Source organism: Urocitellus parryii, chromosome 8 (genome assembly GCF_045843805.1).
Source record: "Urocitellus parryii isolate mUroPar1 chromosome 8, mUroPar1.hap1, whole genome shotgun sequence".
NCBI lineage: Eukaryota > Metazoa > Chordata > Mammalia > Rodentia > Sciuridae > Urocitellus > Urocitellus parryii.
Genome location: NC_135538.1, coordinates 92,528,766 through 92,600,854, shown reverse-complemented (window position 1 = coordinate 92,600,854; position 72,089 = coordinate 92,528,766).

Here is a 72,089-nt window from a genome sequence, read left to right as displayed (position 1 = left end):
ATTCTGAATTTGGCAAAAACTCTATCTCTAGCCATATCTATTTCAGTGTAGAATATAGAAAACACTTGTACATATGAGTACTTGTTACAGAAATTGGTTTTTCCATGCTTATCCCTGTTTTAACCTAATGTGTTTCTAGTAAAGAAGGAGTCAACTCTGTGGGTCCTGCAGCTCTGTACTATTTACAGGTTCACCCTTGGATACCATCATTCCCTTTACAGAGGCATTGTGAATGCTGCCCAGGACCAGCATAAAGAACTCCAAAGGTCACCTGAGCTTTGAACAAAACCATTGTTTTCGCTGAAGTTCTGCTGGATATGTTTTGTTTTCCTTTACTTGTTCTTTTTGCAATTAGTTGTGACTTTTTCTTTTTTTACTATAAGCACATCAATACTCCTAGGAATTTTTATTCACCTATGTATATTGAAAACTCACCATCTTATAAGTGAAGCAGATTAGTATTACATATATTTTGGGACAAAAGGAAAAAAAATCTCTTTAAGAAAGAAGCTACATATTTTCTATTCCAATTATTAATAGAATTTCCACCCAAAAGAACACTGAGTATAAATCTGGTTTTAAATAACTTATTTTAAATATTTGTATTTGTTTTTATATCACAGGAAATAACACCTACAAATTTAGAAACAGACTTTTACTTTTCCAAATTAATCTTTCAAAAAACATTTGCATTGGGTGCTGATTATTGAGAAAATTTCAGCAGGATTGGTTTTGTTTGTTTATTCATAACTTTTGATTCTCTAGAATACGAAAAAATGTATATTTGTTCAATTTGAAGAAATTGTTTAAAATATATATTAAGTATATTATGTAATTTATTATTAAAACTGTATATTAGTATAGTATAATCATATGTCCATTAGCAATGAGTATAAACTCTGAGAAATGTAAGGATTGGCAATTTCTCATTGTGAAAAAATCATACAGTGTACTTATATACTAACGTAGCTACAGTTTCTCTAGAGGTATGATCTTAGGAACCACCCTCCTCTATGTAGTCTGTCATTGAGAGAAATACATACAGCATATGATTGTACTTAATATATTAAAATTGTGTACATGTTAAATATACAAACATCAGATCCATGTATATTTATATGGAAAGAAGTATATTGATCATGCCACCTTCTTTTCTAATAAGTTTCATTAGAAAGACCCATACATTATTCTACAAAGATTTCTGTTTGTGGTTTAGTTTAATTTAGATTTTAACTTTTTAATTTTTTTAACATACTTAAAATTTAAAAATCAGACTCTTTGTCCAACTAACTTGTAAACCAAAACAGTAAAGCTTTCTAGCCAACATAATAAATTATTCTTTTTTTAATAATGAATAAGACTAATAAAGTAGTTGATGAAGTTATAATGGGGTATGTTTTTCACAAAGTAGCTAAAATATTTCCCATTTTATCTCTAAGTTTTAGAATTAAATAAAACTATGTCTTTAAAATATGAAATACCAATTATTCTGCTAAAAACAAATCCCATCAGTTTAAAGGCCTCCTTATATGTCAACTATTTATAGGTAGTTAGGATCTATTTTCAGTACTATAAAATATCTGACTTATGTTAATGAGGACAATCTGTTTTGCCAACTTATTTAAGTTGTATAAATTCAACTAGCCTTTTGTTATTCATCTTTCTCAAACTTCATGTTTATAAAGTATTTCTTATGAAGTCTCCAGTACAAAATAAATTGCTGCCCACTTTAATTCCTTAACAATATTAGTTCATAGTACAAGAAAAATAACCATTAATTTAACTTCAATTATTCTAGTTCAGTTTCAAATTCCTTGATACTCAAATAAATAAGTATGCTTTGACATACTTATGAGTAAATTTTTGTTACTAACCTTTCTAAAAATGCTATGTGAGCCTAAAAAGACATATTTAAGATTGTCTGTTGTTATCCATTATTGATCAACTCATTTCCCTTTGAGTATTAGAAGCTACAGATGTTTTAGAGGCATTTCAAAAAATGGAGATTATCGTAGAATCATTGCTGCACACCTGCTATATATTAAATTTCTAAACAAACATCAGATGAATGTTTACTAAATGATGAAATAAAATCTCGATCCCTTTTGTGAGTCAATTTTGCCTCCAGCTTTCTAGTAACTGTAAGTCACTACCATAGACAGTGGTTTGCAACTTAGAACAAGTTCCTAGTTCAAGCAAGAATCAAACATTAAATCAGGTCATGTTTACTTTAAGAAAACTTTCTATAATATTTTTAAGGAAAATTATCCACACTTTTTTTAAGATGGCCAGGCAGATTTGTGCTGCATTTCTCCTACCAGAAACACAGAAAACTGCTTGGTCAATTGCCTGGGTTGCTGACTGGTTAAGACAAATCAGTAGCAACTTCTACAAGGGTACTAAAAACAGCTAAATACATTTTGCCATATTTATACCTGCAAATGTATAAGGTGCAAATTTTGAACTGTAATGTACCTAAAGGAGTGGGACAGAAGAGCCAATTTAGTTTAAGTGTTTTACAGCCCCTAACTCATAAAAAGGCACTTAAGGTGAAAGTGCTAATTATAAAAAAATCCAATATTTTTTCACCTCAGAGGGAGCTCTATGATAATTTAAGAGTTCCCAACAAAGTAAGCTACTTAAAATAGTTCCATTTTCAAAAGGATTATTTGAAATATCTCAATCTTCTTGGGTAAGTTATACATTTGACTTGGTGTATCTTTTCTTGTTGCAAATTTTCTGCATCTGGACATATGTGCTATAAATTTTAAAAGAATAACCGTAGGAAAATTGTCAAAATAAAGATTGTCAAACTTTTAGTTTTTTATGACATACTTTAAAAAGTCATTTGTTCTTTGAACATATTTTTGTTCAACTGAACAGCTAATTCTTTTTTTAAGTTATCTTTTTTTTTCTTACTAGCATTGCTGAAAAGCAGATCCCAAAATATGTGAAGTAAATATTTCTATTACTTTTAGTCAAAAGTAAATATTGCTTTTACTTTTAGTCAAAAGAATCATAAGTAATACAACTTCTTAAATTTATCTTTATATCATGATTTGCAGAAATTATTTAATGTTAAAATTTACATTTATCTGTGCATCTGTTCATTTTAAAACAGTAGACAACTTGTACACTAACCAGGTAAGAATTATCTATTTTAGTCCCCAGTGACATGACCAACCTGAGCGCATCATAGTAGCTATGGCAAAAGTACAAATGGCACCAAGTTCCCAATAACACTCTCCCAGGGCAGGACATTCTCACTGTGGGTCATTGTCCACTTAATGTAGATGTCAGTGCCCACTGAAGTGGCATTAATGTCTCTTTTTGAACCAGCTAATTGACTTCCAGATCCTCTCCAAGGTCTTAGCAACAATACTGGATCTCAGAAAACTATTCATATAAGATTTCCCCTCACCTCCAGCCTTCATGATGCCCAACGTGTCTGTTCCTATTCATCTTTCAGTCAAAATCCTATCTCACCTTCACTGCTTCATAATTCAATCTCTATCAATAATATGAGATTATTTTCCATTAGTTAATTTATTGATAAGAATTTGTCAGCTTGACTGCTTTCATTTTGCTTCAAACAACTACTGAATTAAAATATCTTTATGACCAACTCTCACTAAATTGTACCAAATGGGCTCTAATGCACTTCCTCACAAGGATATATCTATGTCTAAACATACATTGTATCTACACTTAAATACATTTCACATGAATATTGTCTCTCTTACTAAAAGGAGATAATAATGATGTCCTGTATTTATACCTCAGTACAAGCAGGATGATAACTTGTTCTTTCCTCATAAGAAAAAAAAATATGAAAGAAGATAGAATAACTCCCTTACACATCAAAAAATAAAAAAAATGCTGACACTTTCTAAATTCATGGAATTTTTAGGTGGTGAAGTAGCTACAAGGTTGCGTAGATCAGTCAGACATGAATCCTTTTTCAGAGCTTTCAAAAGAGGCCACAAAAAGAATAAGTTAAGACAAATGAATGAATAATTTAAATGAAATGTAACAGCATCAAAAGAAAAATACAGAAAAAATAGAAGATGAAGAGTAAGGAGAGAAAGCATTTGCAATTTTGAAGTGCATTAAACTTATTAGGTGATACTTTGACTAATTTTATTTTATCATTTACAAAAAGGTGAAGTTACTCTGCATTTGTAAGTTAAGATAAAAAAAGATCCTGTGATTTATTTTTAAAGATGTGTAATTACAAATTGCTATAGAGATGTGTCCAAAAATTGACTTTGGGGCTTACTTTTTAAATTAAGTATATATAGAAATGTTTTTTTCTCATTCTTAAGACTATTTTTCATTGCAAAAATTATGTTTAAAGTGATAAAATATAAACAAAATAGTATACCTAACCAGGGTCTCTTTGAAACAACATTGAATGTGTTCTAGTTTATAGAAAAAATATATATATAACCAAATCAATAATTAAGTGCTAATTGACTAAGCACTCCAATTTAAAAAACACAGATTATCAAAATGGATTTAAAACAAAGAAACAAAAATAGGTTGCAAGTGATGAAAAGAGATGTTCCATGCTGTTTTACCTTTACCATAAAACTTTACTAAAAACTGGAGAAGCTATATTTATGTCAAATCAAGTAGACTTCAAGTCACAGAGTACAATCACAAACAAACAAGTACATTTCATAGGGATAAAGTTTCATCAAATTAGAAAAACCTAATAATTATAAATACGTATGCTTCTAATAACAGAGTTTCAAATAACTGAAGTATCAAGTCATGTGTGTTTGAAGTTGTGAAAATTGAAACTGCCTTACTCCTTTCTCTATTTCACATTCATTAAGCTAAACCACTGAGATATTTGTGTAAATGTTTTGGAATCATGGGTGAGATTTTAAAATCCTTTCACATTAAAGATCAACCAGGTGAATTCAATATTTTTGCTAATAGTCTACCTAAATCCCCAGCCACAAGGGCATTCTAAAGAAAGGTTTTGTAACTCCCTCTTTTACACTTCGAAAAGATTTCTGGGATGATATTGAGCATTTCAAATCCTCCACCTACCCATGTAGAATAGAGGTCAGACTCTTAAAGCATAGACTCACCTCCCTGTTCTTCTTTTCTTCAACACCCAAGGGTCTGGGGAAAGTAATTTATACATGCTTTAGTAAATGTTAAGAAATTGACTTCTCTAGATAAAGAAACAACCTTAGAATTAGACTTCTATAGAAACACATATAAAATATTATTTTTAATTCAACAGTGTGATAGCTTCAGGGTAAGGGAAAGAACCCTTGATTTGCAGTATTATAAGCTTTCCTGGTTCATCTACTCATCAAATATGTGACTTTGACCAAGGCTTTGAAGATCCTCTAAATTTCATTTCCCTTAACTCTAACGTGCAAGATACAAGGTATGTGGGTCAAGGTTTTCCTTACTCCTTACTTTAAAGAGTTGTCTTATAGATATAAATAGAGAACAGTAAAAATATCCTTACACAAAATAGTATACTTAATGTACTTATGTAGCAGAGTATTTTGCATAATGTTGTAAATACCAAATCATTGTAAAAGTTATAGATCTTGCTCATTTTTAGTTTTCTTGATAAAAAGAGAAATCAGTAAATCATCGACAGAAATTTTGTTGTTGCTGTTCCTTTCTAAAAAGAAAAAACTCTTTTGTTCCTATTTTTAAGTCATTTATTTCAGTGCCTTCATAGCCTTCATAATTTTCCTATTTTTTCAAATAGAAACCAAATTTAGATCCACATTCTTGAGTATTTACCTGTACTGACTTTTATACCTGCATAATAGAATAGCACAAAGCATTGCCAATTAAGTTTAACTTGGAATTTATTTCTTATTTCCCCTTTGATATTTCTAATAATAAAATAAGCTACTGGAATTCCTTTCAATTATGACAATATCAAAGTTACAAATATCTGGGACCATCTACCTTTAAACGTAAATATATTTTTCTGTCCAACATGATGTAAGTTTTATGACACACTGCATAAAAATTAAATCTATAAGAAAGGATAATTAATAAGTGATTTGAGAAACATTTAAATGGTAATTAATGCATGATATTAATATTATGATATTAGTATTATCTCCTTTAAAAATTAATTTACATACATTCCATTATTATTACATGTAGCACTGATATTACACTCAGAATTTAGTAATTATGAAATATAGAACATATACCAATTTTATGTTCATATCCTAGTTTACTTACAATTTATATATTTTAATAAACAACAGGAAGGATAATTTATCTCATAATTGAGATCTATTAATTTCTTTTAATGAATAATATGGCATATTTTCCTATTTTACAAATAGTAATTCTTTGTTCTGTGATATATAAACCTGGCTTACATTATTTTCATAAGAAACTCATCTAAATAATAACAGTAATATAAAATACAGTTGGACACATTTTCATTATCTCACTAATTACTTTGAGCTGATTTTAAATCTGATCTTTCTTGCTAGATCTATCAATTCTGTTTAAAACAAGCTGGTCTAATTTAATCTCTGCTGCAGTATTGAGAAGACATCCCTCAAGAACTTATTAATAAAGAAAATAATATTTCTCTCTAAGATTTGAACTTTAAAATTAATACATAATTAATCAGAGAAAAGCACCATGAAGCATCATCACTGAGAAGGGAGTGAGGACAGAGGGCCTGATGGTCCATAGGTTCTTCAAGGAAGGCTGAGAAATCTGGTCCTAAATGTCCATGCCTCTTGTATTGAGTCCACACAGATTTCTAAGAAAGGCAGCCATCAATAAACTGAACAAAGAGGAGACAAATAGTTTGCAGAGAGATGGTCTGGGAATCCTACTCAATACGGGTGTTTGCTGTTGCTAAAAAATATAGGAAAATCATACCCTCTCTAAGGTATGCTGGTTGTAAGACACTCAGAGAAATGAAGGCAAAAACAAGAAATATGAAGAAAAGCTGACTTACAACTGCATTTAGAAGTCCTCAGACCACTTGTGAGGACCCATTCACATAATTAACTAGTCATCAGTGTCGCTGCTAGAGTCCTTGTGCCACAGAAGGTCACTGTTGCTGTTATTCCAAAATATACAAATTCCTAACAGTTGATTGATATCAGCTATAAAATTATTCTTTCCTTGAATGCTTATAATTTACCTGCATTTGTTATCACCTCTGGAAATCTGAGAATGCCTGTTTTTTTGCAATCTCAATGAGCCAGTACCAACAGAAGACTAAAACCAATGAATGCATTGTCATATCTAGAAAAATATTTTGCCTATAAAGGGGGGGATGCTATTTAGTCATGAAAACATAATGGGAAAATATTACTAAGGAAATGTTGACAGTGTGCATCCTACACTGCCCAGGTGAGAGGGAAACTAGCTCATGCACTGCAAATGTTTTGGGCCATTTTAAGACCATCTCCATGTGGTATGGATGCCTAAATCTAATGGCATTACAGTTCAATAATCTTAATACTCCATTTATTCTTATTTCATGTTAATGAGCAACCTTAAATTATGTTTCTGTTTGTTATATAATATGTAATATATAATATAATCTATTATTATAGATTCATATACATGAATCTATAGAAGTAAAACGCATTAATCAATGAGATATACTATGCTGCATATTGTAATGATTTCTCATTATGAATTGATAAATTGACATATTTTGTTTATATCAGTTGAGCTAATTTTATTAATAAAAACATAACACTTTATAATTTTATATGATTTTACACAAAATGGATTTCCAGGCCTTCAAACACTGGGAACCACAAAGGGGCCATTTTAAATTTACCATGAAAATAAGTGGCACTCAAGAATACCTTTCAGGAGATAACTGGCAGCCAAATTCTACACTGCTGTGGGATATAAGCTAAAGCTTCCCTTTTTTGTCTAAATTTCTATAGTCATGGCTGAAAAAGTGATAATATCACCATCCATTAATACAAAAGAGGCAAATAAATGAGGCCCATTATTTCCCTGAGCACATCTGTTTAAGTGTGTTACCACTGCTCCTCCAAACCACATTATCACTATCATCTCATCTGACACCTCACTCAATTCAAATCTACTCACCCAAGAACTTAAAATCTAACAAATATGAGATATTTCACATTTTAATAGCATTTTATAATTAAGGGTTTTTTTTCCATTTATTTATTTCAGTCTCATCATGAGCTTAACAATTTGGCATAAATTCTGACTATTCTCCAAAGCAATGTTTCTCAACATGAAATCCAAGCTATTTCTGCATCAAAATTACTGGTGTGCCTGTCAAAATGAAGATTCTCTAAATCCCTAAGGGAATTCTATGCATAGTGAAATTTGACAAATATGACTCTGAAATGTGAACCACAATACATGTCCCTAATCCCTAGATTGCAGTGAGAATTAATGTCATGTTATTCTTCCCCAAAGGTTTTAGCAAATTGTCCTCACCCTGGATGCCTATTTGAATCACCTACAAACATACCAATGCATGGCCATATCTTAGACCAAGTACATTAGAATCTTTGGGAATGCAATTCAAATATTAAAATTTTTAGATACTGCCCCACCCCCTCCTCCACCCCCACCCCCAGTTATTTTAATGTGTATGCAGTGTACATAATTTAAGTCTACGTTTTTGTTCACTACTAACAGGTTTATTCTTTCTCTGGACTTTTGTGAGTAAACAGGTGTAATAACCAGATTTTAAAATACCTTAAATATCTAAAATAAAACCACAAACATAGATCTTACTAGAAAAGTGGCTACTAATCATGAAAATATGCAATTATAAGGGGAAAATAAGTTGACTTATGTATAAGTGAAAAGAAGTAAGACTATCTCAACACAAACTCAGCACCTTGCAAAGTCCCTAAAAGCAGACCATTTCTGGGACAAACAAGTATTGTGGGTCTAATGACTAATTTTTTCAGTTACAGTCCTGTTACATTGATGAATATAGGAAAATTTAGAGTCCTTGAATGTGATAAATATGCACTGACACAGCAGCCTTCAGCCACCAGAGCAAATTTAGATTTAAAATTCAGTTCCTCATATTACTGGTAAATGTGCCTAGACATGCAGGCATGGAATGGATCCATAGTTTTGGAAAGTTCTATTATACTACAAATACTTACAGCAGCATTGTCTCACTTTAGAGATGATAAAATAAAACAGAGGAGATGTTGGTGATATTATCCTGTGTTAATTATCTAGTTGGTAGAGATATGGTACAAGAATTAAATACAAATTTAGACTCCTACATACCATCATGAGTTAAGGATTAAATCAATATGTGTGATAGTCATCATAGTAATCATTGGCATAATGAAAAAAAACATTTATTATAAACCAGACATTTTCAGAAGGTGTTTATTTATCATAGACTCCAAAGTTTGGTACTATATTGTATTTACTCTAGCAATACAATAGCAGAGCTACAGAGATTACTGAAAGATAAACAGCTATTAATTGACAGAAACAGAATGAAAAATATTCATGCAATATGTATATATGTGCATGTGTGTGATACCATAAATTGCTATAGAAAATTAATATAAGAAATTCATTATAGAAATATGCTTAAATCACAAGGTTAAAAATTGTGTTTTGGAACATATTTAAAATAAAACTGGAAAGATTTATACAATCTGAAGAGAAACCAGAGTATAAGGTACACTCATATACTGCTGGTAGGACAGCAAATTAGTACAGCCAATTTGGAAAGCAGTATGGAGATTCCTTGGAAAGCTGGGAATGGAACCACCATTTGACCAGCTATCACTTCTCAGACTATACCTAAAGGACCTAAAAACAGAATTCTACAGGGACACAGCCACATCAATGTTTATAGCAGCACAATTCACAATAACTAAACTGTGGAGCCAACCTAGATGTCCTTCAGTGGATGAATGGATAAAAAAAAATTGGCATTTATACACAATGAAATATTACTCGGCACTAAAAAAGAATAAGATCATGGCATTTGCAGGGAAATGGATGGTATTAGAGAAGATATGCTAAGTGAAGTTAGCAATCCCCCAAAAACAAATGCCAAATGTTTTCTCTGATATAAGGGGGTTGACTCAAAGTGGGGTAGGGAGGGAGAGCATGGGAGGAAAATTACCTCTAGATAGGGAATAGGGGTGGGAAGGAAAGGGAAGAAGGGGAATAGCTAGGATGGTGGAAGGCGGGTCATCATTATGTAAAATACATGTATGAAGATGTGAATTTGGTGTCAACATACCTTATATACAAACAGAGATATGATAAATGGTGGTATAAAGGTGTATTAGGAATTGTATGCAAAAAAATTAAGAGAGCTCATGTATAATGGCATAATTTGGTGTGAACATACTTTATATAAAGAGTTACAAAAAAATTGTGCTGCGAATAGATAATTATGAATGTAATGCACTCCACTATTGTCATGTATGTAAGAAATAAATTTTTAAAAAGAAGGAAAAAAATAAAATAACACTGGATATAAAGAATTTTCAGCATAAATACATGTTATGATTTAGATCTTAAATGTCCCCCAAAATCTCACTTGTTGAAGACTTGTCTCCAGCTGATGGCACAGTTGGGAAGTGGTGGAAACTTTAGGAGGTGAGGTCTAGCTGGAGGAAGCAGGTCATTGGAGGCATGGACTCAGGGGCTAGTGGGACCCAGGCCCCCTCCTCTCTTACTTTCTACTTCCTGGCTGCCAGTGGGTGAGCAGATTTACACTGCCATGTGCTCCCCACAATGATGCTCAGCCTCATCATAGGTCCAAAGCAATGGGGCCAAATGACCATGAACTGAAACCTCTAGCCAAAATAAATCCTTCCTCCTTATAAGTTGATTTTCTCAAGTATTTTATCACAGTGACAGAAAGCTGTCTAACACAATGTATTAGAAAAAATTTTAAGACCACTTAGAACAATTATGGTAAGTATATTTACTTAGTCGGTTTAAAAAACCATAACAAGATATTCTTCATCTTGCTCTTGTCTCATGGAAAATAAAATGCTTTGGTACAGTGCTACACACAAGAAATTCTATTCAAGGGAGACACAGGATAAGGTTTAGTTTCAATAAGAATTTGTCTAATCTATATTACTTGATTTTGTAAAAATGAATTATATTATAAATAATATTCAGTAGCATCAGTCTACCAGTTGATAAGAAATATAGCAACTGCACATTGATAAATATTTCTAATTACTAAGTTTTACTTTATGATATTTTATTTCAGTCAGCATAGGATAACCATATTTCACTTCCTTGCCCTGAGATATTGTATTGGTATTGCTAATGGAACTTCAATTTTTTCTTAACATTTACAAGAAAAATGAAATCATCATGTAGAGAATGCACAGCTGGAAATAAACAACAAAGACTAGGATACAGCCATCTCTGTAATAAAGAAAAATATCAAATTTTTATTGCTAGCTATAAAAAAACAAAAGAAATAGAATAACATTTTGGTTTCCAAACTACAATTGCCACTTTAATTGTGCTGGAATGTTCTAATAGTGTTCAGCAGAATAAACTTTTGTTATTCACTCTTGGACATGCTTAATTTTGATTTTTTTTTCAAATTAAAGAACAAGAAGTAAAATATTTTGAATCTTTTTTCCAAAAGATTTCTCCTTAGACTATGTGACAATACCTACACAAAAATTTCTGCATATTTAGTGAGATCTCTGAGAATTGCCTACTCAATTACCATCTTTCCCTTTATTACTAACAGAGTTTGAGTAATGTGTTTGGCTGGAAAATTACATTTCCCAGCTGCCCTTGTAAATATTGATGGCCAAAGAAATGTAAGGGAAATTTATGAGATGAGGTCTCCCTTTTGCCCTCCCTCTTCTTTATTCTTTCTCTCTTGAACTCAGTTGTGATGGCTGAATTTTTAGAAAGTATTTTGAGTTATGAAGCAACTTCAGGTTGAAATTATATGCTAATTATATGAAACCCGAAATCTTGAAGGAGGCAGAGTCCCTGCCTCTTCAACCTCCAAAGGCCTACATCTGTATTTGTTCTGTATTAGAGTACTAAAAACCTTGTTTAAACCATTGTTATCCCTAGTCTCTAAAATCCAAATAAACAAATTTTAAAACTTACATATGAATATATTTTGAATTAATTAACAAATAAAGTGCCCCATAGCTACTGTGCATGAACTTGGAGTTTCAAGTGCCCTAAAGGTTCAGCAGCTGGGATGAGCTCATTAAAGTAGGGGAACAAGTCCATTCACCCTTTCCTGAAACAGAGTCACTTCCAAATTCACTCTTCACTGCCTTCCCTTCTTAAGAACCCCCTAGGATAACAGCAGATTTTGGTGGTTTAGTCCATTCAATAATATATATTTGGACCATAGTAATCCAAACATTACTATAACTTCAGTCTAGTTGTATTAGGCAGTACTCTAACAAAGACTTGAGTCCACTAGAAGATCTTTGTTTGCTTGCTTTCATGTTTTTTCACACTTAAGAAGTTCATAAGGCAAACAACACAGAACTAGTACCACTGTAGTACTCCAACTCATTCTCTTTGTGATATAGATTTTGTCCTTTTGTCCTCTAGGCATTTTGTACTATTTTATAGGTAGACAGAAAATAAAAAGACAAAGTCCAAAGGGTCATGCTAAAGGAGCTTGTCTAGTTTAGAAAGTTTTCTCAGGAATTGCCTGGAGAGACTCCTGTCTACTTTAACTTATTTATTTTTTGCTAGCATCAATACTTTAAAACAGTCATTAGAAAGTAACTGAGAAGGAAAGGGAGGAGGATGGCAGTGGAGGATGTCAACCAGTAGTGCCTGTCATGCGAATGTGTGAGCTAACCACTCTTCAAATTGATGGTTCAGGGTTTGAAAGATGTTACACAATTTTATTCCAAACACTGTCTCATCCACAATGGAATCAAAAGCACCCCCATACCAGAAAGGATGTGTTAACTTGCCAAACACAATAGGATTACATGTCATTTCTTTCCCAAAGGCAACTAATCAATTATGATACATATTAATGAAGTATGAAGGAAAATTGATTAGAAGCTCAATGACAATTATGAGTTGTAAGGACAAATGTGCAGAGTTGTTATAGATTATACTTGTAATATAATTATGAGCTTGAGAAAAAAGAAAATAATATCTGACTCGGAATATTAATAAAGCAACATAAAAATAATACTAACATAAATATATATTTTTAAATTTTATTATCATTGAAATTATTTGATTACATATCTTATATCAAAAAAATTATAAATTATATTCAAACCTAACTATTGAGAAGAATCAACTGACATGAAAGAAAAAAATCCTTCTATCAATAATAATATTTTTGAGTATTTGGATGCTCTACACTCTGGGCTAAGTATTTTTGTATAGCTTATTTTATTCAATCGTCAAAGCAATAAAATATTGTTGTGTCTATAGTTGCTACTCCTTAATTATCTTCATTTTGCAGTAAGAAAACAGAATGGACAGACTGAGAGACTTTCTTGAGGCCATATGCACAGTAGAATCTTGGTGAGCCAAGACTGTAATTCAGATAAGTAAAAATCCACATCTACATTTGTAACCACCCTTAGACTGCCTCTACTTATTGAATGCCCTCGTTTCTTTACACTATATTTAAAAAAAAAAGAAAAAAGAACTCAAATAAGTGGACTGAGGCCTGGACATATTTTCTATGGTTCGGGTAACCTAAAAATGTCAATAAATTATCAGATTGTGATACAACAAACACAAAATTGTCAGTTTAGCAATCACAGGCAGAAGTAGCTTTGATACCAACTATTTTCTGTTACATGTAAGTCAAATTAAATAGAAAATAGTTTCTCCAGAGATTTTTTAAAAAGTGTTGTCATTTGCCTAGGAAGAAAATTATTACTTCTGCAAAAATAATAGGAGCGGGGCTGGGGATGTGGCTCAACCGGTAGCGCGCTCGCCTGGCATGCGTGCAGCCCGGGTTCGATCCTCAGCACCACATACCAACAAAGATGTTGTGTCCGCCGAGAACTGAAAAATAAATATTAAAAATTCTCTCTCTCTCTCTCTCTCTCTCTCTCTCTCTCTCTCTCTCTCTCTCTCTCTCTCTCTCTCTCTCTCTCTCTCTCTCTCTCTCCCCTGTCTCACTCTCTCTTTAAAAAAAAATAATAGGAGCAATAAATAAAGGAATATGACATGGCAATCTAATTTTTACATCTATTAATATCACTTAAATCCATAATTTGGATGGATGGTCATCTTGGGATGGATGGCACAGGGATTCCCTGCCTTCAGGTGATGTGAGTAATAGGAGTCTACTTGCCATTGGCTCTTTCTAACACATTGGTCTGAACCTTCCCTGGAATTTCAGTCTAGAACTTCCTGTTCTGCCATTCTGAGGAGTTTGTTTAAAATTTTGAATTTTTTTTCATTTATTGGTCTCTCCCATTCATTTTCTATTGTCTTCCTGGAAATCTTACCACTTGTATTTTAAACTTCTCTCATTAATTCTAGAATTTTCTAATCTTTTCTCACTCCTATTTGCCATTTCTTTTATCCCTTTCTACTTTGGGGAAGTTTTTCCAATGAATTTTTCATTTATTATAGTTCTTACTATTATTCATAATGTTCCTAAGAATTTTACTTCTAAAATGAAATATTTCTTGATTACTATTTATTTTAACAGTATATTATTCTCATATCCTGAATATAATATATCTACTTTTTCACTCAGAAGACATTAATTATAAGTGCCTTTTTGATTTCCTTCTAATATTTGTATCCATTCGACCTATCTTCTATGATGCCTTTTGTTGCCTGTTTTGCCTCTGGTTTTGTTGTTGTTAGACACTTGCCCAAATGCAAGGTGATCTTTAGTTACAATGTAATATTTAGGAGAACATTAATGTTAAAGTTCATTGGAAACTTAAATGGGCATGTGTGTGTGTGTGTGTGTGTGTGTGTGGTACACTACACATTAGAAAGAAAGAGAAGGAATCTTATCTTTTTGTAGGTATATCCTTAAAAGTCATTACTCTAAATCTAGTCAGTTTCATTAAGAAAGAATTTTCTAATTTATTCCCTGTGTTAAAAAGGTGGTGGCAATGGGACTCTAATACTTGGAGCTACATAGGAGAAAAATTCAAAAGTGCACACATTCATCACACATGTCCTTACTCAAGTCACTAATTTTCAGCACAGTACATGAGGTCTCTAAAATACTCATTATTTTCAACCTTCTACCTATTATTTCTCCTAGGCTTCACCTAGGCAAAATGCCATTCTGCAAATAATTTCACCATTTTCCCAATTATCTAACTTTCAACAAAATATGTGACCATCATCACCTTCTTCCCCCTTTTTGCATTCAAACAATCCCTTGTTACATACTTTTTCAGAAATAATATTCTAGGTGATTCTGGTATTTGTTCTGTCAAAGTAAATCTTTGGTTTAGCTTCCCAGTTATTCTTTTGCTTTATCCTCATGATCACAGGATGGCTGCAGAAGCTTCAAGCATTGGGTCCTATCTGACATAGTTCCACATAAGAAAAGAGAGACTTCTCCTTGGACATTCTTCTTTATTTTAAGGAAGGGAATGCTTCCTAGAAAATTCCAAGAAACTTAGCTTCAGCTCACATAATTACGTTTCAATCTATGTTCATGTCTTAATTTTAAGCAGTCCATGAAAGAGTGATTGTTTTTAGTCTGAAATTGGAGCTTTCTTTGGCCAGCCAGGAAGTAGGGATTTGGAGAATGGTTATGCAAGCAACAGCATGTGCTACATGTGCCATTAATACATCTTCAATTTCCTATGTAATTAGCAGTTTTGTTAGAGGGAAAAGAGAAGATCTTTTTCTCCAAACCTCAGCATGCTCAATTAAGCAAAACTGGAGAGAACTAATACTAATAGAATAGCACTACATATCCACCTCAGAAATGTTCTTTTTTCCTGCAGCCCAGAACAGAGGGCCAAGGAGTGATCATGATTTTGGAAGTACTTTGAATTAATCTTGTGTTTTATCAGCATGATTTTATTTCAACAATATGCTTGCAGTCATGAGACTAAATTCTCTCACTTGCCTTAGGAAAGGAAAAGGTAGACTTGCGAAATGAGTCACCATTAATCTGTGAAACAGAATGCAACTTCATTGATGGACCTTTTCAGACAAAGAGAGGGAAATTTTTTTTTTCTCCCTAGTATATCTCTATAAATAAATTTCTGGCTCTATGAATGTCCCTTTGAAAGTAAAATAATATTTTTTAAAGTAGAATTTTTGGTCATTCTCCAACTGCCAAAACAGTCTCCTTAGAAAAGTTTTGTGAAAACAACTTTTGAAACAGTCATATAACCCCTCTGACAGCATCTCCATAAGCTTTTCTTAAAAAAAAAATTAGGCAGGGAAACAGGAATCCTCATCTGTCCTTGATATTTGGAAGAGTATTTTCAATACTGTGTTAGTGTAGAAGATGAAACTTAAATATTTCAATATTTTCACATTTAAATGCTACTATAATAGTCAGAGCTTATGTTTATGTACCACTTTGTGGTTTTCAACACCATTATGGTTTGGATAAGCAGTGTCCCCCAAAAGCTATTGTTGAGACAATGCAAGAACATTCCAAGGCTAAATGATTAAATTATGAAAGTTGTAACTTAAACAGTGAATTAATCCACTGATATGGATTAACTGAGTGGTAACCTTGGCTGGTTGGCTAGAGGAGGTAGGTTACTGGGGGTATACATTTGGGGTTTATATTTTGTCCATGAGGAACAGAGTTTTCTCAGCTTTTTCAGAGTTTCAGAGTTTTTCAGAGTTTCAGAGTTTTTTTCAGAGTTTCTTGGAGTTTTCTCAGCATAGCTAACTAGTATACAGCCTTTATAACAACCTTCTAGATTCATGTGTGCTTTCCTTTTTTGTGAATTTTACCAAACTGGAGGAAACCATTGCCGCAGGGAGAAAATCCTGTGACTCCCGGGGACTCCTGTTGGGGGCCTCCCTGTTATTCTGTACGTAGTATTTCCTGTCAAGAACCCTGGCATTTTTTGGCCCTTTGACTGCCATAAGATGCCTCCATCCCTTAAGACAGTGTACAGTGGGACATCTTCTCCACTAAGGGTTCTGCTGCTTTGCTGTAACCTAACTACATTGTCATTTCTCAAGGATGGAATATAAAGCCATCATCATATTTATGCATAAACAATAAAGGTTTTTTTCTTCTTTGGGAACTGTTTCAAATGTGGTTCATATAGAGTGAGACATTCTTATTTATAATCACTACCAAATCATTTACTTTCCACCTCACTCACAGTCACAGCAGAATGTTAGAGTTAGAAAATAAAGATACAGAAATCTTTGTTGCTCCCAGCTAATGCATTTGTTATATACTTCAAGATGGCCCTTTTGGCAAGAGGCCATATTTAAATCCTTCACTGAGATCTGTGACTAAATAGGCTACATTGAATATGCCAAGGTCTCGTTCTGACTATATTTGCTAGAAACAATGTTCTAAGAAATATCTTAAAACACCCAAGGTAGACCACTAGAAAGAAACATACATAATTTTTAAATCTGGCATATAAAATGAGCTATATCTATTCTTGGTCTATGTCGAAGAACTTGATCTGGACCTAATTTAGTTCAAGACAGCTTTTCTCTATCTGTAAAAGTTCAACAAAAATCTCAGTTGCCATAGAGGTCAGGGAAAAAATGTATGAACTACATTTCTGTTAAAGTTTTATTTCTATAGAAGATATGCTCAATAATTTTTTCTATTTTATTTTTATGAAGTTTAACTACTCAAGATACAGGCACATTCATAGCTCCACTTATCTGTGACCAGGTTAGAACATTTCTCAGAATAGTTTGCTTTCCTTTCTAATGGATAAAACTTGCAAGGTTCATTCTATTGAAACTTAAGACAGACACGTGATTTTAACAATGAAACAAAATGCGTACTCAGTTCAACAAAAAATCTATTGCCCACATGTGTAATAAAGTATTATTTAAAGAATGTGCTCATTAACTACTACAAAAAGATGATTGTTTAAAATGATCTTATATCAACTTATTTAATCTTCACAATCTTGAAGTAGGGTTTCTAGATAACAGTTTTCTGTTATCTGACCTCTCAGATCAAATACTAACCCTAGGAAATCCTGAATTCCTATGTATTAGTAATGAATGTAACTATATTATGAGGTTCATCAAAAGATATGTGTCTTATATGGTCAAGATCCTATAATAATGGCAATAATTTTCACCATTTATTGAGTTTTAAGTGACTTGTGCCTTTTACATCTATTATCTCATTTATATCTTTAAAAATTCTACAGAATAGGTATTAGTATCCTCATCTAACTTACAAGAAAGTCAAACCTTAAAGAACAAGGTAATTTCTCCAAGGTCACAATTATAAAGTGGCAAAGAAATTTGGCCCCAAATTATTTTTACACTGAAACCCATGTTCTTTTTCAGTTCACCCTGCTGCCTCTAATTTTACAGCATAAACCAGTCCCCATTTAGAAAAACATGCTTTCAAATCAAATGAAATAGGAAAAAAAGATGCAATGAACAGCTTGAGAATAAAATCACGCATAAACTTGAGAATAACCTCATAATTCACAAAACAAGTTTGCATCTGTTGTTCTAATGTACCGCCTGTGTTATAATAGCACATTTTCATAATTTATTCATGCTGTTACATTATCTTTCCCAATATAAATCAAATGTATATTTCTTTTACATAGTGAATGTTTTCTAGCAAACCTGACAGAAAGTTCCCTACTTACTGGCACAGATTGGTAATAGGCAATCAGAAAATCATACTGCTGCCAACATGTAGGAATGCCTTCCTCTGTTTAAGACCATGGCTCATGCTTATTAGAAAAGACACATTTAAGAAAACTCTGATAAATAACGCATGGTGCCTGACATGTGACAGATCCTCAGCAAAGAGAAAAAGGTGTTTGTCTTAGTCTATTTTCTGTTGTTATAACAGAATATCTAGACTAGATAATTTATAAGGAAAAGTAACTTATTTCTTATGTTTTTAGAAGCTGGTAAGTCCAAAAGGATTGTACTGGCATTTGGTCGATATCTAGTGAGGGCCTTTTTGCTGCATCATAGAATGGCAGAGCTCATCACATGATAAGACATGTAACCAAGCCACTTCTTGGATAATGCATTACTCCATTAATCTCTGAATGAATTGATCCATTCATGAAAGCAGAGGCCCCATGACCCAATCACCTCCTAAAGGACCCACATTCAAACTAAATTTCCAACACATGAATCCTAAGCAACAAACATTCAAATCACAGCAATGTTGACAAATGTGTGATCAACAGTAACACTTGGTATTTCAAGTAGGCCAGTGTGGGAAAATTTCAACAGTCCTCAAGTTGCACTCTCTTGGACTGTGTGCCCTAAAGACAAACCCAGAGACAGATTTGTTTGAAGAAGTTGATTAGGGAGTACTCTCAGAAGCAGCACCTCTCTGAGAGAGTGAAGAGAACAGGGTTGGGCAGAGGGAGAACCTGAGCCCTCAGCCAACCCATAGGAACTCTAGAACAAGACACCCCCTCAGAGATGCCACAATAGGCAAGGGGGCTGGGCCTATGAACCCTCATCAACCCATCATTGGTCTTACCTGTGATCCTTCAGCAGCCCACAGCCCTGGCAGCCAGGGAAATGAGTATGTCAGGCATAGGAAGGGAATCTGGGCAGCACACTGCAGCATATACTTCATATGGCCACTCCTATGGGGACAAGAGAAGATACATACTATTTATGATTTTAAAAAATCTACCATGCATATTGCAACAAGCATAGATGATTTTTAATCTTAAAATTACACTATGTGGTATATTGTTATTAATCCTGTTTTATAGATGTGGAGAGTAAAACCAAAAATATTAAATAACTTCTCCCCAAACCAGACAACTAGGAAAATTTTCCTACCTAGCATGACACCACCTTTGGGATTTTATAAAGTGATGGGGTTTAGTCAGAAATCTGGTGCCTCTTGCTGATGAAAGTGTAATTGCTAAACTACAGTAAGTCCCAAGGGGTCTCTTTATGTTTCCTGTCTTGACAGGAACACCTCTGTGTGATGTAAAGATCCTGATCACCATGAAGGACTCATGATTTAGGCCAATTTGATATTTTTCTGTTAAAAAGAAGGAAAAAAAACATGATATTCAAATGTCTTTCTAAAGTCAATTCACTTTCACAACATAAGAATGTAAGGAACAGCATATCAACATATATTCTATGAAATATCTTTTTTCCCATTAATCGAGCTTAGAAACACAATATTTTACAGATATAATGTTTAATTAGAAACAACAGATATGCAGGGGTGCCTCTGATTTCTTCTACAGAGAAAGCATAAATATTGAGTTAGCTTAATTACAAAGCATATAAAGATAAGCAAGAATAAGTGTTTCGTGATGGAAGAAAATTTATTCTGTATATGAATAATAGCAAATATGAGCAGAGGCCCTAAATGAAACAGCTTTGAAAACTTAATCATTTTTTTATCACCAAGAAAATAACTAGGAAGAGATGTGAATTCTAAAGATTTGAACAAATTGAATATAAGATTGCAATTTGAGATGGACTTACTGGACACTTGTACCAGACTTTTTTCCTTCTCTTCCTGAAAAAATCATGTAAAGCAAGATGGAAAAAAGAAGAGTACACACACAAATGCCATTTTCAAGGAAATTAATAGAAAAATATACCAAATCCAATATACATATACAGCTCCCAGAACAATCAGAAACTGACAAAAATCATATATAAATGCCATCAGGAGTGCCAAGGGTCCTGGGCAGCGGCAGTTTCATTCAAAACATGAAGCATAATATAGTTCGTGTCTACTACAATCACAGTGGGATCTATTGTGAGCAAGGCTGAGTTCAAACAGAGCTGAGAAAGCTGAGTAGAGACCCCAGGGTAAGGTGGGGATGGATGCCAGCAGCAGCATATCTTAGAATTCACTGGCAAATATTTGCTTGTTGACAGTGAGGAGCCTGTCTTGGAACAGAGACCGTGTGCATTCATTTCAGGCATCAGTGAGAGAATGTTGAGGACAACTGGCAGCAGAGAGCCTTCTGGAAGCAGTTTGTTTTGAAGAAATATAGGAGGCCAAGTGGCCCAGAGAAATACAGACAGGCACCATATCTAAGAAGAGTATATCTTTGTTGCAAAGAGGAAATTCCAAAATCTGAAAACTACCTTTTTCACCCCAGCTAAAAGAATGTCCTGAAAATGGCTCTCCCACAAAAACACAACATTTCCACTACAAGAAATAAAAAGACAACATACCATCAATAAAACGTGAGGATGGTTATTTTGGCAGTGGGATGTAGCAGATATGTAAAACATGCTCTTAGATGCCTAGTAGATAGGAATTGTTACAAACATTCCGTATGCATGATTAATATAGACTATGACATTTTAGTTAATATGTAGATTATAGTTAATATGAAAGAGTACCACAATGCAGAAACATAAAACTTTGGGAAGAGATATTTTTATCTACTAGGAAAATGGTAGCAGGTTAATTTTGAATTGTCCTACTGGAAAATGTATAGGGAAAACAAAAAAAAAACACATAAATTTCTGAAGTATATTCTTACTAAATCACAGAAGATGAGAAAATTCACAAGCTCCAAATTACATATGAAATAAGCCATTGGCAATTTAAACCAATGAGAGAAGCAGAGAAGATGCTTAGGAGACTCCAGTGAAGAAGACATCATGAAGTGTCTGGTATTGGCACACCCCACACATGCCTCAAAATACCCAAAACCTCTGCTAGTGAACAGGACGGTATCTGTGCAGGCTTCCTTGAATGGTTCTTAAGTGCTGGGAGAAGCAAAGTTTGCAGGCATGGAAGGAGAGTGTGGACATAGGTGGCAAATCTAGGAAGGAAGATTAACCTTTGAGTAGAAAATAGGATCAACATCTCTGCTGGGAAAAAAAACTAGGAATGTGTAAAGAAATCAAAAGGAAACAGAAGCAAGTTTCAGAGGAAAAGTGACAGAATGGCAGGATGGCAGGAAGGCAAAATAGCCTCTTGCCCAAGCTGCCAACTTTATTTATATCAATAGGTTACATTAGGTCGCTGGCATCAGTAGTACATTATTGTGTCATTAGACAGGTTACACAGTTAGCAACATTATGCAGCTTATTCCTCAGTTACACACTGTAGTTGCAATGTGCAATGTTAGGAGTTTTGAGTAGCTCTCAAGAAAGTCCATTGTTTAAAGTTACTGTTATGTGGACAAGTTCAGGCACAATGGAGTTTAATAAAACATTATGGTTGTTTATTGCCAGGAGCTATGTGCCTGAGATCAAGATCTAGGCTGATAAGACTCTAACACAGAGCTTCCTTGTGCAGGGCATTGCTATAGCAGCTAGGCATTCTGTACCCTTGCACAGAAACTTTCCTAGCAGTCATGAGAAATGCTAATCCCAAATACAGAACCCTTATAGGAATGTCCAGCAATGAAGGCAGAAGAATCCAGAATCAGAGGAAATATGCCAACTCTGCAGCAATCTATCAGTATGAAAGATGGGAGCATTTGAATAGGGAGCTCTGGCCCCATTTTACATCCTAGGGTGAACTGTGGCTCATAGTCCAGGAAAAGTAACTTATTTCAATATAAGCAACAACAAATAAACACACACCCATGAAATGATGCAAAAAGAAAAGGTATGGAAAAGAGACAAAACCTTTCCAAGAATGAGAAAAATTCACAAGAAATTGTTACTGCAAAGCAGATGAAAATTGCAACCCAGTACTTTTAGTGAAAGATCATAGGTATAAGTGGAGATTGTAGTGCAGAAAAAAAAAAGAATTTTTTAAAATGATGGTGCAAGTTAATGGGATGATCTTCACCAAAAAAAAAAAAAAAAGGCTATCAGAGAGGAACTGACACAATTTGGGGACAAAACAGACACCGACATGAAAATCATTTCAGAAGTGGAAATAAAAATGATAAGTAACTCAATGGAGATTAGAACCTACAGAGCCTCCAGAGAGAGACAGAGGAAATGCAGATTTTAATAGAGCTTGAGAGAACTGTGGGAGAATAAAAATGCATGAATGTTACAGGCAGCCCAACATAGTGGAAGTGGAGACTTCTGAAAAGAAATTAAAAACACTGAAATTGAAATAATAAACCCAGTTCAAGAAAACATCCCTGAAACAAAAAAAAATCTTGGTTTCACGTAAATGGCTTATCATCTACAAGGGAAAATTCACCCACAAGGCAGCACTAACACACCTCCTATAAATTTAATGAATTTTAAGGATAAATAACTTATTGTTCATATATACAAAGAAATTGTCATTAAATAAAGAAAATGAAAACCAGTTTGGCATCAGACTTTATTACATGTTCAATGCCAGAAGACAGAGAAGCAACACAAGAATATTCACAAAAACAAAGTGTAATTCTTCCTGTCCGTTAAGGAGAACACAATAAACCGTTTTGAACAGCAAGGTGCAGAAATACTGTTTACTTGAGCCTTTTTGAGAAAACCTCCAAAAAGATGAATGGCCAAGCCAGAGATGAAAATTTAGAGAAAGTATTTATTACTTAGTACCTTAAAAATATTTTATAGTTAAAATGCTAAAACTCCAATGTATAAACCAACTCTAGATGAGCCAGAATTAGTTAATTCCCTTTCTGGTTATACTTTTATAAGGATGATGAGAATAGGAGGCTGAGATGTGACTCCGATTGGGTTCAATAGTCCTACCCCTAACTGGCTATGAAATGGTGTTAACATACTGACTTCCCTATGCGTAGGAATCTTCATTTTATGTTTGAACAAAGTTGGGCTCTGATGTGCCAATGAGATGAAAATTAGAGATTAATCATTTGGCTTTGGAACACAAAAGGCCATATAGTGAAACAATAAGTAGACCAGGAGCAGAAAAATTTGTAATTCTTATCCTTTGTGTGACTCTGAAATGCTAAAGAAACCACTTTAATTCCTTGTCTCTGTTTTCTTGATGTAATTGTGAAGGAATAAACAATAACAGAGTTTATTTTTGTGCCCTTCTGTGAAATTTGTTTTGTTATTATTGTTACTATAATAATACTACTATTTTTCATTCAGCTAGTATTTATTTAGTACCTACTCTATGGCATAAACTGTTCTGGTGAATCAGACAAATTCTCTGCTATCTTAGACTTTATGTTTTCATAAGGGTTAGAGAAGGAAAATACATGGTGAAAATTATAAATAAATACATAATATATTACAAGTGGATAAGTATTATGGAAACAGTAGAGTAAGGGAAACAAGAAAAGCTTGAGTATTCTGTTATGAATCACAATATACTAAAAAATTTGGTAGGCCTAAAAGAAGTGGATAAATTTCTGAATACACATAACCTACCAAAATTGAACCATGAAGACAGAAAATTTTATCAGGCCAATAACAAGCAAGGAGAATGAATCAGTAATTAAAAAAAGAAAATCTCCTAACAACGGAAAGCCCAGGACCTTATGGCTTCACTGCTGAATGCCAAAGATTCTCAAAGTATTGCAATGAACTTAAAAAGAATCCTTCCAAACTCATTTTATAAGGCCAGAATTACCCTGATTCCAAAACTAGATAAGGACACAACTGAAAAAGAAAACTATGAACATAGAAAAATTCTTAAGCAAATAGTATATATTAGAACATCACAAAGATCATTCACCATGATCAAGTTGGATTTATCCCAGGGATGCAAGGATGATTCAACATATGCAAATCAATAAACAAAATATCACATCAACAGAATGAAGGATTAAAATAACTGATTTCCTCAATAGATACAGAAAAAGCATTTGGTAAAATTCAGCACCTCTTCATAATGAAAACTCTGAGCTAATTAGGTGCAGAAGGATTGTGCCTCAACATAGGAAAGGTTATGCATGATGAATCCACAAGACAACATGATTCCAAATGGGGAAAAGCTGGAAGTGTTTCCTCTAAAATCTGAAACAAGACAAGGATGCCTACCTGACTGCTCTTATTCTATATAGTATTAAGATGTTTAGCCAGAATAATTAAGCAAGAGAAAGAAATAAAAGACATAAATCCAAAGAAAGGAAGTCAAAGTATCTTTGTTTATAGATTCTACATATGGAAAAATCCAAAGACTCCATCAAGAGACTATCAGAACTGATAAATGAATTTAGTAAAGTAGCAGGATATAATATCAGCATACAAATATCAGTAGCATTTTATATACAAATAACAAACTTGCTGATAAAGAAATCATAAAAGCAATTCCATTCACAATACCTAAAAAAAAAACAGGAAAAAAATTATCTAAGGAACTGAAAAGTGTCTACAGTGAAAATTACAAAACACCAATGAAACAAATTGAAGAGAACATGGAAATTTGGGAAATGGAAAGCCGTTTATGTTCACCGATTGGAAGAATAAATTTTGCTAATATGTCCATACTATACAAAGCAATCTATGCATTCAATTCCAATGACATTCTTCATAGAACTAGAAAAACAATCCACAAATTCATATGAAAGCACAAAAGACCCCAAATTATCAAAGCAATCTTGAGCAAAAAGAAAAACTTTGAAAATATAGTAATACCTGATTTAAAGATATAGTATAGAGCTATAATACCCAAACAGCATGACAGTGATGTAAGAACAGATACATAGACCTATATAATAGCATAGAGATCCCAGAAATAAAACCCACACATCTATAGAGTTACTTTATTCTCAAAAACATACTCTGGAGAAAAGACATCTTTTCTAATACATGGTGGTGAGAAAATAGATATCCATATGCAGAAAATCAAAAGTTGAGCCATATCTGACACCCTGAACAAGAGTCAACTCCAAAAGATTAAAGGACTAAATGTAAAACCTAAAACTATAAAACTGCTGGAAGAAAACATATGGAAAACATTGCAAAATGTTGGTATAAGAAATGGCTTTTTGGATATAACTTCCAAAGCACAGGAAACAAAAGCGAAAATAGACAAATGGGACTTAATCAAACTGAGAAGCTTCTGTACAACAAAAGAAGCAATCAACATAGTAAAGAGAGCCTACAGAATGGGAGAAAACATTTTCAAAGTATCTTCCTGACAAAGGATGAATATACAGAATACATGAGGAACTCAAAAAAATAAACACAACAACAAAGAAGCAATCCTATTTAAAAATGGACAAATGATCTGAGTAGACATTTCTCAAAAAAAGAATTACAAATGGGCAAAAAAAAATGTAAAAAACATGCTCAATATCAGCAGCTATCAGGAAAATGCAATTCAAACCACAATGAGATATCATCTTACCTTAGTCAGAATGGCTATTAGCAAAAAGACAAGAACAACAAAAAATAACAGATACTGGTGAGGATGTGGAGAAAATGGACTCTTATACCCTTTTGGTGGGAATATAAATTAGTACAGATATTATGGAAATCAGTATGGAGGTTCCTCAAAAAACTAAAAATAGATGTCCCATAGGATCCAGGTTTCACACTCCTAGGTACATACCCAAAGGAATGAAATCACCATATCAAAGAGATATGTGTGTGTTCATGTTATCACAGCATTTTTCACAATAGCTGAGATATGCAATCAACCCAGGTACCCATAAATAGATGGGTGGATAAAGTAAATGTGGTACAAACACAATGCAGTATTATTTAGTCACAAAGAAGAATGGCATCCTGCCATATGCATAAAACTGGGTAGAACTGGAGGACATAAATGTTAAGTTAAATAAGCCAGAAACAGAGAGGCAAATATCACATGTTCTTTCTTATGTAGAGGCTTAAAATATTGACCTGAATGTAGAATATTGATTATTAGAAACTTGCAAAGTATATCCATGTGCAGAAAATTAAAAGTTGACAGGGAGTTTGGAAAATGTGTGCTAAAACACAGAGAGAAGGAGTAAATTCTGGTATTCTGCAGAACACTGAAGTGACTACAATTCACAGCAATATATTATGTACATTATGAAGGTCTACAGGAGCTTGAAGGCTCCAAACCTAAAGAAATGCTAAGGAGAGAGATGCTAATTAATCTAATTTTATTAATGCTTATTGTTTGCATGTGTTGAAATAGCATATTGTACCACATTAATATGTTTAATTATTACATTAATTTTAAAAATTATTAAATACTAAATTTAATTTTAAAAAAGAAAATCATGGGAAAATTACTTTGTTTTTAGAAGGGAATTTATGGTAGGTCTCATTATTAAACATTATTAAACAAAAATGAGTTGATCATATTTTTAAAATGGGACACTTTCAATTTTGAGATGTTCTAGAACAATTTTTAAAGACTAGAAATTTTCTTTCCTTTGAAAAGAATGTATTCTGGCCAGGCATCATGACATACTCCTATAATCCCAGTGACTCATGAGGCTGAGGCAGGAAGATCACAAGTTGGAGGACAAACCCCACAAGTTACAAAGATTGAAATATTTATTTGATAATTATTTAGTTCTCCAAAGAATTAACATTTCACCAACTCTATTCTTTTACTATTCCAATATACTGATTCTGATTTTGTATATTTATTCATTTTATGTTCTCTCCTTAGATGAGTTTCTTCTTCTTTTTCTAACTTCTTGTGATAAAATTTTGCTGGTTATTTTCATTTAATGCTTTTCTCATTTAATAATATAAATTTATAAGATTATAAATTTTTATATGAGCTGTTAATTAAAATTCATGATGCATATCTCATGAATTTTGATAAAGAATGTTTTAATTATTGTTATTCTTTATTTTTTAGTTGAAATTTTAATTTTTTATTATACTCAAGAGTCATTTAGGCAAGAGGTTTTTAATTGCCAAGACTTTGTGCTTAGTTATTAATTTCTGGTTTATTATATTATTGTCAGCAAAAAATATCTGGATCATTCTGTATATTGTTCTTATTGAACTTTTCCTCTTTTTGTATTACATGGTAAACTTTAGTAAGTGGAAACTTAAAACTAAACATAGATTCTGCCACTAGAAAACAGATTACCATGTATGTATGGATATGTGGTTGCTGTATGTATGTCTTTATGAGTTGGTTTGTAAATCTCCAGTAGTTCATACAATGTTTATTTAAGCACTGTGGTGTCATTTTCAATAAGGTTTCTTTTTATTTTTATTTTTTAAGCAATATAAAGACATGTTTTCAGCTGTTTTTTTAAAAATGGCAAAGAAATAGTAAGACAAAAAGTGTACATAAAACATGAGTTGTCAGATCTCACACACATATGCACAAATACACATGTAAGAAACCAAGACAAAATTGAAAGTGTAAAACATACTGATAGATCCAGATAATTAAAAGGAAATAAAACGGAAATTTTAAAAATGTTTAAAGTGCTTGTGATGAAATAATCAAATACATATGGTCAAGGGATAGCCAACACTCAGACAATTTGGGTCCCTGAGAAATGTAAGTTAGCCAGACCTAAATGAAAGCCACTAACAAGCCACAAACCCAGGAAGCCTTATTTGCCATGCCAAGTCCTGGAAGATACTATTGTCTCAGTGTCCTAAGCAGTTATTGCTCTATTTCCTAACAAAATGTCTCATTCAAAAAGATATATTATGAAATTGTCCTATTCATGAAAGGAAAAGTAAAGGGAACTTCATATTCTCTGTAGCAACATTTAGTACCAAAAGGTGATTGAAAAACATTTACAAGGTACCCAAACTAAAAAGTATGCACCTAGTAGATTATATCCAGCCAGATTTTACCTCTGTCATAAACACTACAGAAAACCAGTTTTAAACATATAATAATTTTGGTAATATTGTTCTCAAGGCTTTTTTTTTAATTGGTAGATCAGCCAATTAAACTTGATTTAATTTAGTAGAAGTTTACAAAAAAAGACTCAAAAAAAGCATTTAAAATATTGAGCTGTAAAAGTAAGGCCACAACTGATAGGGGGAAAAAATTGCAGTGACAAATTATATTGTAATAATATTATGGAAAAATGATATTTAAAAAAAATTTCAAACCTAAAGGAAAAAACTTGGAAAGAATAAGATTGTTATTTAATATCTTTTTAACAGATGGAGGTAATAAAACATCACTTAAAATAAAGTCAAGTAATAAGGATATTAGCATATTAAAAAGAAAAAAAAGCATATTTTAAAGAAAAGCATACCAATGACTAAAATAGTCTTCCATTGAATAATGTAAGAAAAAGAGGAGAGAGGTAGAAAAAAATAGAAAACTTAACAAAATAATCACAAAAACAAAAAAATAAATAAAAATATACCATCAAGTAAAACACCTTTAAAAGTCATATAAAGAGAAAATATCACATATGACAGAATTAAATCCCACATATCCATCATAGCATTAATATAAATGAGTTTAATTCACCTGTTAATGAAAATAATTTTTAGATTAGATCATAAAGCAAATACCAACTTAGGATGTTTACAAGACACATACATAAAGTGATGCTTTAAGGTTTGAAATAAAAGCATGGGCAATTGAAAACAAAAAAATTAATGTCACAATCTTACTATTAAACTACATGGATTTCTACCCAAAAGTATTAAAGGAGACAAAAAAAGCACACTCTCAAACATTGAAAGTTCCCATCACAATGAACTTAGTACACTTACAAATGTTGTAACTGTCAAATAAGAGCAAAAACTATAAGAGGGTAGTGTTAATAATAATATTTTATTCCATTATATATTATATTGGAAAAAAATAAATATCTATAAAACAAATAATATAATCAATAAGATTAATCTGATCAAAATACATAATTTGGTAACTAAAAACAGGAATACACCTTCTTTTTCAAATGCCCATAGAGCACTGATACTATTGAAGATGGCTACAGAATATAATCAATAAGTCAGGTCCGATGGACATACGCAAACTTTGGCCAAATGATACCACTGTAAGTTTTAATAAGGAATTAAAATCAGCATGCTTTAGAGATACATGCATACTCATGTTATTACAGCACAATCCGCAATAGTCAAGATAGGGAATCAAATGAGGTATTTGTCACCAGATGAATGGCTAAAGAAAATTTGGTATATATACACAATGGAATTTATTTAGCCATAAAGAAGAATAAAATTTTGCTATTTGCAGTAAATGGATAAATTTGGAGAGCATCATATTGAACAAAATAAGCCAGATTCAGAAAGACAAGTGTTATGTGTTTTCTCTTATATGTGGAAAACAGAGAGAAAAAAGGAATAAAGAAAAAATATATATATTATGAACATAGAAGGAAAATATTGGATTAGAGAAGGAGATAAGCAGGATTAGGGAGAGGAGGGATAGGGGATGTTTGGGGAATGAAACTGATCAAATTATGTTATGGGTACATATAAAAAGACCACATGAAACTCACTGCTCAGTATAATTAAAACACATCAATAAAAACAAAAAGAAAAAAGGATGTAAAAGGGACTAGGTTTAATATATATCCTGGTTTCATCTACTACTGGAGCTCCAAAAACAAAAGTATAATAAAATATATTAAAATAGGTTTAGAGAGACCAGAAGCATCAGGAAGAAGACAAATACTGCTGGTGTCCTCTTCCTGTCATGCTTAGGCAGCTTAGATCCTCTGGGAGAAGCTCCTTACATACTTATGTGGTTAATATCAATACGGTACAGTCCTGTACTGGTTGTGGGATATGTCTATAGAAATGATGCAAATGAAGTAGCCCCTCAGGTTTCCATCAGCCATGCAGTGTCAGCAGAAGACCCATAAACTGTCATGACTACCAGTGAGGAGGATTACAGGAGAATTAGCAGAGACTTCATGTCCATCAAGACAAGTGGCTACCAAATGAGGGAATTTACTGCTCAGGGAAGAGTTTCCATATGGGGTGCCAATAGCCTCTCCCAAAATCCCAAAGTCATCACTCATATGAGTCACACCTCAGTGTTCACCAGTACAAAAAGCAGAACCAAATCAACCAGAAAATTTGCAGAAACTGCTGAGTGTCTAATTACCAGGCAAAGGTCAGAAGCCTTCCCCTTGCCCTTCCAACTAAAGGACAAATTTGCCCCTCTTAGATTCCAGACTCTGATATACAAAAAAAATATATTTTTTAAAAGAATAAGCAAATAAAAAATCATCAAAGTAAGAAAAAAAAGAATAAGCAGTTACCTAAAGAAATGAGCAATCTTAAAGAGTAAACCCAGTTATAATAGGTAATTCAATTGGAATCAAAAAAACTTTGAATACACTGAATATTTAAACAGGAGAGAAATTGTGTAAACTGCCATATATAAAATATCAGATCACCATGGAAAATAAAAATGTTAAAGATTCTTAAAACATCAGAACATGTAGCGTGCTTATTCTCCTATAATCCTCCTCACAGGGAGTTGTGGCAGCTTATGAGTCTTCTGCCTATACTGCATGGGTAATAGAAACCTGAAGGTCTACTTCACTTTTGTCATTTCTATAGTCAGATCCCACAAAAAGTTCAGGACTGAACCATGTTGATATTAACCACATAAGGAGCTTCTCCCAGAGAATCTAACCTAAGCATAATGATCACTTTATGATATCAAAGAATCCAGTAAAATAGCACATACCCTTCCTCACCTTCTAAACTAACAAAAATCTAAAATCATGATAATTCTAAATGTTCACAAAGTTAGGTTAACATTATTGCATTTACACACTAATGACAGGATCAATTAGAACACAGTTTGGTTAAAAAAAATCATGACATGTAAGTAGATGCATGAATTACAAGGATACTTATGGAAATATGTCCTAAGGAAATATTACCCACCACAGCATTATTTACAAAATGAAATAATTAAGAGCAACTGAAAATGCCAATAACAGAAAATAATTAAGTAAAATGGTATGTGGACTCTGGAATATTAGCCATTAAAAATAAATTTTTATGGGGGCTGGGGATATAGCTCAGTTGGTAAGAGTGCTGGCCTTGCATGCACAAGGCCCGCCCAGCACTGCAAAAAAAAATTAAATAAATAAAAAAATAAAAGTATTAAAAACTGCATTAGTATGTGAAAATTAGTAAAAAGAGAATAGATATAAAATTGTATATTCTATTAACTTACAACTATATTAAAGTAAAATATGCATTTTTTAAAAGTCTAGAATAATGATAAAAAAAAGTTTATCCATAAATGGGAAGAAATAATAGGTTTTTTCTTTAAAAATGAGTATTTTTGGAATTATAATATCATTTTATAATTTTAAACACAAAACAAAAACCAAGCATCTTCATTAGAAATTAGACTAACTTTGTTCCTCGGTTCCTCTCATTTGCTGCCTTCTTACCAAGAACAGCAGTGCAGAAGGCTTATGAACACTGGAGCCCCTTTACTTGGGCTTGATTCTTGGCTTCTCTAGAAGCTTTATCCTGGTTTTCTTGTCTACAAAACAGGATCATTGTAGCACCCACCTGTTGTCATCAATCAGCTTCATGGTAGTGGAAAAGATCTCAGCAATTAGTGAACATTCTGAGAGAGTTAACTGTTGTTATTGTTTTAATTTGTTGGCTGATGTGAACAATACATCAAGGTTCCTGAACAAAGCATGTGGCAAATACTGAATCAGTCCTGAATTGAATTAGTTTTACAATCTAATGAAAGAACGTGAGTGCATCTGTCTTTTTGTTTTGATTCTTTTTGTTTGTTTGTAGCATAGCTAATGTGCACCATCTCTTCTGCTGGTATTGAATGAGTAATTTTAGTAGCAAACAAATTAAGTTATTTAGAATTAGAATGTTCTATCTTCTTAGTTGGGTCTCAAAGGCAAAATAAATATTGAATCCATGAAGCTGATTGATGACATTCACACATAATGTTCAAGTACCTGAATTTTCCATTTTCCAACATATGTCGTCATTGTCGTTGTCCTACAGACACACTTGATAGGTGTCACCTCAATTCTCACTAGCTGGATTTTCAAAATGGTCAAAAACAGTGGTCTCTGCAACTAAAATCACAGTCTGTTATTTCATACTAGATATAATTTTATAGGCTCTTTTCTTCTCCAGTCCTCCTACAGGTGTACAAAACAAAAAACATGAGCTTATTTAAAATGAGCTTTTGTGCTTTCTTTTCCAAGTTCTTTTCTTAGTGGTATGCTCTTTATGCAAGAACAAGTGCCCTAGAGAACAATTATTTGAATTTAAAATGATCATGATATATTCCAGTCTTTTTCTTTTCTCCTCTAAATATTTCATCTTTCTCCTCTTCTCTCATAACCATAACTCACCTCCATCTTCCTTAATTTTGTTTGCCTTTCTTGTCTTCTTTTAGATACTGAGCACATGGACAGATATGAGCTGTTGCCATTCTGTGATGATTCTTGCCATAGCCAATATATTATTAAATGGGACTTCATCAAAGAAGGAACATTCAGTAACACAAACACCACAATTTCAGTGACTTCAAACAGCAAAATGTATTCTCCCCTTCACATTCCCTGTCCATCCTGGTAGCTGTGACTATGCCCATTGTCATCCTCAATCTAGGAATCAGGATAATATAGAAGTTGCTTTGATAAGAAAACAAATCATGGAAAAAGATGGAGAGGCTAGTGACATATCTTCTCCTAAAACTTTTTTCCAGAAGTAACTCATGCCATGTCTTTCATTTTATTAGCCAAAGCACATTACATGATGACAACTGACATCAAAGGCAATGCCATTTGTCAGAGAGCACCAATGACTGCTGCAAAAAACAGAAAATTTAGAGAAAATACGATTCATTATGGCTACATGCATCAGTAACAACAACAACAAAAATTACCCTTTTTGATAACTTACGAAACATTTTAGGTAAATACCCATCCCTTCATTAAAATTAATTCCTTCTCTAATTTTTTTTATATTTTGATTTAAAAAATAGAGTTTTATGGGATGAGAAATCTATCAGTCCTTCAGACATCTAAAGGAACATATGCTTTACTCTTCTAGGACAGAGTTTAGTCCCAAATTATGCTTGCATGTTGGTCACTTTTTGTATAGTGGACTGGTTTTGTTATTACCCATACATTTAGATTCTGGAATTTATTGAAAAATATAGTAAGAGACCTTTCTGAGAAGCCAAGTGTCTACCTCAAAGAAGAGCTAAGTCAAGTCTAAAGCAGGATTTAGATCTGTGATTCTATTACACGGTCATTCAGGATTAAAGTAATAAAAATTTACTTTATTATAATTTTCCAGTAAGTAATGAAATTGTAATGATCAGAGTTGAAAATCACTAAAATGTATTTTACATTCAGGTAGTTTCTTACAGTAGTCTGAGTTTGAACATGTCTATGTTTGTTTTCCTTCTGAGGTGAAAAGAAAGTTTAATCCTAGATATAAATAAAGGAAATATCGATTTTCTAACTGACAAATTATTAATTATTGGTTTGTATTGTCTCTATTGGAGCATTCTACACTGGAAAAAATGCTATTTAAGCACTACCACTTATTTACTTCTACTTCCACCTCACTTTTACAACTTTCTCTATGCCTGTAAGAACACTTTTCCCCAAAGATCTCAAAATAAGTACTTGAATAAAACTACAATATAAGCATAGCTATAAAGAATGCATTTAATTTCAAGTGCTACTATAAATAATTTTACAAATGGCATGACAGGGTCTTTTTATTGTCCCCAATTTCATTACATAGCCTTCCTAACAGCCCTCCTGAGAGCAGAGCTAGACTAGTGTCAATCCTTTTTATCAATTCACTTGGTTACTAAAGAAGAACATTATCCTGACATTATGGGTATTGTTCTAGTTATTTGCAGTGTCCCCATTGTAACTTTCTCTGAAATATAGTGCTGAACACAGATGCAGTTTCTGAGGAACTTGCAAGTATTGTCAGCATTAATGGGATACGCTCAAATTTTGACCAAGTAAGCTGAAAAGAAAACAACGCATTAGCTAAAAAACGAATGTCTTCCAGAATGAACGCCAGTCCTCAGAGAAGTTGTGAAGTGGTGGACGAGATGTTTTGCTTCTCTTCTGAAAAGAGTTTTCCCAGTAAAAGGCCCTCAGGACAAGGTTTTTTACTCAGATATCTGTCAAGGCTTATGTGGCTAAGTATAGATAATTCTTCCTTCCGAATCACTATACTACCAATTGGGATCCACAGATTTTAGAGTTACACAAACAACTTGTTGACATTTTTAATTCTATATTTTTTCTGAAAGCTATAATCTAAAAATTTTATTTTAAAATGGCAGAAGAATTGAATAACTACAGTGCACATGCTAGTTCAATAAAGCCAAATACAATAAAGCAATGGGCTTGGTTGTGCCTTGTGCTCATCTTCACAAAAATGAATGATGTGTTATGTTATGATAATACTTCTTGAAGAATCTCAAAGGAATCGTAAAAAATACGGAAGACTAACATAAAGAACGTATTCTATGTGTCCACATATATGAATTTCAACAAAATATTGCTTGCATCTGAGGTAAGGAGGTGAATGGTGAACAGCAAGAGGGAGAAAACCTATGAGGAGTCATCTGAGGAGCTATCAATATTTTATATCTCAACTGAGGTTGTCATTACTCAGATGAATAGAAATTAAAACAACGTATGTATAAAATTTGTCTAATTTTACACAATTTGTGTATATCATTGTATGTTGCACTTCAGTAAAACATTTTGAAATATGAATATCATTAGTTTGCTATTATTTTACTTATTTTTAATATGTTGTTTATATTTGTAAATACTTTTGTCCCACAGATGTATCAGAATTATAAACATAAAGAATCCATACCTACTCTTAGGTTTGTACACTTTTAACATTTGCCATAAATAAAACAACTTGCTTAAGCCTTAGGAGTGCATGAGAAATCTTCCTTTTAAGATTTGTGCATATATAGGTTTCTGATATGCTGCCTTGAGAGATGGCGTCTCACAGAATAATTCCTCTAAACAGGAAGGAGCTAGGATACAAGCCTGCTGTCTCTAAGGCTCAGAGTCTTAAACAGATCCCATTTGGGATTTTAAAAAGATTTAAACGTCTGCTGTAACTTAACAGGGCCTCCAGAGTAGAGACAAAAACATCTTAGATATATAAGCATAGAGCACTTCTCTTTTTGATTTTGTGCTTATGTCAGACAGCCTTCTGATTTTCCATCTAATTCTCTGCTTCTGTCCTGCTGGGAAACCAGGAAAAGTGCTTTAAGTGATGGGAAGACCCAGAAGTAAGGAATTTGGCTTTAGATCCAAGGCCAGCCTACCAACAAGTGATTTGTCTTTGAGCAATGGGATTTCTGAGGCTTTTATGTATGAACATGTAAAATACCCAGTATAGTGTCCAGAATGATATTTTTAAAAATAATTAATAATAATAATTAAATTAAAAACACTAAAACTGACAAAGGGCCTAATGTATAAAATGCATGAATTTGCCAAGGGTATTTTAGGACTCCTTTATTTTTTTTAAATACCTTTTAGGTGTCAATAGACCTTTATTTTATTTATTTATATGCAGTGCTGAGAATCAAACCCAGTGCCTCACACATGCTAGGCAAGTACTCTACCGCTGAGCCACAACCCCAGCCAAAGTGCTCAGATGGTCAATATCTTCTTTTTTTTTAAGATAGTTTATTTTATTTATTTATTTTTTAAATTTATTTATTTTTTATTATTAGTTGTTCAAAACATTACATAGCTCTTGACATATCGTATTTCATACATTTGATTCAAGTGGGTTATGAACTCCCATTTTTACCTCGTATACAGATTGCAGAATCACATCGGTTATACATCCACGTTTTTACATACTGCCATACTAGTATCTGTTGTATTCTTCTGCCTTTCCTATCCTCTACTATACCCCCTCCCCTCCCCTCCCATCTTCTCTCTCTACCCAACGGAGTATTACTCAGCACTAAAAAATGACAAAATCATGGCATTTGCAGGGAAATGGATGGCATTAGAGCAGATTATGCTAAGTGAAGCTAGCCAATACCTAAAAAACAAATGCCAAATGTCTTCTTTGATATAAGGAGAGCAACTAAGAACAGAGCAGGGAGGAAGAGTATGAGAAGAAGATTAACATTAAACAGGGACGAGAGGTGGGAGGGAAAGGGAGAGAGAAGGGAAATTTCATGGAAATGGAAGGATACCCCCATCATTATACAAAATTACATATAAGAGGAAGTGAGGGGAAAGGGGAAAAAACAAGGGAGAGAAATCAATATCTTCTTAACCTACATTTTAAGCTATGTTTCAAAGAACTGAGAAGGCAGAAGGCTTCCGTATCATTGGGATGCACTGGGACACATTCCCTGTTTGGAGAACATGTTCTCCAAACAAAACGAATCATTACATAGTAGAGTCAGTTTACCTAGCTATTGAGATGATTCAAATGTGAAAACAGGTTTTGAAATTTTGTTTTAAAAAATGGGCATTCTCTATTTTAGTGGGTAACAAAGACCATAGCAATCCATGGTTAAACAGGATTTATATCTTGTATTATATTTCCTATATTTTTGTGTTTCTACATATATTTAGAAAATAATTATGGAAAACCAGAAACCAAAAATGATTTAACAAATCCTGGCAAGACAGATTAATGAATAGTGAATAGGTTCATTAAGCATCTCAAATTTCAGAGATCTTCATAAGTATTTGGCAAGTGCCAGATCATAGGGCATGTGATATGAAACAGAAGATTTATAGTTACTAAAGTCAAGAAAGAATCTAAGTTATAACTACTAATGAATTGTAGTTGATTAATAAGGAAGAATCATCTACTAATCCCCCTAAAGAGTTGATTTAAATAACCCATGAGATGCATTTTATACTAATCATTCCCCAGCATCAAAAAATAAAATAAAAATATAGGTCCATATAGGAATCTTTATTTCATTAACATTTAAATTTCTTCCATTAGTTTCATCTGTAGCTAAAACATTATTTCTTGGGCAATTTACACAGGCCTAATTTTCTTGGTAATAGCCAGCCAGTATAACCTACTGCTTATCACTATTATGCAAATCCACGTGGTCCTTTTATTTACATTTTTGCATGTCAGCTTGAAGCTAAAATACCATAAAATATTTCTGGAAAGGTTTTATTTTCAAAATATCATTTGTCCAGGTATTTATAAAATAAAACACTATTTTAAAAGATTTTTGCTCACTTATGTTCAAATGTATGGCATGGTATGAACAAATCATATTCATTAGTGGTACATAATCACACTAATATTTATACAACTTTCCCAATGATTTATATATGCTTAGTTTAGAAACTATGTAATGGATTCAAACTGTTTCTAGAGCTGTTAATGTTTTAATATTAATAAACAACAAATCTTTCCTCTAGAATGAAAACTTAGTGAGAATAAAGTAAATGAACATACAAATAGTCTTTAAAAATTTTTCCACCCCTCAATAGATCATCTCTCAATAGATCATCTTTCAGTACACTCTGAGAACTCTTCTGCTCTTCTCCCCTGAAAAATACTCAAAAACATAACTGTTTGCCTACTTTTCAAGATTTTTACCAACCTCCTGAAATATAAGCATGGATATTAGTTCATATAATTTAAGTCAAAAAATTGATCATATATATAGTGAAAACTACAATGACTTCCACACCAATAAACCATTCAACTATTTCATTGTATATAATACTACATGTAAAAACTGGGTCAAGGCCTGGTAGTCACATGGCCAAACCCCATCCTTAAAGTTATGAGGTCAAGTATCATCAGTCAGTCAAAATCTGAAGCTCATTTGCTAATTTGCACCCATGTTTCAATTTCCATAATTACTGAAAATTTGGGAAATTGTTCCTGATAATCATCAAATATCTAATTGAGATTAGATGCTTTCTTTTGATACTTTTTCAAATATAGGTCCATATAGGAATCTTTATTTCATTAACATTTAAATTTCTTCCATTAGTTTAAAACAAGACATATACATACACAAAGGTTTCTTATGAATAACCTAATTTGTAAAGATTTGGCACTTTCCCTTCATCTATGGACCCGAGCATTAACCCTCACCAAAATTTCAACCCCAAATAGACTCTGACAGCAAATATCAAATATCATCTACATACAACAAACATTAAAAAATTAATAAATAAATATAAAAGTGAAAAAATGTAGAGTAACTGAAATTTTGTATGAGTATATAAATACATATTAATAGAACCTAAGTAAAAAAATAAGAAATTCAAAATTAAGCAATTCTATTATTAAAAGCTATGCTGAAATTTAAAAAGGAAAAACTAATCCTGCCAAGAAAATAAAGGCAATTCTTAATATGTGAGTTAAAGTTGACTAGAAGTGCACATGCATTATTCTATTTCTAGAGAGTTTGTCGAGGGTTCCCAATTAAGTCCTAAGATGAATAGAATTTTTTTGTCTCAGTACTTATCCTCTTATTATTAATTTATTTTTACCTTGTACTTATAAGAACAGCTTTATGACAGAATATATTTAAACTTGTATGCTTTTCTTACAAAATGTTTTCAGAATTACAATTAGTTTTATTCATTCCTTGAATTCACTATTGTAGGATCTAATTCTAAATTTGTCTAGAGAATTTAAATTATAAATCACTAATGAAATATTCATATATACCTAACAAATACTAACATTTTGTTTTGTCTTTTAAGAAGAACTAATATTAAATAGAATTCCCACAGTCAGATAGTCAGGTAAATTTGTCATGTATAAATTTGAGAGCTTCACTTTGTTTTCAGGTAGATTTTGCCCTAAATCTAGAAGAATCCTACAGAGAGAAGAAAGACTTTCATGAAAATTATGTAAAGACTCCAGTCTAAACCAAACAAAATATTGTAATATGAGAAGCTGTAAGATGTGGGTCATTCATCACAAACGTTTCAGCTTTCATTAAATTACTCCTTGTTTACATGTGTGAAATAAAATCATTAAGTATTTCCAATTTCCTTATAATCATGTAGTGAAAATGAAATTAGCCAATGGTAACATCAATGACATTTATATTCCTATATAAGACAAGTGAAAATGCACAAAATTAAAGGACATTCCCATTAGAAGTCTGTTGCTTTCCCTTTGATGAATTCTTTCACTCAGCATGTGTTTACTGAGTACTCTTATATACCAGTCTCTGTATTAGAGTCAATTTATAACCCTATCACAACAAACTAATACACATTAAATACACACTAAACTCTCAGAATTATAGTAGACATACATTATGTATATACCAAAGGACTGAACAAATGGGAAAATGGTTCTGATAAAGAATGTTTATAAGGTTGGTGACCATAAAATAATAAATTTTAGAGTTATGATTTAATCCAGTTTAGTCTAGCTCCATAGGTTATATTATCATTCAAGAAGAGAGAGTATATATTATGTATCCATATTCACTAGAGCTGTTTCTACTTGATGGGACCTAGAGTTCCAATTCCTACACTCCCATGATAAGATTTAATATTGCAGAAAATTTAGCTCAGACACTCAGACTCTCAGTCACCAGTGAAAGAGAATAAACAATGCCAAATATCAGTCTAACCTTCTTGTTCTTTTTTCTTGAAATCTTAGCCCCTCTCCCCATCTTTACTACCTGGATAGTACTCAAGTATGGCCAAAACTGATACTTTCTGATTCTTCCAGATTTCTGATTGTTCTCAAATAGGTATTAATTGCCATAATCAAAAATCAGGACTGAATTTTAACTGCAAAGTGGATTGTAATGCTAACCACATCCATTTAAATAACAAATTTGATTGAGATTTCCTCTACTAGTGAAAATATTAAAATCTCAAATCCTTGGTAGAAATCTTTTGATTAGTGTATTGCCAAGTAGGACACAACACTCCTACATGAAGCACTGAAGCATTTACTAAACATATATTCTTGAGCCTATTCCAGATGTACTGGATTCTAATACTGGAGACAGAATGGGGAATTCTATTTTTTAATTAACTTGGATTTATTTTATATTTATTGAAGTTTAACAGTTACTATTGATTCTGTTGTGTACAAAGAGATGGTTTTACTGCATATTTATTTAACATTTGGTGAAAAAACATAACTATAGGAGTTTAAAATATACGTTTGCTACATGAATTTCTTAAAACTTGATATACTAAGCAGTCTAACAGGTATTAAATAAAAACCTACATTTGTGGGTGCTTTTTTGAACAGCTATTTGAAAAGCACACTGTGATGTTTATGATCAAATAAAGATTTTAGCCCTAAAAAAATGAAACCTAAACATTGGTAATGTCCCAAAGTTTTTATATTCTCATTTTTTAACTTAAGAAATGTTAAGAAAAATTTTAAACAATTGATTTTTTTACTGAAAGTTTTAGAGAATAAATCTATTGTGTAATTTCATACTTTTCTGTTGCTAAATTGAATTTTTTCTCCAGAGTAAAAGCTGCTGGGCTTAAACATTACAATGACTGATAATGATTAAACTTTGGTTTCCAAGGAATTTCTAAACAGAATATTTCAGGAGATATTTTATAACTTCTTTTCAAGTCTGCATAATTACAGATTTGGAGTTTTTAAGGTGTAGAAAAACTGTTGTTTATTATATATTTGCATATAGTCATTTATAATATATATGCTTATATATGATTATCTCTTTATTTATTTTTGCCTATTCTTTGATAAACAGGTTATTTCATTTTGTTGTTATTTATTGGCAAAACCAAACTATTTCAGAAAATGAAGACACAGATAGTAATAATAAATTCAAATCAGAAAACCAAAAAGGCTTATTGTGAAATATAGACTTTATTGTGGTATTAGCCATATAGATAAAATATTGAATTATCAATACCATAAGCTGTGACATTTAAAAAACTAATTTATAATGAAACTAGTGCTTTGTAGCATACCTTTAAAAATAGATAAATAGTATTACCTTTCGGAGTGCTCTTGCTTACAAGACTTAGATTCTCTGTCATCCTGGCTTCTATAAAAACATTGTTCATTTTCAGTAACACTGTGTGGTGATAACCTGCCCAACTTTTAGAGTTTAAGATCAGCCATGACATAGTTCTGAGATATTGGAAAGTTATTTTCTGTCAACCTCAGATTCTTCATTTATAAAATGGAAATAATAAAAGACCTATCTCACAGACATCTTGAAGGATATAATACCCAGCACAGAGAAAATGCTCAATAATTGTTAGTTTACTATTGTTCTTCACCTTTGATTGTCTTAATTTGGTCCATGGAAGATTTTATATTTTTGAGTAATTCTGTAAACAAATGTGACTAAAATATGTGTTTAGTAACCCTGTATATTTTTGTCATTTCTCTTGTACTTTTCTCACAAAAAGTCTATTACCTCTCTGAGGTTATCTATCTATGACCAATATTAAATCCTCTATCCAAATTTATCTCTTTTTTAAGAATAAAAAAAATTCTTTTAATTTTTCTCAGCATCTTCCCATTGCTTCATTCCCTCATAAAACACATCATAAAATATTAATGGTGATAAGGTTTTAAAAGTTTAAATGTGATACTTATGCCTGTACATGTTCATGAATAAAGAAAATGTCTTCTCTATACACAATGGAATAAGTCAGGTCATTTGTGGAATGGAATGGAGGTCATTATGTTAAGTGAAAGAAGCCAAACACAGAAAGATGAGTCTCATGTGTTTTTTCTCACATGTGAATTTTTTTTAAAAAAAAAAAAGTTGATCTGAAAGTGAAGAACTATTAGGAAGGAGATCAGAGTAGAGGAGAGATAAGGGAAGGTAGGAGAGGATAGTAGGAAGAGTAGATACAATTAAAACAACATAGGTATGTATGGAAATGTCACAGTGAAACCCTTTTACAATTAATATGTGTTAATATTTATAATTTTAAAAGTTTACAGCAATAAAAGATGCTGGATCAAATGAACATCCAAATGCTAAATATCTTTTTCCTACCTGACAACACTTACAATAATTTCGTGAGGGTTGTAATCTAAATGTACAATCTAAATGTGAAACAATAAAACCTTGGGGAAGATTTTATTTTTAAAAAATGCAACAATATCTCTACACCTATATGAACTGTGATAATCAAAAGAGGGAACATCATATTGGATATGACTGTCAATCGTCCTACATTTTGTTGGAAGTTGCAGAAAAATCCACATGAAGAAAGTTATGCTTTGAAATCTGTCTTTTATTAACAGTTGGAAAGTAACACAAAAAAATACATTGATATGAACATGCAATGTATACCTCCTCATCTGTAAAACAAATAGCAGTAACTTGCTCTACTTCAATGGACTGTAAAGTGCAGTTGTCACTAGAGGGAGTATAAGGAGGTCCTAAGAAAGGGGGACCTCAATTTGTAAGTACACAGGTTTTTGACATTCATTACAGAAAGAATTGCATCATTAAGCAAGGTGCAGATAAAGATTTACTTAAGGACAGCAAAGGAATTCACTCTCAAAAGGGAATGTGGTTGATCCTCACCTCTCAAAGGAGTAGACAAGTGATATGCTCAGATTTAAGATCTCTGATTATGGATCTATTCTCACCTGCTAGTGGGATCCTAAGCAGGTGAGCCACTGTTAGATTTTACTGATTTTACTGATTTCAAGTCTCATGGCAGCTAAGTCCCATGCTGACCACCCTATACTTGGAGGTCAGAATATTTCTCTCTGTCAGACAGTATAGCCATTAATTGTTTGTGGCATACTGTGTAAGTTCCTCAAGTAGGTGACATTAACAATATGTCTAATCTCTTACAAGTATATACTGAATATTCTGTTTGTCTTTAACCAAAGAAGCAAGCTTGTCATGTTTTTTAGAGGTCTCCATTTACTAAGGGTATCTCCCCTGGGGCCCATTTTAATTTACTTATATCTCACCGCCTGGCATACCTGTATAAATGCTCAATAAGCGTTAGCTAGTATTATAATTACTATTTCAGTGAACACTTATAAAACAGTGATAGATATTTGAGAAATGTATTCTATAGACATGCACTGTAAGATAAGAATACACCACTCTCCCCAAAGTAAATTCGCCACCTTTCAAACAAACTATAATCCCAAGAGTGGAAAACATGACAGCATTTTATTGGGATTGTGGCTCATACAGACAGATCTGCCTATAATGTTTTAAATAATATGTTCAGAACTAAGAATTGAATCTGTTTTCTAAAAGGAGTAGGAGAATGTGAGGGGTAAAAGAAAGCAGATATATTCTGAGGTAGCAGATATAAAAAATATCATCCCAATCAATCTACTTATTAACCCTTCAAGTCTTGCTGCTAGAAGCTGCTTCCAATTAAGTATGCACATCTGGTTTTTCAGATTTCTTTCAAGAAAATTAACTCTTTCATACAAATCCTACATATCTTTTACTCTCTGTTGGTGGTCTGAGTCATACTGAACACTAACATACTTTTCCATCAGAAAAGAATATCAAGAATATCTTCAATATATTTTGTGATTGAATATTACGCTAGTAATGTTTTTGAAGGAAATAGGATACTGTAGACATTATTGTTTCACATTATCAAGGATAATGTATTACTGAAAATTAATTCACTGATCATTTTCATTTTTCATAATCAATGTCTCAAAGGAATGGTCACTTTTTAAATGTGCTGAATGTGCCACACATCTCAGCAAAGACCATAGCTATAAATTTGTACTGAGTCAGCACACTTTAGAGCACTAAACACGATAGCTCAGGATTAACTTTGTACTAACATAATTCTTCTTCTCTTTTGAAACTTCAGTTCTGTGATGATTGTGCATTTCTCATTAGGTTTCCAAACAAACTCTTCTCTATTGACCAATATAAATGTCTGGATTACTGCATTAGTGGGGCTTTTAATTTCTTTTAAAAACAAAAACACTTCAGATATACAAAGAGTATCATAACTATTACATTAAAAAAAAAACATAGGTAGAGGTGCCATGTTCAGTGAAAGCATCCAGATAGACACCATTTCAACAATTTGTGACTTTGGCAGTGACTTCTGATGGGTGGTTTCAGTTGAGAAATGACTATAAACACCACACTTTCACCTCATTAAGCAAGCAAAAAGCAGTTTAGTCAAAGTCACTTCTTATCTATTTCTACAACTCAATATTAAACTAAGAAAATAAAAAAAGTTCAAGATTTGAGCTGGTTTTTGTTCTGTTAATTAGAATCATATGGACAGTCAGTCCAAAATGATAATTCATGCAACTAATTTTGCTTTTTTCCCCAATATTTCTATACTCTATTATCTGAGTTTTCATCCCTTCCCCTAAACTCTCCTGATTTTAACTATTCCTTCAACAAAAACATGTACAAGGACCCTTATTATCAGAAAACTAATAGGAGAAAATAATATTATCAAATAATTATTTATGTACATACTCATATATTGAGGTAAGGGCATAGTAGAATGGCCCATAGTTATTTTTTGTCAAAATAATTCTTTCATTTTTTTGTTGAGTTTATAGAGGACATAAATCACTCATTACACTAGATGGTACATCCCAGTCACATATTATTGGTAGGTCACAATCACTTTATGAACTATAGATGAAGCACTAGCCCAAAAGCTAAGAGGTTCTATGAATGTGTATTATCTTGCCAGACATAAGGATGTTTAAAACAGTTTCCACTGAATTGTAGTCTGCTTCTACAAAAATTGACTCTTTTTTCTAAGAAAGTGGGCATCCATTTACAATGCACCTTTTAGTTGAGAGAGAAAGGAGGAGGTCAATGACCCACCATGTTTTAGTGTGCGTCAGTATAAGGATAATGTAATGAATCCATCAACACACATTACTAGAGGAACATAATATACATTTGTTCATTTTCAAGCCTTGTAACAGAGGAACAAATTTATGCACTTTTATAAATAAGACAGACATCTTACAGTGATTTTATAAATTCAATCACTAAAAGAATGCCTGATCTCATTAGAATATGAAGTCTGTTAAACATTTTTTGAATGTTTGTTTGTTGTGTAAAGAGATCAAACTCAGCAATGATGAACATTAGTACAGGTAAAATTGATTGTTAATAAATATGTTAAAATACAAAATAAATACAAATACTGCTATTTCTGGTATTTGGTATATGAAATTTACTTGTCTATAATTCTTTAAGTTAAATTAAATGATTTCATTTGCCCTGATTACATCTATAAAAGAGTTTCTTCTTGATTAAAGTTTGCTTTTGACTTCTAAGAATCCTTAGATTGATTAATTAAGCATCTATTTGGAGTTCATGTAAATGTTGATAGTTACTTGGGCAATCCAAAAGAACTCAACACTCTGATTGGAAACTCCTGTAATATATTTACTGATATAGAGTCATATTAAAGATTTACTAACTTTTTCTCCAGTAGAGTGGGCAAGAAGCAGTAGATAATGATTTTCAGCCTTTGCCTCTTTCTGTGGTGTACATTCTCCCATCATGGACAATTTCAAGCTACCAACATTATACTATTGAATGCAGCTGAAAAGAGATATGCACTGATGTTTCATGCCAATATGAGCTGTTCATGTCACTCCACTGCGTTCCAGTTTTGTGACCTCAGTTATTAACAATAATCACATTACACTGAATTTTCACAGTGTGGGGGGAACTGAGAGGAAGAGTTCATCTATTTTCTTAATAGACATATTACAAAACTGCTACTAGGTTTCATTTCTCAAAATGAGAGAGATATAAGAAAAATTACAAAGCATTTCATACATCTCTTTCCTTACTGCTGAGTTAGTTTGGGGGGGGGTTGTTTTGTTTGTTTTTTCCTTGTTTGTTTTCATCACTGTGACAAATATTTAAGAAGAACAACTTAGAAGAGGAAAGATTTATTCTGGATCGTAGTTTCAAAGGTTGCAGTCCATGGTCAGTCAATACCAATGCTCTGAGTCTAAGGTAAGGCAGAACATCATGGCAGAAGGGCATGGTGACAGAAAGCTTCTCAGCTCCTGGTAGGTAGGAAGCATGTGGACAGGGTGGAGAGAAGGAAAGAAGAGGCCAGGTATAAGATAGAGTCACAGAGGGAACACCCTAGTGACCTATTTCCTCCAACCATACCCCACCTGCATACAGTTTTCACCACCTCCTGGTAGTTCATTCAGCTATCAACAGGTTAATCCACTAATGAGGTTGGAGCCCTAATGATCCAATTACTTCATAAAAACCTCGCCTCTGAACATGGCTACATTGGGAACCAAGTTTTCAACATGTGAGTCTTTGGGGAACATTTCATATTTAAACTGTAGCATTGGCTTGCAGTGCCATATTCTAGGGATGCTAGTAACACTTTAATGAGATCATCTTCCTCCAGATTAAGATTTCCATATTGTAGATGGAGGGCACCTATCAGCATCAACCTATAATATTCAATTTTCCAATGTTTCTCACATAGGAGTTACTCTTAGTCTCTTGGGAGTCAAGAAAATAAAGCATCAGTAAAAGTAATTCACACCCAGTTCTGTTTGTCTGAAAATTTAGAATTTTGTCCTTTTTGGTATTTGAGAGAGCTGCACTGGGATAAATACTGGAAACCAAGTAATCATTTAGATCTAGAATTTGATTTCATTTTCTTGGCATAAAATTAATTCTAGTAACACCAGATCTTGGATATTTATTTTTCTTGTAATGTACAAAAACTGTTTGAATTCTACATAAGTGATATTAAAGATTTAAGTCTTAATTTCCCCTGAAAGTTCTTATTGTTTTTTCCCCTGAAATTATTCAATTTACTATATGGAGAATGCCTCTGTAAGTGTTAGACTTGTGCCAATAAACACCGTGTGCTCCTGTAAATATTGATGACTTATGAACTAAAATATGACCTGGAGGTCATTATTAAATAAAACAATGGAAAAAAATGAGTAAAATTTTCTTTATTCCTAATGAGGAATTTTTAAGTAAAATTGAGGATCAGGAATTTAGTAAGAGCTCCAATGAATGGCAAAGAGAACATTTCTAGTGAGTTCATTCAGATTATGAGTCTCACTTCTTAAAAACTGATACTAAAAATTATGATTCTGAGGTGTGCCAGAATCCTTGAGTCACAAAATAAGATTCTTACCCTCAGAAATTACCAAGGAAGGATTATAGCATTTAATGTAGGATTATAGTGTTAAAACTTAGAGAAGTATTTTCAGCTGCATAAATTGAAACTATTTTTCTGCATAAATTGAAACTATTTTTCTATTTTATTATATTTAATAATTATATTATTAGATACTTCCAACTGCAATTTCCTGTCTCCAGGAGTACTAAAGTTTAGATATTAAATATATGGGATCTATGCCTGTTCTTTTCTATTCTATATCCAATACATGCATCAATAATCAGTTAAGGCAGCCCTCCCTTCTGAGCCTAGAAGTGTTCTCATAAAACTTCAGAAAGTGCCAGAGAGTTTCAATCATTAATCAAAATATATTTGCCATTTGTGATATGAATTGTCATAATAATTTAGTATTAAAAGCTCAAACAATAACCAGTCATCTTCTGATCACCAGAGTATTTCTCTAAACATAAATAAAAAGAAAAAATTATATTAATAATCAGGAGATCTCTAAAAGATTTTTAATATTTTTTAGTAATAGTTGGACACAATACCTTTATTTTATTATTTATTTTTATGGCATGCTGAGGATCGGAACCCAGTGCTGCACACGTGCTAGGCAAGCTCTCTTCAACTGAGCCACAATCCCAGCCCCTATTTTCAGTGTTTTATAATCAGCAGAGAAAATTAACATTTTTACCTTATAGCATCATACTGTACTACACTAAATCATTTAACTTTTTAAAATTTTTAGACATTTAGCATACTAATTATTTAGTGATTTTAATTAGGTTTTTTATTTGTTTATTTTTAAACAAAACTATTCTTTAAACTGAAGCAATTTAATTTTTTAAATTTTTTTATTGATTCTTTTTAGTTTTATATAACAATAGTGTACATTTTGACACAATCACAAAAGCATGGAATATAATTTGCTCTAATTCAGTCCCCAGCACTTACTTCCTCCTTAACTCCTCCCTCCCCCTGCTCCCCTTCTTCTATAGTAATGGCCTTTCGGCAATTTATTTAAAATTTTATTATTCGTGTCTTGTGGATATACTTGATGCTGAGATTCACTGTGCCATGACAATCTATGTACATACAAAAGTTCAGTCAGATTCAGTCCCCTGTTCTTCCCCTATCCTGTCCTTCCTTCCACCCTTTTAATCTTCTTAGTCTACTCTACTGACGATTCCTGCATTTTGATGGAATCCCTCTTCCCTTTTTTCCCCTTTCTTTCTCTATCTCTTTATTTCTCCCTCCCCCATCCCCCACTTTGTATTATCTTCCACATATGAGAGAAAACATTCAATCTTTGACTGTTGGGGACTGGCTTTTTCACCTTAGCATAGTGAATGAGTTCCATCCATTCACTGGTAAATGCCATAATTTCATTCTGCTTTATGGCTGAGTAAATACACTATTGTGTATATACACCACATTTTCTTATTAAATTAATTTATTTGTTTTGTATTTGTTCTTTTTAGATATACATAACAGTAGAGTGTATTTTCACATATTATACATACCTGGGATATAACTTATTCCAATTAGTATATAAGACATTTTTTCTTTATCTATTCATCTCTTGAAGGACACCTATGTTGGCTTCATAAGTTGACTATTGTGAATTGTGCTGTTACAAACATTGATATGATTGCATCACTGCAGTATAATGATTTTAGATCTTTTGGATATATACAGAGAAGTGGGATAACTGGGTCATATAGTAATTCCATTCCTACTTGTTTAAGGAATCTCCATACTGTTTTTCAGAGTGCTTTACAGAGTGAAAGTGGTTTCATGATGCAGTCCCACCAACAATGTATGAGTGTACACTTTTCCCTACATTCTCAACAACATTTATGTTTATTTGTATTCTTAATAATTGCCATTCTGACTGGAATGAGATGAAATCTCAATGTACTTTTGATTTGCTCTTCCCTAATTGCTAGAGATGTTGAATATTTTTTTCATGTAATTGTTGACCATTTGTATTTCTTCTTTTGAGAAGTGTCTGTATAGTTCCTTTGCCCATTTATTCATTGGGTTATTTAGAGGGTTTGGTTTTGTTTTTTTTTTTTTGGTGTTAAGTTTTTTGAGTATTTTGTATATTCTGGATGTTAACGCCTATCTGAGGAACAAGTAGCAAAGATCTCTCATTCTATAACTCTCTTTATGTTCTTTTCTCCTTTGCTGCACAAAAAGCTTTTCAATTTGATGTTATTTCATTTAATCAAAGTGGTCTATCTATTAGTGATACATTCCATTGAATTTTTAATTATTAATTCTTTCATTTCCAGGATTTCTATTAAGTTCTTTTTCAGAATTTCTCTTCATTGAAGTGATCTTTTGCTTCCTGTATTTTCACTCCTTCCTTTTTCTTTTAGTTCATTGAACATTTTAACTATGAACTTTCTAAATTCTTTCTCTGACATTTTCTCCACTGCATTATCAATGAAATCAGTTGTTGAAGCATTATGACCTGTTTGTGGTGTTTTTTCTCTACTTTTTCATATTGTTTGTATGCCTATTCATCTATTGGGATCTTTACCACTTCTTTTAAGCACAGGACAACTTTGTGAGCTTCTTTCTCTTAAAAGCCTGGGTTGGGATTATATCCAAATATTGATACTTTAACTCAATGTGTGATCTCTGCTGATCCTAATATCAGCACCACTTTGAGAGAAGCCATTGAACCCTGTTTACTACAATCACTTCAGAGCTAAGTTTCATACTATTAAATCTTATGAAAAACAAAAAACTTGCTGATATTGTTCTCCGAAGTACCTTAAATTCAGGTACAAACTAGTAATAAAGTTTTAGAATAGGTCAACAATTATTAAATTCAGTAAAATTGCTATAACATCAAATGAGGGCTAAAAGGAAGAAAGAAGAAAGGTTGGGCCAAAAAAAGAGAGAAAAGAAAGAGAGAAAGAGAGAAAAAAAGAAAGAAGGTTCTAGTTTCCATTGCCCCAGTGTTACTGAGAAAAAAAGTAGAAAAGAATAATACACACCAAAGTAGAAAGGAAAAAAGATAAAAATATAGATGGTGGGTATTTGAGGCACCAGCAGATAAAGTAAGAGGGCAAACAGGAGTTAAGAGGAGCAAGTACAAATTGATCTAGAAAAACAAACATAGAAAGATTCTAATTAATGCTTTAAACCATTAGAAGAAATAAATTCAGATGTGTTGAAAGTATAGCATTGGTTTTCATGGTAGCAATTATCAATGAATTTAAAGAGTGACACATATGATCCAAGTTGACATTAGAGTTGTTTATATTAAACCATGCCAAGGTAAAGAAAATTCTTGTTATCAATAATGGGATAGATTCAAACTAAAAAGCTTTTTCTCAGCAAAAGAAATAATCAGTGAGGTGAATAGAGAGGCTTCATTTTGGGAGCAAGTTTTAATCACACACACATCAGATAGAGCACTAATCTCTATGATATATAAAGAACTCAAAAATCTTAACACCAAAAAACAAATAATCTAATCAATAAATGGGCCAAGGAACTGAACAGATATTCCTCAGAAGATAATATACAATCAGTCAACAAATATTTGAAAAAATGTTCACCATCTCTAGCAATTAAGGAAATGCAAATCAAAACTACTCTAAGATTTCATCTCACTCCAGTCAGAATGGCAGCTATTAAGAATACAAACAACAATAAATGTTGTCAAGGATGTGGGGAAAACTATTACATTGCTGGTGGGACTGCAAATTGGCACAACCAATACGGAAAGCAGTATGGAGATTCCTTGGAAAACTGGGAATGGAATAGCCATTTGACCCAGTTTATACCCAAAGGACTTAAAAACAGTATACTACAGGGACACAGCCTCATCAATCTTTAGAGCAGCACAATTCACAATAGCTAAATTGTGGATCCAACCAAGATACCCTTCAGTAGATGAATAGATAAAGAAAATGTGGCATATATACACAATGGAATATTACTCAGCATTAAAAGAGAATAAAATTATGGCATTTGCAGGTAAATGGATGGAATTGGAGAATATAATGCTAACTGAAGTAAGCCAATCCCCAAAACCCAAATGCCAATGTGTTCTAGGATATAAAGATGCTGATTCCTAATGAGTATGGAGGAGAAGAGCATGGAAGGAATAGAGGAACTTTAGATAGGGCAAAGGGGAGGGAGGGAAAGTAGGGGTATGGGGATAGGAAAGACGATGTACCCTTAGTACATGTATGAAAACATGAATGGTGTGACTGTACTTTGTGTTCAACCAGAGACATGAAAAATTGTGCTCTGTTTGTGTAATATGAATTGAATTGCATTCTGCTGCCATATATAACTAATTATAATAAGTACAATAAAAAATTTAAAAAGAAAGAAAATTCTTGTTGAGTCTTGGTTTGGATTTCATTCAGATTTGGGAATTTTAGCAAATGTCCATCATTTTTTTACTATAGATCTCTCCATAGTTGCTGGAGCACAGGAACCACCTCCCTAATTGCTATGACCCCCCACCCCAAAAGAGCAAGTCCTGGTTTTTCAGCTCCGGGGCCTGACGCTGACTGCTCATAATGTACAGTCTTGAATCCCACTTGTTTTCTATTGTGCACAAGAGTTCAGGATACAGAGCTCTGGAGTGTCCCTATGATTGCTGTGGGTCACTCTGTACCTGTTCCCTTCTATAGGATTCTTTTCATGGTGGTTTAGGGACTGTTGACTGCATAAACTCAGGTCCTGTGGTTGTAGATTTTCTGCTGGTGTTCTGTGGTGCAGAAGCATCCTCTCTAACCTATCACTGGGGTACTAGAGTAAAGGGACTCAAATGGTTCACCTGGGTTCTAGTTTCCATTGCCCCAGGTGTTACTATGATTAATGCAGGATCTAGTTAGTGTCCAAATAACGCCCTTTCAATCACCAGTTGGGACCATGGGAAAGACTGGTAGCCAGGCCAGGCTGGGAGCAGTCACTATCTGCTGCCTTGGAACAAGCAATTTTCCACCTTAATTGATTTCCCTCTGGCTGAGGTAGGGATCTGGATGCCCTCCCTCTTGGCTTCCTGGTATACTCAGGCAACTTCGCCTAGCAGCCTTCTGCTGGCTGCTGCCACCATCCAGGAACCAGTCCTCTATGTCACTGTATGTTCAGATAGCTTCTCTCAAATAAGGTCCTACAAACAAGGGGACAGTCCCCCTAGGCTTCTTCAAACACACAGTCTTCCATGGTGCCTCACCCCAATGTCAGTGGTTGCGGGGGCTGGAGTATTTTTGATGGATCTGTTTTCCTCTGCTCAGGGCCAAAGCTCCCTTGCCCCTCTCCCTCCTCTGCAGGGAGGCTGAGCAGAGAGCTGGGTTAGAAACTCTTCCCTGGACAGGTCTGCTCCACCCCAATCCCCGTTGATCATGTTTAGGGTGAAGGGGAATGGGTTTCAGGGATTTGGGGCTATTAGTGGTCCCTTTAGAAGTTCTTTCTAGCCAGATTACTAAGAGATAGCAGTGGAGAGGATTTCCCTCTGGTTTAATTTGCAGCTATTTGAACATGGGAAGACGCCATGTTGATTTAAGAGGGTCACTGACTAGTTAGTTGAGGCTTCCACAAAATGGCTGTGGGCCCTGAAAGACCCTTCTATTCACAGTTTGGTTTTAAACTGTTTGATCTGCCTCAAGGACACTGCTGTTCCCATCATGCTTTAAATTTTGTCTCCCTCTTCAAATAGTTTTAAGTGGGTGAGCTTGAGAGCTCTGTTGCCCCTCCCCCTTGACCCACCTGATCTGAGTTCAGGGTTAGAACACTCTGCATTTATTTTCCACTCTGGTAACCAATATTTAAGTCTGTCTAGGTCTCAGACTTTGTAATATTGAGGATCAGAGCATTTATTTTGTCACCCACCTCTCAGGTCTGCTTTTCCTTCACAGCCTGCTGTCTGTGTTATGAGGGGTCAGGAATCAGTGCCTGGCTCCTTTCAACCATCTTCTCAAACCTCAAATCCTTCTTGAGATATTTTTTATTATTGGTGATCATAGTATAATAATATTTAGGGATCTTAAAGTCAGTGATAAGCATTAGGGACAGGGTTGTGAACCTGCTGAAATTGTTCATACATTTCTTCCTACAGTGTTCATCAGGATATCAGTAGAATCCTTCACCTAAAGAGAATTTGTTATCTGCATTAGGCTCTCGTTTCTTAGAGGGCAGAGTACTAAACCTTTAGATCATATTGACTTCAAAACTTACAAGTTGGTAGATTTAAATTTAGAACCTATATCCCTGCAGCTAAGCAGAAAAATAGCCCTGAACATTTAAACTTCATCTTTTTAATTGAATAATTAGCCATTCTGAGTGCTTAATCCCTGTCAGTGATCCAAATAAATAGAAAGCAGAGCTTTCTATTGATCAAGATGCAGTTAGAAAAAAAAAATCACCTGGTTTGAAATCAGGCAGATAAAGGTTTGAATTTCTACCCTGCTGCTTGCTTATGTAGTGATAGGCAAACTAATCAATCTAAGCCTCAGTTATGCCTCTTATAAAATGTAATGATTAAAATTTTATCACAAGCTATTGATTTTTATCTCTTAAACACTTCTCAGATGATACTCTCCCCACTCACTCCCACCCTCACTTTGGTCACCATCATCTCTTGCCTCTCCTCACTGCAGTAATTTCATTATTCTTTCTGCTTCCATTATGGTCAGTGGCTATCTCTCACTGCGAGTGTACTAACAAACAGCTCTCTCTTCACACACACATACACACACACACACACACACACACATATACATACACACACATATACACACACACCAAATTAATAAAAATAAATAAATTTAAAACTCACTTATAGTTTTTGCCGATTTCAGTGACATAAATACTCCTAGCTTTGGCCACCATGTGATGTCATTGAACATTGAGCTGGGGAAGAGATGCAGCCAGTGAGCCCTGTGGAGCCAGGGAACCAGCTACTGCTCATGTGGAGTTCTGCATCCCTCACCTCAGGTTATAACCAGCTTAGTCCAGCGAGATAAAACTATGGATAAAACACTGTCGACCTCTTGCTAGTTATTGGTGATGTTTCCCCTGTTCATATTTTTGAGACTAATTTAAAAATTTTCACCAGCAGAAGACAAAAAATATGAACATGAGAAATATTATATTCATCCTTAATACTATCTTAAATAGAACCTAAATGTAACTTGTTAGAAAATCCTTTTGACTAATTTCAAATTACAAGTTAAAAGGAATTAACTAATTTATTAAAGTGCAACATATGCTTCATAATATTATAATAAGAAATTATAAAATAATGCCTTACTGTGCTTAATACACACACACACACACACACACACACAAGCGATTAACAAATGATTTTACTAATTTCAACTATAAAGTTTACTATAGCAAGAAATAAAAAATTTTCCCAAATAAAATGAGTAAATGGAAAATGGGGCTGAGTTGAAAAAATATATATCCATGCTCATGACATGTCTTAGCTTTGCTTTATGAAATAGGATCTAATATTGTTTTTTAACAATAATTAAATTAATTTCCTCTTTCACTCCATATCTATCTCCTGATGTAATAAATCAGTAAACCAGAAACCTTAAAATAGGAAACTATAACTTCTTAAACACTAGAGGCAATTTGTGAGAGCAGAAGATTACCTTTCCTGTACATATGCCTTCAACCTCCATCCTCTGAAAGAGCAAGGGAGATAGGGACAGGGACAGGGACAGGGTTGGGAAGAGAGGGATTTAAACATCCAAGCATGAAGTTAAAACTCAGGGAAAACAACTGTTTAAAGGCAGCTAGAGAAAAAAAAAAGTAGAACATATTGCAATCTTGGTCAATTAGTAGAATTCTCCATATGCATTTCTCCTCCTCCTCCTCCTCCTCCTCCTCCTCCTCCTCCTCTTCCTCCTCCTCCTCTCCTTCTTTTTAGTGTTTCATTCTTCAATTATATTGAAATGAAAAGGAAATATTAAAGTAAGGACTAAAATTCTTTATCCTTCTGTCTTCTAACCATAGTCTCTTGGGGAACCAATATTAGGAGTTTAATGCATGCACTAATTATTTTCCATTTGTCCACAGACATACACTCTGACTCTGCTCTGTAACAAAATCAAAAAATGAAATATTCTGTTTTATCATACTAATTAAAAGCATAAACTCTAGATATAAAATGCCTAAGTTTTAAACTCATTCATATCATTTTTTAACCCAGAAAATGTGGGCAAAAAAGTATAAAAATGGCTAAAAATCCACAAATTCTTAAGGCAAATAGGAAAGGAGAAAAAGGAGAGTGGCACTCTCAAATGCAAAAACATATTGCAAAGCAATTGTAATCAAAATATTATGGTACAGAAAACAAAAACAGGCCACTGAAGAATTTGATATTCTGGGTTTTTTTCAGATATATAAGGAAATGAGCACCTAGGAGCACAAAGAACTGTATGGGTGTCAGTGTTCATATGAACAATCTATACAATAAATTTCCCAACACTTTTGATCAGGAAATTCCTATATGAGAATTAAACTCTAGCCATACTCCCAATTTTGTGTGCAAAACATGCCACCTTAGAGGAATATAAATTCATTTCTTCACATATATCAGGGCACTTATTCATCTACCTTCTGCTTACAGGTCATTTGGACCAGTATTTCCAAATTCAAGGCAACCCTTCTCCTAGGCTTCTCTTCCTTAAAGAATATTTAGCAGATCAAAACAACAACAAAAATAATAAAAATAAAAACAATAATAATAATCATGTCCTATCATCAGATGCAAATCTGTAACCTTTGTGGAAAGGATCAGTGCTAGATTTCCCTTTCTGTGGCTAACATGCTATGCCAACTATCCCTGAACCTTTCTTTCTCTATCACAGAAAGCAATGTGAAAATTCTCCCATGAGTTTCCCATAGGTTTTCTAGCTATAATTCAATGGAAAAGTGGTATAAAATTTATTGAGATCTCTGACATAGATTGTAAACATAGCTATTCAAAGCATTCTACTGTTAAAATATTATATATGTTCCAGACTATAATTCACCAAGACTACTGATAGAATCATGGCTGTTTCTCACTTGTCTACAAGCACAGTATTGGTATTTACCAAAACCATGGATAGGGTCACCAGAGGAGAGTAGATGACTATAGCACAGTGTCAGAGTTGAGCTCACACACACACGAGGTGATAGTGAATGGTATTACCAGTTGCCTCTTTGCCAAATGACAAAAAGACACACAAGATATATAGAAAATTTATAGAAAAATTTAGCCATAATGTCTCTTTCAGCTGGACAACTTTGCCTTATTTTTATGCTGAAAATAGTGAATAGTGAAAAGCCAAAAAGGTTTTCCAGATACAGAAAATATCCTGTTCATTAGCCCTAAGTGGACAAGTATCTACAATTATCACACAGTCCCAGAAGGTGAACATCTTCTAGAGGCGAGGTTGTTACTTTGTTTAAGGATAGCTTTCACACAAAGGACAATCATGAGGAATGTATCCAATTTAAATTGAGCATTCACTGGCTCCCTTAAGCAACACAGATTCTCATCTGACATCAGGCACTGTTATGATTTGTATGTGACGTATAAGTTCATGTGGGAAACAATGCAAGAAGATTTAGAAGAGAAATGATTGGATTATGAGAGCCTTATCCCATTCAGCAGATTAATCCCCTGATTAGAGTAACTGAGTGGTAACTGAAGGTGGGTAGAGTGTGGCTGGAGGAGGTGTGCCCTTGGGGTAGGTATTTTGTGTCTGGCAAATGAAGTTTTTCTGCTTTCTGATCAAAAAGCTGCCACACTTTTCTTCCATGATGTTCAGGCTCACCTAGAGCCCTGGGGAATTGAGCTGATTGTGTATAGACTGAGACCTCTGAAACCATGAGCCCCCAAATAAACTTTTCCTTTTCTACAATTGTTCTGGTCAGTCTTTTAGTTACAGCAGCAAAAAAAAAAAAAAAAAAAAAAAAAAAAAAGCTGACTAAAATGTGCACCACAGTAAATTATTCATCGATTAAAGAATTAAAGAAAAAAAGGGCATGACATTATCTGTCAGTGAGCATCAGATATTTGTAGCATCCTTCATATTGTAGAAGCTGCATCCAGTTAATGTATGGTCATATAACTATCTCTGGCTTATCAAATGTAAACACAAATGCCTTTTGTCACTTCCAGGTCAAAACAGTTGAGTTAACATGCTGGGTTGGGGTGTTGCTCAGTGGTAATTTCTGCCTAGGATGCCCAACACTCTGGATTCAACTCCCAGCACTGGGGGGAAAAAAAAAAGTCAACAAGCTTTTTCTCTTTTCCTCCCTTCATTTGTCACAGTAATTTGGAAGCTCTGTCTTCCAGATGGCAGTTACAAGATTTAGTACTGACCTATGTCAGACCTTGTTTGGAAAAAACTATGTATTTGTATTGTGTTAATTTATTTACATGCTGTGGTCAGTTTGTTATTGCAGTATGGTATAGTTTATCCTGAATAACAAAATGGGTAAATAGTTTTATAATATGTTCATGGGGAAGGACTTTGTAGCTATGAAACTAAAAACAGAAGCTAAATAAAGAGATTTGGCTACCCAAAATTGGTTACTATTGTATGCCAAAATACCAAATATTAAATCACTAAGGAAAACATTTCAAATATATGTAACAAAAAGTTTTATTATCTCATATGAAGAATTCTCAAAGGTCAATACAAATTACATATAGGAAAACATGCTATGAAGATTTTAAGATATATCACTAAGAATTACCTCTTATTGCTTGTAACACAGACCAATATTAATCAAGTAGAAATTTATCTTTGATGTAAAAGAAATTTAGAGACAAGAGATCTAGGACTTTTAAGATACTTTCTAATTATTACTCTGTATCCAGACTGTTTCTTTTTTTTTTTTAATCATTGATATGTAGTTTCCATTGACAAGGTCAATCTTGACCTAATTTGGCTACAGAGGTTCAAACCATCTTGTTTACTTTCAAGAAATTTCAGTAAGGATTTTCCAAATGCCATACTCCAAAACTTATATCTCATTAGCCACCTCTGTCTTCAGAACTACTGAAAAATTCCCATTGTTATGTCAATGATTAAAGGAAGAACAGACACCATGTAGAATATACATCTTTGTTCAAACAAGCATTGATGTCCTCTATCATAAAAAAGAAAATACAATTTATTTTTCCCTAAAGAAGCAATCCCAATATCACATCCAGTTATGGCATCCATCCCAAAGTCCAGGAGATCTGGTAAACACGAAATCCCTTCCATTGAATCTGAAGAAAGTATCTCCTAGTCCTTAAGCCTACAGACAAAAAGAAAAAGACTTTGTATCTACATTCAGCACTCACTACAGTGAACCCAAAGAGAAAACAAGCCCTGGGGCCAAAACAACCAACCAAACAGGAAAATATCCCAAACAGAAAAAGTAAGAGTGGAAAAACACAATAATCCCTCCTCCTGTTGGACAAGAATAAGAAAAGTGCCCAGTCCCTTAACCATTTGGAAACCCCAACTGAAAGGATCTTTTTGGTTCACTGTTCTCCAAGGCCTCTAGTTCAGCCCTGTGAGGTGGGCACCTCAGGTCATTTCCCTTCTAGCAGCAACATAATTTCCAGCCCATGTTGATAATGATTCAAAAGACCACAGGTTATTTTAGTAGGTAAAACAGTGACAATTGAAGGCCAGATTTGTATTATTCCTGGCAAGATAATTTTCTTAAAAGTATATGAGAATTTTCATTACTTCAGTTCTAGTTTATTTCATGAGTACTATCTACAGGTAAAAATCTCATCTGGACATAATTTTTAGATCTGAAAACTCTCTTTTACTTTTCAGCTTCTGTTCTTTGTTTCAGTTGGAAGCCTGCTTTAATTAGGCAAATTTATGAGGAGTGACAATTTAGAATGACAAAAGTAGGGAAGGAGGTCAACGTAAAGTTTGACAAAAAGATTTGAGTAACAGAGTAATATCACGGTAAATTCTACAATAGACAATACTGTAATTCTTGCTTTAATTTGCTTTAGTTTTGTAAATAAATATTTTATGCACCCTAATGAACATGAAAGTTGTAATACTTTCATTTCTATAAAATTTTGCAATAGGAACAAATTATTTTAATTTTGCAATAAAGTTGTTTATCTTATATAAGGCCAAAGATATATTTCTAAAATTAGTAATCATTATGAGAAAAATCAAGCCAATTGGGTATAATGATTAATAAATTTTTAAAAGTAACAATTATGAAAGCTGGTGGGAGAGGAAAATAGCAGAAACACTTTCATAGAAAGTGTTTTCTTAAGATACCACTATCATTATATTCAGAAAATTAAAGTAACAGTTTTTATTATCTACATTTTTTCCAATGAGATTTTAAAACAACCACTTCAAATTAGCTATATCTAAGCAACCATCATTTTCCTTCTCTCATAACAATGGACATTACCAAATACCACATTTTTAATTAACCATGATTTTGAAAGATATTAACAATGTGTCAACAAAGCTAGATTATTTTAAATTTCTGCATAATCACTTATGCATGTCAGGTTTTTACACCTTTAAGAAAGCACATAGTATATTATTATATCAATTAAAGAATATGAATTTCATTGCAACATATATATTTTGAGGGAAAGTATCAAAATACAATGATAAAAATATGATATAAAGAATTTGTTTTGTAAAATATCAACTTTTATTTCATGGACTAATTCAGTAAGATACTATTAAGATACAATATTAATATATTGACTGAAATCATTCACTTTTTATACTTTTCACTGGAATTGGACAAATTGAGCTACTGCTATATCAGTATTGCCTTGAATAGATTATATGTACACTGAAGTTTGAGAAACACTGCATTAAAATTTCTAAATTGAAGGGGAAATAATGAAAAGTAATCAAACAAGCTTGAAGTATATAAAATACAGGGATATTTGCTGTATTAATTTGTGCAAGCTGCCAAAACAAAATACCACAAATTGGGTTGCTTTAACAACATAGACTATCTTCAACAAATGGTGTTGGGAAAACTGGAAATCCATATGCAACAAAATGAAACTGAATCCCTTTCTCTCACCATGCACAAAAGTTAACTCAAAATGGATCAAGGAGCTTGATATCAAATCAGAGACTCTGCGTCTGATAGAAGAAAAAGTTGGCTCCGATCTACATATTGTGGGGTCGGGCTCCAAATTCCTTAATAGGACACCCATAGCACAAGAGTTAATAACAAGAATCAACAAATGGGACTTACTTAAACTAAAAAGTTTTTTTCTCAGCAAGAGAAACAATAAGAGAGGTAAATAGGGAGCCTACATCATGGGAACAAATTTTTACTCCTCACACTTCAGATAGAGCCCTAATATCCAGAGTATACAAAGAACTCAAAAAAATTAGACAATAAGATAACAAATCACCCAATCAACAAATGGGCCAAGGACCTGAACAGACACTTCTCAGAGGAGGACATACAATCAATCAACAAGTACATGAAAAAATGCTCACCATCTCTAGCAGTCAGAGAAATGCAAATCAAAACCACCCTAAGATACCATCTCACTCCAGTAAGATTGGCAGCCACTATGAAGTCAAACAACAACAAGTGCTGGCAAGGATGTGGAGAAAAGGGTACACTTGTACATTGCTGGTGGGACTGCAAATTGGTGCGGCCAATTTGGAAAGCAGTATGGAGATTCCTGGGAAAGCTGGGAATGGAACCACCATTTGACCCAGCTATTGCCCTTCTGGGACTATTCCCTGAAGACCTTAAAAGAGCATGCTACAGGGATACTGCCACATCGATGTTCATAGCAGCACAATTCACAATAGCTAGACTGTGGAACCAACCCAGACGCCCTTCAATAGATGAATGAATAAAAAAAAATGTGGCATTTATACACCATGGAGTATTATGCAGCACTAAAAAATGACAAAATCATGGAATTTGCAGGGAAATGGATGGCACTAGAGCAGATTATGCTTAGTGAAGCTTGCCAATCCCTAAAAACAAATGCCAAATGTCTTCTTTGATATAATGAGAGCAACTATGAACAGAGCAGGGAGGAAGAGCAGGAAGAAAAGATTAACATTAAACAGAGACATGAGATGGGAGGGAAAGGGAGAGAAAAGGGAAATTGCATGGAAATGAAGGGAGACCCTCATTGCTATACAAAATTACATATAAGAGGTTGTGAGGGGAATGGGAAAATAAACAAGGAGAGAAATGAATTACAGTAGATGGGGTAGAGAGAGAAGATGTGAGGGAAGGGGAGGGGGGATAGTAGGGGATAGGAAAGGTAGCAGAATACAACAGTTACTAATAGGGCATTATGTAAAATTGTGGATGTGTAACCGACATGATTCTGCAATCTGCATTTGGGGTAAAAATTGGGAGTTCATAACCCACTTCAATCTAATGTATGAAATATGATATGTCAAGAGCTTTGTAATGTTGTGAACAACCAATAAAAAATTAAAAAAACATAGACTTCCTGTCTTACAGTTCTGGAGACAAAATGTCCAATATCAAGATCTGTCAGCAGCACTGGTATTTTCTGAGTATTATGAGGAGAATCTGTCTTATTCCTCCCTCCTAGCTTCTGTTGGTTCCCAGGAAATCTTTGGTGCTCCTTGGCTTGGAGCTCCATCGCTCTGATCTCAGCCATCATCTTCACCCAGTGCCTCCCTGTTTTTGTGCTTATGTCCATTTGTCTAAATTTGCTCTTTTTATAGTACTCATATTGAATTAGGACCCACTCTAATGACTTCATTTTTCCTCATTACCTCCCAAAAGATACCACTTGCACATGAGATAATATTCTTGAGGTTCTGGGGGCCAGATCTTCTATATATCCCTGTTAGGATAGTGCAATTCAACTGATAACATGAATATTTATAAAAATATTTAAAACATGCAAACTTTACATATGAAATGAACCCCACAGAATGTGTCATTTCCTCAAAAGCATATCTTTTGAGTTTCCTTTCTTTTTTAAAAGGAATATGAGAGACAGAACAATCACTAAAGAATCTGGATTAAGCTCACTGTCACTAATTACATCATGATAAAAAATTATAACCTCCTTGTGCTTCAATTTTCTGTCTCTCAAAAAAAAAATGGACTCACAGGGATGTTTTCTAAGGTAACATATATATACTTCTTTTTCTCAGTTTAGAAACAAATACATAGATATGGTTAGAAATCATACCTCACACATTATGAAAGTATTTGTTTATGAAATTTAAGTTATCATCCATTCAAAACTCTCAGCAACCCATATGCCACTACCATGAGCAGTTCTCCGCCCCCACACACACACAGAAAGACATAATGTACACAAGTTTTCTCTTTTTGTTATTACTTTATATTTTTTAGATATACATGACAGTAGAGTGTATTTTGACATAAAAATACATACATAGTGTATAGTTTATTCTAGTTAAGATCCAATTCCTGCAGTTATACATGATGTGGAAATTCACTGTGATGCATTTGTATATGTACATAGGAAAGTTGGGTGATTCATTCCACTATCTTTCCTATTCCTATCACCATGCCTTCCCTTATTCCCCTTTGTCTAATCCACTGAACTTCTATTCTTCCCCTCCCTATTCTTTATGTGTGTTAGTATCCACATTTTCAGAAAGAACATTCAACCTTTGGAGTAGGAGGATTGGTTTATTTCACTTAGCATGATAATCTCCAGATCCATCCATCTACAAGCAAATGTCATAAAGCCCTTCTTTTTTATGACTGAGTTAATAATCAACAGATATGTAAATATTCCATATTTTCTTTATTCATTTATCTGATAAAGAGCACTGAGGTTGGTTTCATAGCTTAGCTATTGTTAATTGAGCAGCTATAATCATTGATATGGCCAAGTTTTCTGAGGAATCTCCATACAGCTTTCCACAGTAGTTGCACCAATTTACAGTCCCACCAGTAATGTATGAGTGAAAGCTTTCCCTCACATCCTCTCCAAAATTTATTGTTATTTATATTCTTAATTGTTGCCATTCTGACAGGATATGAAATCTCAATATAGTTTTAATTTGCATTTCTCTAATTGCTGGAGATGATGAACATTTTTTCATATATTTGTTGACCCTTTCTATTTCTTCTTCTGAAGTGCTTATTCAGTTTCTTTGTCATATATAGACTGGATTATTTGGGGATTTTGGTAGTAAGTTTTTGAGTTCTTTATATAACCTGGAAATAAATTCTCTCTGAGATGCAGGTGGTAAAAAACTCCCATTTCTATAGGATCTCTCTTTATGTTCTTGATTGTTTCCTTTTCAGCAAAGCTTTAGTTTGATACCATCCATTTACTGATTCTTGATTTTACTTCTTGCACTTTAGGAGTCCTGTTGAGGAACTCAGTTCCTAAGCAGAAATGATGGATATTTGGGCCTACATTTTCTTCTAATAGGTGCAAGTTCTCTTGTCTAATGCCTAGGTCATTGATCCACTTTGTTGAATTTTGTGCAGGATAAGAGATAGGACTCAATTTCATGCTGTACCTATGCACTTCCAGTTTTTCTAGTACCACTGGTTGAAGAGGCTATCTTTTCTTCAATGTATGTTTATGGCACCTTTGTCTAAGATGAGATATCTGTATTTAAGTGGGTTTGTCTCTGTGTCTTTCATTCTAGTCCTTTGGTCTTCAGGTATGTTTTTGTGCCAATACCATGCCATTTTTGTTACTATAGCTCTGTAGTGTAATTGAAAGTCTGTTATGAGATGCCCCTTCCTTCACTTTTCTCACTAAGGATTGCTTTGGCTATCTGGGGCCTCTAATTTTTATAAATGAAATTCATGACTGCTTTTTCTATTTCTTTGAAGAACATCATTGGAATGCTAATAGGAATTGCAATGAATCTGCATAGCTCTTTTGGTAGTATTGCCATTTTGACTATATTAATTCTGCCTATTCAAGAACATGGGAGATCTTTCCATCTTCTAAGCTGTTCTTCAATTTCTTTCTTTAGTGTTCTGTAGTTTTCATTGTAGAAGTCTTTCACCTCTTTTATTAGATTCTCAAGATTTTTGCTTTTTTTGAGGCTAATGTGAATGCGATTGTTCTAATTTTTAAGCTGATTCATCATTGGTGTGTAGGAATGCTTATTTTATACCCTTGTATTTGCTGAATTTGTTTAATAAGAGTTCTAGAAATTTTCTAGTGGAGATTTTGGGGTCATCTAAAATATAGAATAATATTGTTGGCAAATAGGAATAGTTTGAGCTCTTCTTTTCCTATTCATATAGCTTTAAATTTATTTTTTTCTAATTGTTCTACATACAGTTTTAAGGACTATGTTGAATAGAAGTTGGTAAAGGAAGGCATCTCTATTTGTTCCAGTTTTTAAAGGGAATGCTTTCAGTTTTTCTCAATTTAATGATGATGGCCTTGGTTTTGTTGTATACAACTTTTACAATGTTGAGGTATGTTCCTACTATCCCTAGTTTTTCTAATATTTTATACATTAATGGATGCTGTATGTTGTCAAATGTTTTTTCTGCATCTATTGAGATAATCATACGATTCTTTAATTCTACTGATGTAGGAATTATTTTTATTGATTTCTGTATGTTCAAAAATCGTACATTGCTGGGATGAATCCCACTTGATCGTGGTTTGCTATCTCTTTAGTTGTTTTTGTTTGCTATTTGCCAGTATTTTATTAAGATTGTTTGCATCTATGTTCATCAAGGAGTTGGTCTGAAGTCTTCATTCCTTGATGTGTCTTTGTCCTCTTTTAGTATCAGAATGATACTCGCATCATAAAATGAGTTTGGAAGTATTCCTTCCTTTTCTATTTCATGGAATAATTTGAGAAGGATTGGTATCAGTGCTTCTTTGAAGACTGGTAGAACTTGGCTGAGAATCCATCTGGTCCCATGCATTGATGATAGGCTTTTGATGCCATCTTCGATTTCATTGCTTGAAACTGATCTGTTTAAACTTTCTATGTCCTCTTGAGTCAATTTGGATAAGTCATATGTCTTTAGAACTTTGTTTATGTATTTAAGATTATTTGAATATTATTATTATTTTCAAACTATTATTATTATTTATAAAATATTATTTTCAAAATAGTTTCTGATTAACTATATTTCAGTAGTATTCATGGTGATATTTCCTTTTTCATCATGGATTTTAGTAATTTGTTTTTATTTTTCTTTCTCATGATTAGCTTGGCTAAGGGTTTATCAATTTTATTTTTTCAAAGAAACAAATTTTGTTTCATTAATTTTTCTGAATTTTTTTGTTTCAAGTTCATTGATTTGTGCTCTGATTTTCAATTATTTTCTGTCTTCTACTGCTTTTTGTGCTGATTTGTTCTTCTTTTTCTAGGGCTTTGAGATGTAAAACCTTCTAAGATAAACAAAAATTAAAAGAATTCACAACTAGAAAGCCTGAACTAAAAAAAAATATTAAATAAAGTAGTTCATGAAGAAGAAATGAAAAATAAAAATGAAAACCAGCAAGGGAGAAACTACACTAGAAGAATAGTCAATCAAAAGAGAAACTCATTCAAATTTAAAAAACAAAATAATTCAAAGTGTCAGGGAATAAAAAACATTTCTCAAAAACATCATTGAATGTAAGTGACCTAAACTCATCAATTAAAATACACAGATTGGCAGATTAGATTAAAAAACAAGACCCAAACCAGCAGACCCACTCCAGAGCCCAGACGTTGGCCTAGGACTGCCCTCACCAGGTTAGGCCCAGGTCCACCCCGTTGACAGGCTGACCCCCACTGAAGCTCAGCCCCAAGCCCAAGATTGCCCCCACTGACCTGCTGACCTACGCCAAAGCCAAGGCCCAGGCCAAGGACCTCCCCCACTGACCTGTGCAGGAGCACAGGCCCAGGTTAGGCCCAGGTTTGCCCCACTGACCAGCAGACGTATTTGGGAGCCTGGGCCCAGGTCAAGCTGAGCACCAACCTGTGGGCCCACTAGGGAGCCCACCTCCAACTTTGGACACTGCAACCATCACCATAGCCTTCCCCACACAGTAGCCTCCACCTTGCCACAACACACAGGACCTAGAGCAGCTGCATCTCTGAACAGGCAGCCAAAAGCAAGTGTTAGTCCCACCCTTTCAGCCCCATCTCTGAAAGTGGTTGTACCCATCTTTAAACTCCCCACTGCTATCTTGAGTAACCTATGCTATGCCACCACCACCTTTAGTTGCAGTAGCACCCATCACAGGACACAGGCAGAGAATGGAAGCCCAACACCAAGGTGAGGTACAGATAATCTGCACAGATACTACAAGATTATAGAGTAGAAACTGTAATACCTCGGATCCGAATTGCAAGAAAAGAAAACACATAGACAACATGAAAAAACAAGGGAAGAAAGTGCCCCAAACAAACAAGAATACTACAATAATAGAATCCATGGACAGCGCAATTGATGGAAAGGCAGAGGAGGAGTTCAGAATATACATGATTAAAATGATCTGTGAATTGAAGAATGACCTAAGTAAGCAAATACAGACAAAAACTGATCACTCCAACAAAGAGATAAGAGAGCAAATATAGGCAACCATTGATCACACCAATAAAAAGATAAGGGAACAAATACAGGTAGCAAAAGGTTACTTCAAGAAAGAGATAGAAACTCTGAAAAAAAAGTGATCAGAAATCCTTGAAATAAAGGAAACAATAAACCAAATAAAAAAATAAATAGAAAGCATCACCAACAGACTAGATCACTTGAAAGACTGTATGTCAAATAATAAAGACAAAATATATAATCTGGAAAATAAAGTTGACCACACAGTGAAGATGATAATAAACCATGAACAGAACATCCAAGAATCGTGAATAGCATCAAAAGACTCAATTTAATATTTATTTTAATAGAAGAAGGCACAGAGATTCAAAAGAAAGGAATGTACAATTTCTTCAATGAAATAGTATCAAAAAATTTCCCAAACATGAAGAATGAATTGGAAAATCAAATGCAAGAGGCTTATAGGACACCAAATGTACAAAATTACAACAGATCTACACAAAGGCACATTATAATGAAAATGCCTAGCATACAGAATAAGGATAGAATCTTAAAGGCCACAGGAGAGAGGAATCAGATCACATATATGGGGAGACCAGTTTGCATCTCAGCAGATTTTTTAACTCAGACCCTCAAAGCCAGGAAATCCTGGAACAACATATACCAAGCTCTGAAAGAAAATAGATGTCAATCAAGAATCTTACATCCAGCAAAATTAAGCTTCATATTTGATGATGAAATAAAAACCTTTTATGATAAATAAAAGTTAAAAGAACTCACAGTGAGAAAGTGTGCACTACAGAGAATTCTCAGCAAAATATTCCAGGAAGTGGAATATTTGGAACAAAATAAAAAACAATAATAAAAATCACCAAAGGGAGGAAATACAATGAAAGGCCAATCAAAAGAGAAACCAAGTCAAGTTAAAAACCAAAAAACAAACCAAAATGTCCAGGAATACAAATCATATTTCAATAATAACCCTAAATGTGAATGGATTAAACTCATCAATTAAAAGACAGAGACTGACAGATTGGATTTAAAAAAAAAAAAAAAGACCCAACAATATGGTGCCGTCAAGAGACTCATCTCATAGGAAAAGACATCCACAGATTGAAGGTGAAAGGGTGGGAAAAAACATACCACTCACATGGAGCATGTAAACAAGCAGGGTTTTCCATTCTCATATTACATAAAGTGGACTTCAAACCAAAGCTAATTAAAAGGGTTAAAGAAGGACATTTCATACTGCTGGGGATTTTTATATCAACAAGACATAACAATCATAAATATCTATGCCCCAAACAATGAGGCAACTATATATGTCAAAAAAACACTTCTCAAACACAGGAACCAAATAGACCAAACATAGTAATACTGGGTGACTTTAATTCACCTTCTCTCACCATTGGATAGATCTTCCAAACAAAAACTAAAAAAGACACATTAAACTCTTAATACAATCAATATTTTGCACTTAACAGACATATATTGACTATTCCATTCATCAACGAGCAAATACACTTTCTTCTCAGTGGCACATGGACCCTTCTCCAAAAGAGATGATATGTTATGCCACAAAGCAAGTCTTAGCAAATACAAAAAAAATAGAGATATTACCCTTTATTCTATTTGACCATAATGGAATGAAATTAGAAATCAATGATAAAAAAAAATAAAGCTATTCCAACACCTGGAGACTAAACAATGCACTATTGAATGATACATGGATAGCAGAAGACATCAGGGAGGAGATAAAAAAAATTCTTAGAGGTAAATAAGGACTCCAATACAACTGATCAAAATCTCTGGGACACTATAAAGGTAGTACTAACAGGAAAGTTCATTGCATTAAGCTCATTCATTAAAAAAAGAAAAAGTCAACAAGTAAACCATTTAACATTACATCTCAAAGCCCGAGAAAAAAAAGAACAAACCAACATCAAAAGTACTAGAAGACAGAAAATAATTAAAATCAGGGCATAAATCAATGACATTAAAACAAAAGCAACAATTCAAAAAATTGACAAAACAAAAAGATGGTTCTTTGAAAAAAATGAAGAAAATTGACAAACCCTTAGCCACCCTAATGAAAAGAAGGAGAGAGAAGATCAAATTAATAACATTTGTGATGAAAAAGGAAATGTCATGACAGACACTACTGAAATACAGAAGACAATTAAAAACTACTTTGAAAATTTATACTCCAGTAAAATAGAAAACCTCAAAGACACTGACAAATTTCTAGAGGCATATGATCAACCCAAACTGAGTCAAATGATATACACAATTTAAACAGCTCAATTTAAAGAAAGGAAATAGAAGATATCATCAAAATCCTACCAACCAAGAAAAGCCCAGGACCAAACAGATTCACAGGTTAGTTCTACAAGAGGTACAAAGAAGAATTAATACCAATACTCATCAAATTATTCCATGAAATAGAAAAGGAAGGAACCCTTCCAAATTCATTCTACGAAGCTAGTATCATCCTGATACCAAAAGCAGGCAGAGACATATCAAGGAAAGAAAATTCCAGACCAATATGGCTGATGAACATCCATGCAAAAATTCTCAATAAAATTCTGGCAAATTGCATACAAAAATATATTTAAAAAATAGTGCACCATAATCAAGTGGGATTCATTCCAGAGATGCAAGGTTGATTCAACATACGGAAATCACTAAATATAATTCATCACATCAACAGACTTAAAGATAAGAATCATATGATTACATAAGTTGATGCAGAGAAAACATTTGACAAAATACAGCAACATTTCATGTTCAAAATACTAGAAAAATTAAGGATAGCAGGAACATGCCTCAACATTGTAAAATCTATCTATGCTAAACCCAAGGCCAACATCATTCTAAATGCAGACAAATTGGAAGCATTCCCTCTAAAAACTGAAACAAGACAGTGATACCTTCTTTTGCCACTTCTTGAAACTCTAGCCAGAGCAATCAGAATCTGTCTAAAAGAAATTAAAGGGATACACATAAGAAAAGAACAACTCAAACTATCAGTCTTTGCTGACAATATGATTCTATACTTAGAGGACCCAAAAAACTCCACCAGAAAACTTCTAGAATTAATAAATGAATTCAGCAAAGTAGCAGGATATAAAATCAATACAATTAATCAAATGCATTTATATATATATCAATGATGAATCCCCTGAAAGAAAAATTAGGAAAACTACCCCATTTACAATAGCCTCAAAAAAATAAAAAACTTGGGAATCAACAAAAGAGGTGAAACATCTCTACAATGAAAACTACAGAACACTAAAGAGAGAAATTGAAGAAGGCCTTAGAAGATGGAAAAATCTCCCTTGCTTTTAAATAGGCAAAATTAATATTGTCAAAATAGCCATACTACCCAAAGCACTATACAAATTCAATGCAATTCCAATTAAAATCTCATCATCATTCCTTATAGAAATAGAAAAAGCAATCATGAAATTCATTTGGGAAAAATAAGAGACCCAGAATAACCAAAGTAATCTTTAGCAAGAAGAGTGAAGCAGGAGGCATCACAATAACAGACCTTAAACTGTATCACAAAGCTATAGTAACAAAATCAGCATGGTATTGGCCCCCAAATAGGCATGTATGTCAATGGTACAGAAATAGAAGACAAAGAGACAAACCCACATAAATATAGTCATCTCAAACTAAACAAAGATCTAAAAAAACACACATTGGAAAAAAGATAGCTTCTTAAACAAATGGTGCTGGGAGAACTGGAAATCCATATGCAGCAAAATGAAATTAAGTCCCTATCTCTCACCAAATAAGTGCCTAACATTACATTTCAAAGTCCTTCCACAAGCAGTCCTGTGGCTCTCTTCAAAACCATTCTCTGCATACATAGTGTAATGTTTTAGATATGTGGTATCCCACAAGAGCTCATATGTTAGAAAATGCAAGAAGGTTTAGAAGTGAAATGATTGGGCTCTAATAGCCTTAGCTCAACCAGTGAATTAATCCCCTGATGGAAATTAACTAAGTGGTAAATGAAGGCCAGTAGGGTGTGGCTATAGGAGGTAGGTCATTGCGGGTTTACCTCTGGTGTATATCTGGCAAATGAAGTCTCTGCTACCTGTGTGATTTCCTCAGCCACTTTCCTCTACCACACTCTTCTGCCATGATATTCTACCTCATTTCAAATCCCAGGGAATGGAGCTGATGGTCTATGGACTGAGACTTCTGAAACCCTGAGCTCCCAAATAAACTTTTCCTTCTCTAATTATGTTTGTCAGGTCTTTTGATCACTGCAACAAAAAGCTGACTAAAACACATATGTACACATAAGTGCACATTCCCCTTCCACAAATAATGGTATAGTACACATATATTCTGAAGCTTTCTTCTTTGACATTGAATTTTTTTTCTTTTTTTAACTGATTTTTTAAAAAAATAAGTGATATTGGAATGCATTACAATTCTTATTACATATATACTGAATCTTTTTATATGGCAGCAATAGCAGCAGCAGCAACTTTCCATTATGTTTAAGTATATTTAGACAAAAACATCCTTAGAGTATTT